This window comes from Rhineura floridana, chromosome 1, assembly GCF_030035675.1.
Source record: "Rhineura floridana isolate rRhiFlo1 chromosome 1, rRhiFlo1.hap2, whole genome shotgun sequence".
In the NCBI taxonomy this organism is placed as follows: domain Eukaryota; kingdom Metazoa; phylum Chordata; class Lepidosauria; order Squamata; family Rhineuridae; genus Rhineura; species Rhineura floridana.
In genome coordinates this window covers 5,157,522-5,229,610 of record NC_084480.1, presented here as the reverse complement: position 1 = coordinate 5,229,610, position 72,089 = coordinate 5,157,522, and the positions used below count along the sequence as shown (strand labels likewise).

Sequence of the window (72,089 nt, the reverse complement as noted above, 5' to 3'; positions counted from 1 at the left end):
ACATGTTTGCAGCAAAGGAAAGCCTTTATTGGTTACATGCGCATGGTCAGTCTCCCTTGAGTGGGCGGAGAGCTGCAACATGGCATTGTTTGCCTGGGTTTTTTATACCTTCCAGGACAAAGACATTTGCATTTCCCAATCAGGGAGTTACACATAAGCATTACATAGAGGTTGCCAGCACACTTCTACTATGAGCTCATGTGTTCTAGTGCTGACTGTTCTCAGGCCTTGGAGAGTACCGAGATGTCCAGTACAAGTGTTCTCCTCCCCTTATCTTATCTTCTGGGCTAGGCTGTACCATGCATTTCTTGTTACCATGGCTACATGTGCGAAACAGGCAGAGGGAAGACAGCAGACCAAGGAAAGGATTTTTAGCTGGCCTACTACACTACTAAATTATTAAAATATAAATCCTATAGATTTATAAAAGAATATATTTTGCCTAGTTTTTGTATATAAACATTCCCCATTATCAGGCATGACTGGGCCCTTGGGCACCAGCCTGCCCTGGACCCATGGTGCCATAGCCCAACACCACCTCCTGATGCAGGCAGCATGGGCTTCAATAAGCCTGTGCGCATACCCCACCTACCCCTTGCATCGTGTGAATGATGTGCGTGTGTAGTGTGCATGCCTGCCATCAACCAAGATGGCAGCAGGGGCATCAGCCCCTTAGGGAAGCTCCTGCTGCCATCTTGGATGATGGCAGGCATGTGTGCAAAGTGTGCATGGCATTCACATGGAATGGAGACATAGGTGGGGGGCACTCACTGGCTTATTGAAGCCCATGCTGCCTGTATGGTTGGGTGCCCAGAAGCTCCCTCTCCACAATCCATGGCAGCATCGGGTTGCAGGACCCAACACTGCCACAGATTGTGAGCACCACCCTGCCACACTAAGGAGGGGCCCTTTAAGGGCCCCTTTGGGCTGCAAGGACTCTCAGCTAGGGCCCAACCTGGCCACCCTTTGGTGCCAGGCCTGGTTAGTAGTTTCTGTTAAATGCCCTCTCCAGCTACTGGTAATTGCTGCAGGGTTGTTATTATTAGAATTTATATCCCACCTTTCATTTCCAGAAGAAATACTTTGGCTGCTATTGTCATTGCTCTTTTAATCATGGTTTGGTTATCAAGATTGCTTTTTTTTTTGGTTCTTGTTAATTCACTTTGGTTGCATATTCTAGTAAAGCAAGTGTGGCTGCTTGGAATTATTGCTGCTGAGCCTCTGTCTGAGGCCCAAGACAGATGTTGACAAAACTGGGCTTGACGATGGCACATAAACTGGCTGGGTATGGGATGGGAGTTGTAGTCCAAAACATCTGGAGGGCACCAGGTATGATTCAGATGGTTCCTAGTCCAGTCCATGGCATTTCTAGGTAGAATAATTTCAAGAATGGGGTGAGTTAGGTTGCAATACTATACACACTTATCTGGGAGTAAGCCCCATTAAACGTAATGGCTCTTCCTTCTGAGTAGACATGCATAGGATTGTGCTGTTAGTTAGTTAATTTCATATGATCACGTTGTTATCCTTCCTGAATCCTTGGATAGAACAAACAAGAAATCAAAGGGCTCCTCCAGAGACTGGTGGTTGTTTTGCAGGTGTATTCTGCAACATAACATTAAGGCAATAATTAGTGCATTAATGGTGGATTTATACTGGACTGCCCACATGTCATTCCACCATCATAGTTTCTCTGTGATGCTTCCCCAAGGTTACTGTGTTATTGTCATCTGGAGAGGCACTCTTGCACTGTAGCCCAACAAAAGCAAGACAAAATATAGATCAGAATATTGTTGTATAAAAAGATACATGATTTCAGCAGGAAGTTCTGGAACATGCAGTGGTTGTAAATTAAGCAGTATGTCCACCCTGAAGCTTTTGCAGGCACAAACAGTATTGAAATGGGAATCATGTAAAACTGCCCTGATACCATCATGAGCACAAAGTGTCATGAATGCACAATAAATAGGACATTTGGATAGTCCCATAGACAGAGGAAGTTGCCTTGTACTCGTTGTTCTTAACCTTTTTTGGGTCATAGAACCCTTTAAGAATCTGATGAAAGCTATGGACCCCCTCCCCAGAAAAAAATGCACATAAACACATACGAACACAATTGTGCATACAATTTATTTTACTGCAGAGAGCCAGTGTGGTATAGTGGTTAAGGTGTTGGACTACCACCTGGGAGACTAGGGTTTGAATCCCCACACAGCCATGAAGCTCACTGGGTGACCTTGGGCCAGGTACTGCCTCTCAGCCTCAGAGGAAGACAATGGTAAACCCCCTCTGAATACCGTTTTCCATGAAAACCCTATTCATAGGGTCGCCATAAGGCCAGTCAACTTGAAGGCAGTCAATTTCCATTTCCATTTTATTTTACTGCATTGGATTTTGTTTTGCACCCAGTTCACGGACCCCTGAACCTCATTCATGGACCCCTGGTTAAGAACCCCTGCCTTATACTGTGTCAGACCATTGGTCCATTTGGCTCAGCGTTGTCTACACTGACTGGCAGTAGCTGTCCAAGGTTTCAGAGAGGGAGTCTCTCCCAGCCCTACCTGGAGACCTTCTGGATGCCTGGCAGATCCTCTACCCCTGAGCTACAGCCCTTCCCCCAAACGAACCAACTAATTAGTGTACCATTCGCTTTCTTGCAGGCAGGGATGGAAAGACCTGCCCATTTTGGCTGTCCCCGTTTCTCATTTTTTCAGTCTTCAGTTCTCCATATTTCTGAAGCAATTTGTAATTCTTTTTAAAAGTCCTCATGAAAATTCTTCAGTATTTTAGTGCGACTTTCTCCTAATAACACATTTTTGTATGCAGTACTAAGGTACACACTTTTGCAACTATTTTCTCCTAATACAATGTATTTTCGTATATTTCCACTCATATATTCATTTTTATGCACACTTTCTCTAACACATGCATGTTTGTAAAAATTGTTTGGAGAACTGCATTGCAAAATTCAGATAAGTGCAAATTTCAGAGGATGGCTGTGTTTTGTGCACATTTTGAAGAATGGTTGCCATATTGTTTTGGAAAGTGAAATTTGATAGATTTGGCTTTAAAATGTGAACTGAATAGAATTTCTTCCCCATTGCTACTTGTAGGATGACGTCCTTCCTGAAGAAGTTTCAGATCCTAAAGAAGAAGGGAATGGAAAGCAATGAGGGTGCCCCTGAAAATAAACAGGGGCTGCGGGATAATTGGGAGGCGCACTCATCCAACACCCAACCACCCAGTTCCCAGGACCCAGCCAGCCAAAGAACATCTCAGCTCTTGCCGCTGCTTGTGAAACCTCCTCCAGCACTCGCTGACACCAAAAAGAAGGCTCAGACTCAATCCCAACCGCTCATCCTCCCTGAATTAGTGCAGCGCCAGCCCAACAAGGCTGCTCCAGTGGCTAGCAGGATGGATGAAAGGCACCAGCACCGACTCTCCACCGACTATTCCAAGGACCAGACCATGTTACCAAAGCTGTTAGCAAAGGAGAAATTGAAAAGAACCATCATCCCTCCAGCAAAAAAGAAGCCCCCCGACTTCTTCATGCCAATATACCCAGGTAAACTAGGCAGAACTAAATTGCTTTTCAAGCCTCCTCTTATGAAAGCCTGAGTCAAACAAGGCCAGTGTCTGCATTGGTTCCCTTTCATCTTGGGTGCCAAGTCTTCCATCCTTTTCAAAGAGGTGTGTTTTTGACATGTGTACGGACACATAGGTGAACCTATCATCATGTATCGTGCAGCTACACCTACTTGAAGGCAGTAGAGATTGGTGGCTCCGATGTCGGTGGGACAGTGAATCAGAATTCTATGGAATGCAAATTGTAATGCAATTTTGGAGATTTTCATCACCTTGGACAGCTCCTTGAAAGTTTGGAGTAAAACCTAGAGCAGATGCAGTGCCCCACTGACATCAGAGCCAACAGTCTCCACTGCTGGAAGGACTACCACTTATAAGAGGGCAATGTCTTGTTCGTTGCTGCTGGATCCCAGATGATAGGACTGGATCTCATGGGCTTCATAATGGTAAGAGCAATCCAACAATTGCCAGGGTGTGGCTTCTCCCTTCCAGGAGGCCTTTGAGACAGTGGAGGCTAGCCCATTAAGCAAATGTGGTTTATGTGCTTACAGTACAACTAGTCGGGAGATGATTCTGCCTATCATTGGCTCAGACTCCACCTACTGCTGTTCTCTCTGCCTTCTGCCCCACCAGTCCAAATGGTACCACCCACCCACCACCACTCAAGCAGAGGTTGGGCAGCCATCTGTTGGGGATGTTCTTGCTCTGCATTTCTTGGATGAGTCAAGGGCAGGGGTTCCCTGTCACGTGTCCGCATTAAATATTCATATTGATTTTTAATTGCATTTTTGTTGCTTGTTTTCTTGTATTGCAGTCTGAATTCTGCGGAATGCAAATTGTAATAACATACAATCTATATGAAATAAAATAAAAACACAATTAAAAATCACACAGCATCTAGCACAATGCCTTACAATTGCTACCACAGGCGGAGAGATAGTTAAGTGGTCCGGGAAGACCCCGAACAATTTTCAAGTGGTCCGTGGGGGAAAATGTTTGGGAGCCACTGTTCTAGGGATTGGTTACAGAGACTTACAAGGCCCTCTTGAACTCTGTGATTCTACATGTCATCGTAACTTCCCCTTTTACTTTCCACATCAATGCTGTTTTATCTGTGCGTTTATTTTTAAAGGCTCAACTGCTTTTTCATCTATCTGCCTATCTACACACATACATATATAGGTATTTAAAATTATGAAAACAGCAACAGTGCTCGAATGAAAATGTGTTCTACTACAAATTTTAGAAATGATTTTTATTTTATTTTATTTAAAAAAAACATGTTTCTGGTCAGGGTAGTTTTAGCACCGTGTTGGTGATCCCGTGATCTTTTAACTATCACTAAAACTGTTTTAAAATAATTGCACAATAGCACCTTCTTACAAAGCACTATAACACAAATTAAAACATCAGTTGGGGGAGAGTGATTAAGAGGGTAAACAGTGTGCTCAGGTGAATTATCTCTTTGGCACCCACCCACAGTTCTGTCAAGTTCACCAGTGTGTATGGAACATGACAGGATGCACATACAAAAAGTGCTACACACCACAGTGTGTAAAAAGTCCACTGCAATGCCACGTGTCCTTTACAGTGATGGGGAATGAATGGGTAACACGAGGAGCCATGGGGACCTATTCCAATAGAAGGACCACACAACTGATGAGGGCTGGAAATACCCCATCCTTCTCCCCCTGCACCCGCTCCTGAAAAATTAAAGTCTACCCCCATTTGTTAAATACCATTTTGTACAACTTGAAAGCAGATTCATATACAGTACCCCAATATGCAGAGATATTATGGTGAAATCATCAAGTGGGGTGACTTGGCCAGTTGAAGTAACAGACTTGGCCATCCTGTGGTCGCTTCCAGATGACCTTCTTGTTGAGCATTCATCCTGGCTTGTATGCAGAGAGATGAGACAATGTTCCATCAAGCAAATGCTATCCCACGTTTTCAATTAGGAACGTAGGAATCTGCCTTCTACTGCGTCAGACCATTGGTCCATATAGTTCAGTATAGCCTGCACTGACCAGCAGCTGCTCTCCAGAGTTTCAGGCAGGGAGTCTCCCTCGTCCTAACCTGGAGATGCCATTGGGGATCGAAACTGGGACCTTGTATGTGCAAGCTATAGCCGTTCCCCCATCATTTTTCTCATCACTTTTCATATTACAAAAAGTTGCGGGGAAATGGGTTTGATGAGCAACAGCTCCAGATCAACTCTCATTGTGTGACCTGAATTTGCCGGTAGGTGATTGAATCCCACCACAAAACAGCAACAGCCCTGATAAAGTTATATTTCCATATTGTCTGCCTCATATATCCACCAGTCTCTCTTTCTCTCTCTCTCTTTTTCAAGAACTCTCCGATGAGCAATTCAGGTATCTGTGGGACAGCAAGAAACTGCAGAGAGGAAGAACACTCAAAGAATCTTTGGAAATGCTGGATGAGAGAGAAGTTCTAGACACCATCCTGGCTCAACTCCAGCAGGTATGTTTGATATTATGCAGCGTAAAGCAGCCTTCCCGAACCTGGTGCCCTCCAGACCTTTTGGACTACAATTCCAATCAGCCCCATCATCAAACAGCCATGCTGGCTGGGGTTGGTGCGAGTTCTGGACCAAAACACCATAGGAACACCAGGTTGGGGGAAACTGGCATAAAGGATCTGGAGCCAAGCTTGGAATAAACAATATTTGGAGAAGATCCTAAGCAAAGAGTCAAGGGGGCTCTTGATGGAGATACTTTTCATCCCATGGAGAGACTTATGAGAAGTAGTGATGGCCACCAACTTGGATGGCTTTAAAAGAGGATTAGATCAATTCTCTGAGGATAAGGTTATCAAAGGCCACTAGCCATGATAGCGATGCTCAGCCTCCACTCTTGGAGGCAGTATGCCTCTGAATGGCAGTTGATCACTAGTGGGGAGAGTGCTATTACATCCAGGTCCGGCTTGCAGGATGCCTGTTGGGGACTTCTGGTTGGCCACTGTGAGAACAAGATGCTGGCCTAAATGGGCCTTTGGTCTGATCCGGCAAGCCTCTTCGGATGTTCATATGTTAGAAACCGGTTTTCATGATAGTCACATAGGAACCCAAGAAGGATTTTAATCTCCTTCACAAAAGCCTCTAGATTCAGCAAGGCCTCCTTTTCTAGTAAATGTTTGATGATGATGATGATGATTTACCTGCCCTTCACCCTGAGGTTGCAGGGCAGGCTACATCATTAAAAACAACTTAAAATCACATCACAAAAAATAGGGTAGTCCTAAGAGAGGGAGAGAAAGAGTCAAAGGCCAGGGTAAAGAGGCGCATCTTCATCATTTGCCATAAGTTGTACAATGAAGTTGCCAGACGCACCTCGGTGGGGAGGGAGTTCCACAGCTTAGGGGCTGCCACAGGGAAGGCCCTGTCCCAGGCCACCACCCCAGGAACTTCTGAGGGTGGCGGAACTACAAAAGGGCCCCCTCTGCTGATGTCAATACCCGAGAGGGTTTGTAGGGAAGGAGATGGTCTTTCAGGTATATGTGACCTGAGTTGTTTAGGGCTTTATACACTAGCAGGAGCACCTTGACTTGGGCCCAGAAACAAACTGGCAACCAATGCAGCTGTTTTAAAACAGGGGTTATATGAGATCTAAAGGGACCCCCAGCCATTTTGCTGCATTTTGGGCCAGCTGGAGTTTCCAAATCGTCTTCAAGGGCAGCCCCATTCTACTCTCAGCACTCTCTCTCTCACTCTCTCTCTTTGACATGCACACACACACCCGTGTGTTGTCTTCTGATGCAGGTAACCTTTTGCCTCACACACACACACCAGCCTTTTCCCAGCCCAACAGTGTTCCCTCTCTTTGTTTCTATCACTCCATGAACATACATGACACTTAAATTTCACCAATGCAACTTCAAAGTTGACAACAAGGACATTGAACTTGGCAAAGATTATCAATCCCTTGGCACAGTCATTAACCAAAATGGAGACAAGAGTCAAGAAACCAGGAGGTGGCTAGGACTGGGGAGGGCAGCTATGAGAGAGCTAGAAAAGGTCCTCAAATGCAAAGATGTATCACTGAACACTAAAGTCAGGATCATTCAGACCATGGTATTCCCGATCTCTATGTTTGGATGTGAAAGTTGGACAGTGAAAAAAGCAGATAAGAGAAAAATCAACTCATTTGAAATGTGGTGTTATAGGAGAGCTGGTGATCACACTTTGGACACATAATGAGAAGACGTGATTCACTGGAAAAGACAATAATGCTGGGAAAAAGAGAAGGGAGTAGAAAAAGAGGAAGGCCAAACAAGAGATGGATTGATTCCATAAAGGAAGCCCCAGACCTGAACTTACAAGATCTGAACAGGGTGGTTCACGACAGATGCTCTTGGAGGTCTCTAGGGTTGCCATAAGTCGTAATCGACTTGGAGGCACATAACAACAACAACAAATGCATCCCAAACAGAGGGTTGTATTCAACATAGCACTAAGGTGGATATTCCATTAGCACAAGGGTTTTCCCTTGCACAATGGAATGTTACCCTCCCCTCCTCCTGCATGTGTGTTCTTAATCTGTTCTGGGGGTTTCCAACTCCCTGGAGCAGATTTGGGGACAGTGGGGGTAAGGTAGAAGAGAGCATCCCGTTGTGCTAGTGCTAAACCTTGCACTAGTGCAGGAGTCCCCAATCAACAAGTTTCACTCAGGTGCTCCATGGTGTGTCTGTAAAAATATAATTAAAAATCATGCAGCATCTAGCATAGCAAATGGCTACAGCAGGCAGAAAAATCATTAAGTGGTGAACCAAATCCCTCAACAACTTTTGAGTGGTCCATTGGGGGGGAAAGGGTTTGGAAACACTACACTACTGCAATGAGATTTCACTTTGCGAGGTGGGGCATACATTTTTAGAGAACACAAATTGCAAATGAGTGGCCACTGCTCTTTCATGTGCTCCAGATAAGAAACATGACATTTTTCTTAACCTGATTCCCTTTTCTTTTGAAGCAGGATCCCAGACAAGCTCGGAAGAAATCAATAGTCATGCTGCCACCAGAGACAACTGTCGCAAGTCAGAAAACCCCTGTCCAGCAAAAGATCACCAAAACACCTGGCCAGGAAAAGGTAAATTCTAAGCCTGAATTCTGAGATGGAGGCATCCTTTAAATGGGACTGGCATCATTTTCCCAACCTGGATGCTGGACTGGATAGGCTATTGGCCTGATCCAGCAGGCTCTTCTTACATTTGTAGTGAGGAGTGAGGTAGCCAAGTTTGTTACCAAATTAACAAAAAGGGCTTATGAAGAGCCCTAAAAGAATCTCTCCAGACTAAGTGAATGGCCTGTATAATGGCCAATGCAATGCAATGTAAGCAAGCGTAAAGTGATGCACATTGAGACAAAAAAAACTCACATATACACTCCTGGAGTCTGAACTGGTGGTGACTGACCACGAATGAGAGAGGGAGAAACCAAGATACTAGAAAAATATGTTTTATTTGTAATCCAAACCCAACACTTTTCAGCCTTGTATATTTAGGCTTTCATCAGGCTGATGTACAATATCTTCCAATGAGCACAACTGAGACGTTTGTATTGATAAAAGCAGTTTACATATAAATCAGTATCATAAACCTTTGAACAGTCATGGCTTTCCCCCAAAGAATCCTGGGAAGTGTAGTTTGTGAAGAGTGCTGAGAGGAGACTCCTATTCCCCTGACAGAGCTCCAGTGGCCACAGTGGTTGAACAGTCAGCCGCTCTGACTGAAGCTCTGTGAGGGGAACAGGGCATCTCTTAGCCACTCTCAGCACCCTTCACTAACTACACTTCCCAGAATTCTTTGGGGGGAGCCATGACTGACTGAAATAAAGGTCTGGTGTGGATGTGGCCAGGGACAGCTTTGATTTAAATTTGGGTGGAAGACTACATGTGCCTGCTGTAGAATAAAAAGGTGGGGTAGACATTGAAAAACATTGATACTGTTCACGATGTTTTCCTTTTGGAAAGGAAAGGGATTTCCCCTCTGTGCTCACCCACCCAATCCCCTCCCCTGCCTGTCCTCCTCCTCCCCTCCCTGCCCCTCCCCCTGGTCAGTTTCACCTATCCTAAGCATGATTGCACAGGAGTAAATCCCACTGAACTCAATAAGCATGCAATGTGCTGAACCGTTGCCTGGCCGCGATAATGGACTGGATGGGAGCTAGCAAACTGAGGCTCAATCCAGACAAGACTGAGATGCTGCTTGTGGATGGTTTCTCTGACCAGGTGGTGGATACCTACCCTGTCCTGGATGGGGTTACACTCCCCCTAAAGGAGCGGGTTCGTAGTCTGGGAGTTTTTTTAGATCCTTCCCTGTCACTTGAGGCTCAAGTGGCCTCAGTGGCTCGGAACGTGTTCTACCAACTTCGGTTGGTAGCCCAGCTGCGTCCCTACCTGAGCAGAGAGGACCTTACATCAGTTGTACATGCTCTGGTAACCTCGCAATTAGACTACTGCAATGCGCTCTACGTTGGGCTGCCTTTGAAGACCGTTCGGAAGCTACAGCTTGTCCAAAATGTGGCGGCCAGAGTAATAACGAGGACCAAGAGGTCGGAACACATAACACCTGTTCTGGCTCGCTTACATTGGCTGCCAATATGCTTCCGGGCCAGATTCAAAGTGTTGGTTTTAACCTATAAAGCCCTATACGGCGCGGGACCACAATACCTGTCGGAACGCCTCTCCCGATATGAACCTGCCCGGACACTGCGCTCTGCATCGAAGGCCCTCCTCCGAGTCCCGACTCATAGAGAGGCTCAGAGGGTGGTGACGAGAACTAGGGCCTTCTCAGTGGTGGCCCCCGAACTCTGGAATAGTCTCCCTGTTGAGGTGCGTACGGCGCCGATGCTGCTGTATTTTCGGCGCCAGCTTAAGACCTGCCTCTCTTCTATGGCATTTTAATTTAATTTTAAAATATTATGTAATCTGATTTTTTGCACTTTATACATTTTTGTAATATTTATTATGCACTTTTTATGAGATGTATTTTGTATTTTCTGTTGTACACCACCCAGAGAGCTTTTGCTAGTAGGGCGGTATAAAAATTTAATAAATAAATAAAATAAAATAATAAATTATCAAACCTGCTCTCCTCCTCCCCTCCCGCTCTTGCCTGCTCCCATTTCCCTCCTCCCCTCTGACCTTCCTCCCCATATGCTCAGAGGCACATGTTACCAAATTCTTCCAAACTACACAGGAAGTGGATTGGACTGTGAAAGACCAACCCAAATTGTGTTTGCATTTTGATGAATTTGTAGGGTAGTACAATATCTCAGAGAGGCGGTCAGGTCTCCTGCTCCCCTGGTGCATTCACTATAGCTGCCTAATTTCCCTGCTTTTTAAAGTTTGAGAGAAATATCTGTTGGCTATAGGTATGTTCTTAAACTGCAAGGTTTTCTGCCTATTAGTGAATATACTTTTGCCCATTTGGGAACTGCATGCATTTGTAGTAGATTTTAGGGACATTTAAATCTGACCATTAATGGTCAAGTACATTTGCACAGGGGGGGAGCCTTAGGCCTGGCGGCCAAATGTGGCCCTCCAAGCCTCTCTGTCTGGCCCTCTGGACTCTGCCCACATCATACCCCCTCTCCCAGGCCACATCCCACACCAGTCCTGATTTGCACCTTCCTTGAGTGTTTTTGCCTCCGTGAAATGTATCATTGAACTCTGACTTCTTGCTTGCCTGGATGGAGGATAATCAGGGGTGTGTAGAAAGTACAGATGGGGTTCGGTACCTGGTTCCTATCCCTTTGAATCCCGGCAGTGCAGCTTTCAGTACCAATCCACAGATTTTTTGTGCAATTGCAGATCCGTGGGGGGGGGGGGTTTCCAGGGAAAAAATTGCTAACAAAAATACTATTGCAAATGCTTGTGCTGTAGGCACTTGTTCCACTGAGATAAGAATGCATCAGCTCACAGGAAAGCTGATTCCAAAGACAGTACTGTAAAATTCAGAGCTGATTTTTAAAAAAGAAAGAAACCTGTGCTGATGACAGCTGTGACCCACAGCAAGAAACCAATGCCAGTTGGAAAACAATGCAGATTATCAGATTATGTCAAAACCCAGTAATAAATCCAATTTAGTGAATATTCTCTCCCATTCCTAGGAGAAAGTAGATTGTTGTAAGAATATAAAATTTGCATTCCTTGCTCCACACATTATTGCTTCTATCCCACCCATCATGGGCTCGTGGCCCCTGAAAGGTTGCCCAGAAGGCAATGTAGCCCTCATGCTGAAAAAAGTCCCCCACCCCAACACAGAAGGTCGGTTTTTAAGATCAAATAAGGTAAAATGTAAAAAGCTTTGCCTCTCACCATCTTCCTGATGTGCCAGTGGTATTCCCTATGATTAACTGAAACCTTTTCCATCCCTTAGAATTCCCTTTATAAATATTACGGGGTGAAACTACGAGATTCAAGCAGTAAAGAGGTAGTCAGCGAATACTTGCATATGCTCCTGAGATTGTCAGTTGAAGATGAAATTGACAGAGAGGTGAGTGAATACTTGGGGCTCCCACAAAGTCCTAGGCATCCACTCTCTGAAAAGCTGAGCCTTCTAGTGCCGAAGCGGGTTTGTTTTTTTAATGCTAGCTTCACAGATTGGACAGGTGGGCGTTTTACAGCTATCAGCTTTCTGCAGACATGGGCTACACAAGTAAGTTCCTCCCAGGAACCTGCAGACTTTGGCTCTAATGCCCATCAGCTGATGGACGATAGAGCCACAGCGTGCTTTCCCTTGCCAATGCACAATCAGGAGGACACTTTAAGGCTATGTCTCTACCTTCCACACACATGGCATCACAGGTGATATCAGGCGTAGAGCAGATGAGTGTGGTTTGGGGAAAATGACTTCATGGGCCAAATGTGAACCCCTGGTGGGCCAAGTTTAGTTCCTCACCCCTGTTCTAGTGCAAATTCTCCTTTTTCCATCGTAGGGCACCTCCAAACTGTCACTATTTTGCGGGAGGGATTCAAGAACTATATGACTGTGCAATTGAAGTCAATTAAAGGGCTCTGTTGGCCCAAGTGTGCAACAAATCCACTTGAAAAAAAAAGACTTTTTGTGGTGTGGAAAGTGACGGGGAAATGCACTGAAAAGTGTGGGATTAAAAAATGATTACTGGGAAGATCCTGAAAATAGGGATGTAATAAGGCGTTGTTGGATGCCACCCTGTAATTGTCACATGCGGCAGTGTTTCTCTTCTGCTACAGCTCATCCACTGCCTCAAACTGTTATTCACCTCGGTGTCCACTGCAGTGAAATTTCATGATTTACATAATTAATATAATAATTAATTATGGAAATTTATGTTATCATTACATTATTCCACTTCAATTGTTTCATTGCAAAGAAAACACGATGAAAATGATGTGGGAGCAAAATACAACGTGTCATTTGCAGACTGAAACCAACAACAGTGAATATGATCAGCATGGAAATCAGATTGATTTCCATTTCAAACATGGGGTAAAGAAGTGAACATTAGCAATTCCTGCTCCTGTTTCCATTTTTTATCAGAATTCTCTCACATCCCTTCCTGCAAACAAACCAGAATGAATGCAGGGTGAATGCTCATTATCATATGATGGCCCTGTATACAGATCAGAACAAATGTTGAATAAAATCATGCAAAGGAGCCCATATAGCTACCTTATTCAAGGTAAACCTGAATAAGTTCAAGTTATAAGTTCAAGTTTAAGTCTTCCCAACCTTCCATTTCTTGAACTCTGGTTCATGCTCTTGCCTTGGCTAATGCAGGCAGCTTCTTTTGGCCTTCCTAGGTGACACACCTTGGTCCTTCCATCACTGTCCAGTGCCAGAATCAGTCACAACATTCAAATGATGTGATGCTCTACCAAAGACTTTGTCTCTAAAGCTCTCTGCATCATGACCCTGGATACCAAGTCAGAGGCTACGGTGCCATCGGTTCCTGGCTGTGACCCTGATGTTGATGCTCAGAGACCCACTGACCTGGAGCCCACTCCCACAGTATCAGGGCCCATAGATCTAGAGCGAGGAGCTATACAGGTGACTTCCTCTGGACCCAAGGAATGAGGGCCTCACATACTATCTAGCCATGCCCATGGTGCACCCATTCACCCTTCCATTGACTCAACCAATTCATCCTTGATTTGACCCTTGACTCCATCCATTCATCCTTGATGCCCGTTTTACCCAGAACCTCCTTCCAGAATTCCTGTGCTGTGCCATCTCTCCCTCTCTCTTCCTTCAAAACCGTCCTTCGATCTCAGCATTTCCCCCTGAAGCCTTTGGCTGAACCCTCTGACTCTAAATGTCTTGGGATCCAGAACCTTGCCTCCTCTCCGATATTCCCTCCCATGGCCTCAGATTAGCATCAGAGGTCCTGTTCTGGGTGGCTTTGTCATATGTGTTCCATCCTGTTCCCACATCAATCTATGAATTCATTTTTTAAAAATCTACATGAAATTTTGTATTTAAATATGTAGTTTATGTTGATGAGTTGACATACACGTTTCTAAGCATATTTTATCCAAAGGTATTTTATCTTAAATGGATTTTATCCCTCTGAGCTGCATCTCACCACAGCATTGATGTTGCCAGGTGAAGATGACCCTCTTTGCCCAGGCTTTTTAGGAGAGGTGAGAAGGATGTATTGGGCATTTGAAATTTTGTTGCTGCTGCTCGTTTTATTTATAATTGAAGGCTGTGATTTTGTTTGTTTGTTTGTTTGTTTCATGCTGTTTTAATTTTATTGGTTTATTTTTTATTTAGTTTGTGTATATTTCCTCCCTGTTGGTACAGAGTGACCAAAACAGGGCCTTCTGTGTGGTGGCTCCTCATTTATGAAATGCCCTCTCTAGTGAGGTGTGTCAGTCTTCCTCATTAACATTTAGGATAAATTTAAAACATTCCTGTTTACCCAGGCATTTGATGTCTGAAAGATCTGTCCTTCAACATCATGGAGGATGGGTGAAGTGCTGGATGACTGGAGGAGGGCTAATGTTGTCCCTATCTTCAGAAACGGCAAAAAGGAGGAACCTGGGAAATATAGACCAGTCAACCTAACATCAATCTCTGGGAAAATTCTGGAGCAGATTATACAGTGGTCAGTCTGTAAGCACCTTGAAAACAATGCAGTGTTTACTAGAAGCCAACATGGATTTCTCAAGAATAAATCCTGCCAGACTCATCTTCTTATTTTTGATCGGGTAACCTCCCTGGTAGACTGTGGGAATGCTATGGACGTAATATATCTTGACTTCAGCAAAGCTTTTGACAAAGTGCCCCATGATCTTCTAGCTAAATGTGGGCTGGATGGAACAACTATCAAATGGACCCATAGTTGGCTACTCAAAATCGTACTCAAAGAATATTTATCAGTGGTTCCTTCTCAAAGTGTGGAGAGGTAATGAACCAGGTACAAACAGGATACAAGGATACAAACAGGAACAGATTCAGAGAAGGGCAAATTAGGATGATCAGGGGACTGGAAGCAAAGCCCTCTGAGGAGAGACTGAAATAATTGGGCATGTTTAGTCTTGAGAAAAGAAGACTGAGGGGAGATATGATAGCACTCTTCAAGTACTTGAAAGGTTGCCACACAGAGGAGGGCCAGGATCTCTTCTCGATCATCCCAGAGTGCAGGATACAGAATAATGGGCTCAAGTTACAGGAAGTCAGATTTTGGCTGAAAAACTTGCACTGAGCAGGGGGAGGAGTTGACTCGATGGCCTTATACACCCCTTCCAACTCTACAATTCTATGATTCCATGACACCCTGAAATTATTAGCTTTGAAAGTAGTTGATTGCTTTTAAGAGTTTTTAACTGTTTTTAGAAGTTTTAATTGTATTGTTTTAGTTTTGATATGTTTGCTGCTGTGGACTCCTTTTGGAGGGAGAGCAGGATGATGGTGATTTGTCATTTTATTCAGGGTATCTCTGAAGCAGTCGGCCTGGCTGCCTTTTGCCACTTGACTGAGATCCTGATGGTGCTGAGAGATTATGGTCACATGACACCCACAAGGAAATCTGCGCAAACAGAGCATGAGGTAAGGCTGCCAAGAGCACTGCAGGCGTAGGTCAGGCTTGCCCAACCTGGTGCCACGTTCCAGGTGTTTTGGACTCAAACTTCCATCAGTCCCAGCCAGCATGGCCAATGATCAGAGATGATGGGAGTTGGAGTCCAACAGCATTTGGGGGGCCCCAGGTTGAAGAAGGCTGGTGTAGAGTTAGTGCAGGTGAAGATCCTGGGGGATTGTTTCCTTAACTGCTTTTTGCATCCACGCATAAGCAGATGAAACTGCCTTACCGTGGCTCAGACCTCTGGAAATTACTAGCCCAATATTATCTAGCAGAACAACTGCATTGGAAAAGAACGTATCCTGACCCATTTCAAAATATGCTCTTTTTCAAGGGATGTGATCTTTACCATCCAAAAAGGCAATTGGATCTGCTCATCCTCTCAGTATTGAAGGCCAGAACACTTCCGCTGTAGGTATGTCTCAGTCGTCCTTTTGGGTTTCACCAGTTCTGTTTCCGTGGCTTCAGAAACATACTATTCCATTGTCTGAGTGACTATCCCCTTTTTTTAGGTGGGTTGCTAGATGCTTGGTTGATGTTTCCTCATCAGGAGAACAGTTTGAGGAAGGTTTCTTGATTGCAGCTACTGTCTCTGGGTTTTTGAAAGAGAAATCTGTCGCAGTTTGGTAGAGGGGGAAACTCCTCTCCAGCTTGGGGGATACTAGGGCAAGATTCAAAAGAGAAAAAACAGCTAGCAGGCTGGAAGAGACAGAGGTAGAGTGTGAGAACTGAGAGGTTTCAGCTGCAATTGCCAAAAAAAACCTGGGATGCATCCTGGAGGGCTGCCAAACTTGCTCACAGGCAGGGATCTTCTACCTTATAGGAGTGCCTGTTTACCTCCAAACATTTGTAAAGGAAGCAAATTATGATAAAGAGTGGTATTCAATGTTAGTCCTACCCAGAGTAGAACCACTGAAGCTACTAGACATAACTAAGTTAGGTTCATTAATTTCAATGGGTCTACTTTGAGTAATTGAATATAACCCATAGTGACTGCAATCAGATGTAAGATTTCATTATGTGAGTGAGCCTTGGCTTCCTGTTCTCCTCTATCCCACCTGGGAGGAGAAGATCAAAAGCTTTTCCTTCCATTTTCAGTCAACACCCCAAACTGTGGTTAATCATAACTATGGTTTATTGAAAGGAGCCAGTCTTTTCAGTAAACCATGGTTAAGGCCAACCACAGTGTGCCCTGGTGACTGTGGCTAGTTAAAAACGAAAGACAAATCGTCCAATGTCCTCTTTGTGGCTGTGCCAGAGGAGAATTGAGGGGGGAGCTGATGAGCCCAAGGCTCATTCATGCAATGATAAACCATATTTTATCATAGGGGTAGTCAACATTATGTTCTCCAGATCGTTTGGACTGAAACTCCCATCACCCCTGACCAATGGCTGTGCTAGCTGAGGCTGATAGGAGTTGGAACTCCAAAACATCTGGAGGGTACTGTGTTGGCTACCCCTGGTTTATCATTACACCCTTACATCTCTAGTGCTCTCTCATCCAAAAGAAATGAAATGCAGTAGTGTGTTGCCCCCTGGGATTTCTGTGTCAACTGGGGAAATGAGTAACAATACCAGCAAAGGAAAGTTTCCAACCGTCACCAAGCAGAAGATGAGCAGATCCACCTGATTAATTTTTATGGTAAAAGCCACCTCCCTTGAAAAGATGAAAGGTGGAATACAGTGGAATGCCCTTGCACCCATGGGAGGGTTTTTGATCTCTTGTATTGTCCCTCTCCTGAAAAAAAACCCTACCTTTTGTGATGGCCCCATTAACTATTGTTTGAGAAGGCTACATAGGGGCATTATGTGGTTCCACTCCCTTCATCTAAGAACCCCTTCCAATGGCCTTCCTACTTGGATCTTTCCACTGTGCCGTGGAAAGTTATCCATTTGGACAAATGGGGCACTGCCCCACCAACCCCAATCTGCTGCCAGCTACCCTCCACCCTCCTGCCTTCTGCCTGATTAGGGCATGTCAGCTTCCTCCTCCTCCTCCTCAGTCTCAGTGCTGCCCCTCACAGAACTCAGCAGGGAGGAGGAGGGCCGGGGTCTCTTCTCAATCGTCCCAGAGTGCAGGATACAGAACAGTGGACTCAATCAGGAAAATCTTCCTAAGAGCGGTACAGCAATGGAACCAATGACCTAGGGAGGTGGTGGGCTCTCCAACCCTGGAGGCCTTCAAGAGGCAGATGGACAGCTACCTCTTGGGGATGCTTTAACTTGGATTCCTGCATTGAGCTGTGGGTTGGACTCGATGGCCTTAGAGGGCCCTTCCAACTCTACAATTCTATGATTCCATAGAGAGAAAACTAGCATATGTTGCCTCTGCCTCTCATTGGCTCTCTTGCTCCTCCAACTGTTGGGGCTCCCTGCCTTCCATACCACCAGTCTCAATGTCCCACCAGCCACCACCCCCACCATGTCTTTCAGTGGCTGATGAGGGCAACCTGGTCTGCAGCACATGGAAATGCTTTGTTTGCTTCGGCTGCCTACCCAGATCTACCCTGCCAGGTGGGATCTCTCTTCACCGAGTTGACTGCACACCTGCACGTCTCCTCACAGGCTCTTGAGTTGGCCAGACACATCCTCCTGCCACACCCCAAGGGTCCAGTTGCTTTACAATCTACGCATACCGGCTGAGGGCCCTTTTCCAGCCAAGTGGAACAGCCTCACTAATGACTTGAACATTTATCATTTCATGGCTGAGCAGGGATTTGAACCCTGTGCACCCATGTGCCGCTCCAGCACTCTAACCATTACACCACATGGTTTCTCTGATCGGATGGTGGATATATACCCTGTCCTGGATGGGGTTACACTCCCCCTAAAGGAACAGGTGCGTAGTCTGGGAGTCATCTTAGACTCTTCCCTCACACTTGAGGCTCATGTAGCCTCGGTGGCCCGGAATGCGTTCTACCAACTTCGGTTGGTAGCCCAGCTATGTCCCTATCTGAGTAAGGAGGACCTCTCATCAGTGGTACATGCTATGGTAACCTCGCGTCTGGACTACTGCAATGCGCTTTACGTAGGGCTACCTTTGAAGACGATTCGGAAGCTACAGCTAGTGCAAAATGCGGCAGCCAGACTGCTAACAAGAACTAAGCGGTCTGAGCATATAACACCTGTGCTAGCCCATTTGCACTGGCTTCCAATATGCTTCCGGGCCAGATTCAAAGTGTTGGTACTTACCTATAAAGCCTTATACGGCGCGGGACCACGATACCTGTCGGAACGCCTCTCCTGATATGAACCGGCCCGTGCACTACGGTCTACTATGAAGGCCCTCCTCCGGGTTCCGACTCATAGGGAAGCCCGGAGAGTGGTGACAAGATCTAGGGCCTTCTCAGTGGTGGCCCCCGAACTATGGAATGGTCTCCCCGAGGAGGTGCGCCTTCCTGTTAATTCTAAATTATTATATTTTGATTTTAGACTGTACAGTTTTGTGTACAGTTTTGTGTTATTTTTATTGTATTTTTAATGTTCACCGCCCAGAGAGCTGTTGCTAGTCGGGCGGTATATAAGCTTAAATAAATAAAAATAAAAATAAAACATGCATTCTCTCTCCCCCCCCCGGTCTTTACCTCCAGAATACAGGTGAAAGGCAAATGAGTACCACCCTAATACTGTGCTATGGGCAAGCAGCCATGGGGGCGAAGCCAGAGGAGATGCTGCTATTCATTGAGGCAATTGTGTCAGAGATCCTCTTCCAATTCCGTGGCACCAACAAGGTATGGCTTCTTTTTCCCTATTGGCTCCTATTGTTTGTTTACTTTGTTTTATATCCTGGCTTCCTTCTGTCATGCAAATGTAGACGGCGTACATCAGTTTCCCAAGGGATCTCCATCCAAGCATGAGCAGACCTTCTTAGCTTCAGCGAGGGCCGTTGTATCATTTGCCTTCTGACTTCATATGTCAAGGGGCGCAGACTATGGGATGTACTTGTAATCCAGACTTAGTTAGGACCAAGTTAGGCATTATGTTAAACTAGCAGCCTCGTACTCGGTAATTCTGAGAAACCCCAAAATCAATCTTGTATTAAAATCAGTGCAGCTTTGAAAGGTTCGATCCATCATCTTGATTAAAAATGGCATACAATTGTATTCAAACATAGACAAAAAAACTTGCACCATCATGCAGAATGGGGTTACAATATCTTAAGAGGTGTCCAAACGCACAACGAACAATCCCCCAAAATATATAGGAGATGCATGGCTAGACCTTGAGTCTTTTTCTTTTCTTCAAAGGATTTGCCAGCAGGGGGAAGCAGCTGGGATCAGGACCACAAGGGATGGAGGGGGTTAACTCTTTTCCTCCCACGCCACAGTCTTGATGGGAAAAAAATCCCTCCACTTGAAGCTGCTCCTTGCCATTAAGCTGTTATTAACCCCAGTAGAAGCTTCCCTCCATGGGCAAATTGCAAGTTTGGAAGGGGTGACCTAAAGCTGATTCTGGTTGGCCTAAAGCCTGCTGTTGGTGCCCCCCTCCTTCCTGCGTCCCTTTGTCATCTTCACATACGTTGGCTATTTTGGTATAGTGGGACCAGGCTTGACAGTGTGCCTTGTTCCCAAATGAAGCATCAGGCCAGATGTGATTGTATGCTGGGATGGCCAGTCCGAGGCCTCCAGATGTTGTTGAACTAAACTCCTATCATCCCTGATCGTTGGCTTGGGTGGATGGGACTGAGGGCTGTGGAAGTCTCTTACAGAGCTAGACTTCTCAGAGTGGTTGAACAATCAATCCCTCTTCCCAGGGAACTCTGGAAACTGTAGCTCTGTGAGGAGGACAGGGGTCCCTTAACATCTCTCAGCACTTGGGTTGCCAGGCTCAGGGCCTGAGACTGATCTTGTATCTTTAGGAGAAGTGCAGGTGTTCTTGCAACTCTATAATGGGGAAAACCACAAAGTGGAATCCTCCCTTCCCCCTGCACAACTTTTCAAGATACAGAAGACCTCTTGGAGGCTGGGCCTGGCAACCAGGAGGTCTTCTGTATCTTGAAAAGTTGTGCAGGGGGAAGGGAGAATGCCACCTTGTGGTTTTTTCCTTTGCAGTGTTGTAAGAACACCCGCACTTGGCTGACTTTCTCTTCTCCTAAAGATACAGGATCAGTCTGCAGCTAGCCTGGGCTTAAACAGGGCCCGCCTCCCCATCTCCTGCATAGCTGCACTAACATGTTGCATGCGCACATCTGCCACACCAGTCATCACCCGAGATGGTGGTTAGGGATTGACACCCTGCTGCCATCTTGGATTATGGCAGGCATGCACACACAGTGCACTAACAGGCTGATGCAGCGATGCAGGAGGTGGGATGGTCAGGGCTATTTAAACCCACACCAGCTACATTGGGGGTGGGGTTGGTGATCATTGCGACCTTGGTCTAAGGGCCCACTCATGGCTGCTGCCAGCCCTGGTGCAAATGTGGCTTCTGTTTCAAACTTTTGTGTGAACTAGGAACTACTAACCACTTTCAGCCTCCTATAAAAATGGATTCCAAACACTAAACGCCAGATATTGACTATGGGAAACTCACTGAATATTCACAATGGTGAAATTCAATATCACCCCTAGTTAGGGCGGAACGTCTGTCCCCCCCCCACTCTCTAATTTATAGTCTGATTTGTTCTACCTCCTGATGCCCTCATGTACTACCCTCTCCCAGAGCTTGGAAGTAATCCATTACAAGTAATGAATTACTTGTAATTCATTACTTCTTTGAGGAACGAGTGGGTAATTCCTTTACATTTTGATTGTAATAGAACTAGGAGTAATTTTATTACTTTTGTGGAGTAATTGTAATGTTTCCAGCATTACTTTAGGGCATTACTTGGGGGGGGGAAGCAGGGGAAGTCTTCCGCTCTCTAATTTGTAGATGAAAATCATGTGCCTCAAACTGGGCTTCTGTGCAGCATTGCTCTTCCCTCGTACTCTGTGGGTGGGTAGGAGGTGACAAGGAAGGAGGTGGAGAGTGAGATAGGGTGGAGTGGAGAAAACAATTGTTTAAAAACTGGATGGTGGTGGTGAAGAATGGAGGGGAGGGGAAAAGGAGCTGGAGGGCAAGAACATGGATAAGGGAGGAGAAGGAAGCAGCAGCAGAATGGAGATAAAGAACTGTGGAGGTGAAAGATACTGTGTGTGTGTGTGTGTGTGTGTGTGAATACTGTGTTTGCACTTGGCACACAAAGTGGCCTCCACCACCCTCTCTGGCTACTGTGCTGCATCTGCAGTATTTTAACTTTTTTGCATCTCAGGGGAAAATGTTTGCTTGGGTGAATGTCCCTTAGTTGGTGGCAGGGCAGGGTCTGGGAGGTGGTTAAGTGAGAGAGATTATGCTTGCTGGCTGAGTGGGGGAGATTATGCTTGCTGGCTTGGTTTGATGTGCAAAGATCTGAGCTGTGGCCTCTGCCTCCCACCCCACCTCCCTTACCAGCAGAGAGACCACCGTTGCTATCTTATGGATAAAAAGAATTATTCTACTACCTCTGTATGTGTGTGTTTATTTTCAAGGTTGTTTTAGGCTACTTAGATGTGCAGCAGCCAAGGCCAGCACCTTGTAGGCATTTTTTTAAAAAAGTAACTGAAATGTAATTGTAGTGATTACTTTTGAGAAAAAGTAATCAGTTACTTTCAGAGCAATAGTAATTGTAACGGTAATTACTACTTTTGGGGGCCATGTAATTGTAACTGTACTTTATTACTTTTTAAAAGTAATCTTCCACGCTCTGCCCCCTCCTGCCTCTCTGTGCCGCCACCTAAATTTCTTTTAATTCCTCTTCCTGCCTCCTTTTTAGGATGAGATGCTGAAGAAAACCTTCATGAGGTCTGTGATTATGATAAGCAAAGCCCTTCTAAACAGCAAGAGGGAGGATGTGCAGTTCCCCCGCAAATCTGAACTGGTCATATGCATTATAGTAAGTTTTTCAAAAGGGGGGCAGGGGAGCAGTCTCCTGGAAAATTAACACCGGAGAATGCCTAGTTGTCAGCTGAATTTCAAGACATAGGAGCCACATGCAGGAATGCAGGAGATATTGCTAGGTCACCCTGCTGCACCCCCAGCACAGCCAAGCCTTATACCAAGTCAGACCATTGGTCCATCTAGATCAGTATTGTCAACACTGACTGGCAACAGCTCTCCAGGATGTCAGGCAGGGGACATTCCCAGCCCTGCCTGGAGATGCCATTGGGGACTGAACATGGGACTGTCTACATGCAAAATACTTGCTCTGCCACAGAGCTACAGACCTTCCCTAGCAGCAGACGCAGATCAGGGAGTAGATCAAGTGCACACCATGACGACAACAGGCACTGTTCTTTGGGGGCACTTCTGGAACGCTCGCAGAAACATCAGAAAGCCAGCAGCCCACTGGTTTCTTTGGCATATGCTAGTTGATTTAAATTTATGCAAATCTAAACTTCTTTAATGTCTAGCATTGCCACAGTGCTGAAAAAGCAGTAAGTTGAGCTCGAAAAATAATCCGCTAAACAGCTCACTTAGTTAATCTAAAGCTTGTGTATATACACATTTGGGTGTGCGCACATATGTGTGTGACTGCAGTCTTGGCATGGTCCACTTTTCTTCCTTCCTTTTTTTTACTAGAATTTCCATGGTCCACAGATGTATTTTGAATTCAAAACAAAGGAAGAGTGCATAGTCAGGCTCTCAGAACAGTTAAGGCATAACTAACTGTCACTAGAAGCTAAAATGATGAAACTGAGGTTATCATACTTTGGACACATCATGAGAAGACACGATTCCCTAGAAAAGACAATAATGCTGGGGAAAACAGAAGGGAGTAGAAAAAGAGGAAGGCCAAACAAGAGATGCACTGATTCCTTAAAGGAAGCCACAGACCTGAACTTACAAGATCTGAACAGGGTGGTCCATGAGAGATGCTCTTGGAGGTCACTGATTGATAGGGTCGCCATACGTCGTAATCAACTTGAAGGCACATAACAACGAACAATCTGTGCAGAGTGATTCGGAGACTGCACTCTCTGTTCTGAAGAACATTAAAAGGAATGCCTTGCGAGAACAGACCAAGGTCCACCTAGTTCAACATTCTTTGCAAGAACCCTTGCAGGCATTAGAGCAGTCTTCCCCAACTCAGTGCCCTCCAATTGTTTTGGACTACAACTCCCATCATCCCTGATCATTGGCCATTCTGGCTGAGGCTGATGGGAGTTATAATCCAAAACATCTAGAGGGCACCAGCTGGGGAAAAACTGCATTAGAGGATCTACTGGAAATGGCCCAGTGGTCCACTAGTGATCTGAGAACAGCTGACAGCCCTGCTTAAAGGCTCATTTTATTTGCTTGACTGTTTTATTTCTTGCTGTCCCATGGGCTCAGAGCACCCTGCAGCAGTTTTTCTAAAAATTAGCAATTCTGCCCTTAAGGGGCTCTCAGTCCAAGGAAATCAAATGGTGTATGGGATGAATAGATGTTTTTAAACCTTTTTTAAAAAAGATGTTTTTAAAGCTTTTAAAAAAAAATGTTTTTAAAGATGTTTTGTTTCGATATATCTTAAAATCTGTTTTTATGATGTCTTAAAGTGTTTTTAGTGCTTTTGTTTGCCACCCTGGGCTCCTGCTAGAAGGAAGGGCTGGATATAAATTAAATAATGAAATAAAAATGACCTTGTAAACAAAATCAACCAGCCCCAAAAGCCATCCAAAAGATAATGATTTTTGCTCACATCCACCAGTTAACGTTGCCTGTTTGTTAAAGAGGTTCTGCAGAGTGGACTGGGTGTGGAGAACAGCTCAGTCCAAGGCATCGTGGGGATGGTATCCCTGAAGCAATTATTTTTATTTCATTTTAATTCATTTCTAAGCCGCCCTTTTGTGCAAAGCCATCACAAGGCAGCTTACATGAAAATAGCCATAAAAATATGGCATCCTATTTCAGTAAAAAGCAGTGATTTAAAACAGAAGTCTAAAACAAAGAAGCAGAACTCTAACACACACACCATTTTAAAATGTAATCAAATTAGTAGCAATCCCCTTGTCTTAAGAAACAGCAACCTGAAGTAAGTGGTTTTTCAGAGCCTGTTTAAAAGCCTGTCCAGGGGAGGCCACACACATATCACTTGGGAGGGAATTCCAAAGCTATGGGGCCACCACCGGGAAGGCCCCATCTCTTCTCCCTGTCAACCTGTTGAATCCTACAGGCGAGCCTAGGAGCAGGGCCTCCAAAGCTGATCTCATGGCAGGGGCAGTTTTGTTTCATTGCAACAATCTCACGAGTAACAGAAGCTAGGTCCTCCTAGGAGGCAGAGCTCTCCCCAGGTGGTAGATGAGTCTTCACTGGATCCAGGAATGCCACTGTTCTCCTGGAACAGCATTGAATGTTAATGGCAAACACTGGCAAAAGGTATTCTAAAGTGGGCCGGACTGGGTGGGGAGTAGAATTCATTGCTAGATGTCATGGTGGTAGTGTCTCCAGAGCTCTGCTATGCTGTGTGTTTCCCCATGACAGGAACTTATAGATGACGAGCCACTGGGATCATTCTCCATTACAATCCTCCATCAGGCCATGATCACAGTCACGTTCATGACGTATGTACTGGGGGGGTTGTTCTTTCTCTGTCTGCTTAGCATTGTCCTGTGTCTCAGGCTCCTCTTGCATCCTACAGCTGTAAGTGCCACCGCTCCCACCCTCTGCATTTCCCTCCAATGGTACCATCTGCCATACCTGCCACCTGTATCTATTGGCTAGGCACAGTGCCTATTTTCCCACCAGATTTGTGAGGTGTTGGGTGGCATTGAATTTGTACCCATTACTGGGACTTACCTATGAGGTCACTGTTGTGTCACACACTGACACACTGAACATTTTAGTATTTGGGGCAAGGGAAGCTGTATGAACATAGTCATCGTTGACTTCTAAAATGCACTCGCTGAGCAGGAAGAAAATGCCTGCTTTTGGAGGCATTTCCCCCAAGACAAATGCCTCTTTAGCATTAAGAGCAAGACTGTACCCCCACACAAACCTGTTTCACCCACAGGAGCTACCCATGCCGGCAGTTTAATCTTTCTTCAGCAGTGGTAATGGGACTGCGCCCTCCACCACACTGAAGAGCAGCAGGGTAGCTTAGGAGGTGCAGCAGAGGCTGTGTGGCAAACGTGGTTGTGTCCCGCAATACTTTGATGGCTGCCACTGCCACTTTCGCTGCTGCGGCATTTGCCACTGCAAAAAGGCAGCTGGGGCAGAGCAAAGCATTGTGGGTGAGGTGACCCCAAAGAGTGCCTGCGCTGCCGCCACTTTGCTGCACTTTGCTGACAGCGCCTCACTCTGAGGAAGGACCCCCTTGTTCAGAGCACAGCACTGAGGTCACCAGAGCTGCCACTGTTAATTCAAGGGCGAAAGAATCCAAAATGGTAATCCAGGGAGGAGGAGGTGAGGCCTGCTCTCCTCAGATGGCACAGTGTCTTGAACCAGCCTTCCCTACACAGCAGCTTCCATTGGATCCTCTCTCTCTCTATGTCCTCATCTCCGCCTGCAGTCCTCCAGGGATCATCTCTCAACACTCCTCCCTGCAAGGAGGCATCTCTGAATCACAAGAGCCACTAAGCTGTCTCAGCTTTCTACAAGGTTAAGGTGCCCTCTTAACCTTCTAACAAAGTCGCCAGAATTGTCTGAAGTCAAATACATGGGTGGCAACTTTGTTGGCAGGCCTTTTTAGCAGTCGCTTTCATAACCGTCCTTAGCATTTTGTTTTCTAGTGAGATTCTTGGCCCTGCCTTCCTACAGCCTGCCCTAAACATTATGCTCCACAGCAGCTGAATTAGTACTTCTCCTTAGTAAAGGTCTTTCCAAGACTTGGCTCATTTTCTCTCCCCCCCCCCCTTTCTTCTCCGTCCTTCTCAGTCCCTTGCAGCCGCCGCTGGACTCGGAGGTGAGGTCTGAGCTGGTGGGCAAAAGCGTCAAGAAGGTGTTCTCTCTGCCCTCCTTGAAGATGACAAAGGTGAAAGCTGGCAGCCCGTTGCAACCAATGCAAACGCAGGTGACTGAACCTTCCGCCTCCAGGGATCCAAACGGAGCAAAAGGGGATTGTCACAAAGGTCTCGTTAGCCTGGGACTATGGCCAGATTCAAGGGTTTGGGAGAGGAGGAGGCTGAACCATGCAAGCCACAAATAATACATTCAGACACACTTGATCCATCCTTCTCCTCTCAACCCCGCTTGCTTGCTTGACATGGCAGGCGGGGGAGAAATTTGATTCAGTTCACATTTATAAGCAAATCTTCCTAATTCGCATTTTCTGATCCGATACAGGAACCATAACAGCCATCCTTCGAAATTTGCACTTCCCCAGATTTTGCAAAGCAGTTCTGCAGCCAAGTAATGCGTAGAAAAATGCATATCCTGGGGGAAAGTGTGCATTAGAATGCCTGTGTTCCTGAAAAGTACATGCAAAAATGAATTATATGGGTGAAAAAGTGCTCTGCAGACATTGTATACGTTAGGCAAATTTGCATACAAGAATGTGTATATTATGAGAACTTTGCACTAAAATCCTGATGAATTTTCATGAGGACTTAAATAAAATACACTGGCAAACTGATGTGAAAATGTGGGGAACTGAACTTAAGACTGGAGAAGTGTGAAACACAGAGAAACCAAAATGGACAGTTTGACCCATCCCTAGTGCATGATTGACAGCCGCCTCTCTCTCTCTCTCTCTCTCTGTCTCTCTCTCTCTCTGAGAAAGAAGTGGGCCTTGGTGTTGAAGCCATATTCTCTGTACTGGTCAAAATGTCATTTTGGTTGCATCATCTTAGAAGGGGCATCTAATCCTTCCATCTTATAAGGATTGTCATGAGGAGCACAAGCGCTTCAGGACCACTGCTCCTCCCTCCTCTTTCGCTTGTGCCAGCATCATTTTCTAAAACATTAAGAGGAAGGGCATCCCCCCTCCCCCTCCACATGGGGCACCCCCCAGAAATGCTGTAGGAGAACCCACCCTCCCCTCCCATGCCTGGCCAGCTGCCGTGTGGATCTGCCACTTCCATTTTGTCAGACGCTCCCTTGCCCCACGCCAGCCAGCAGCCCATTCCCCTCCAGGCCTCTTCAGCTGGGTAGGTTCTTTGCAGTGCTTTTAACCATTTCCCCCTTCTCTCCTTTCAGGACTTTTATCAACAGACCATCAATGCCTGCCTCAGCATGTTGACCAGCTTGCTGTCCGAGGTCCCCTCTCTGGATGCGCTGCAGGATATATTGATGGTAAGGGAGCAATTGAGATGTCTGAAGAGGAGAAAGAGGTGCTCCTGTGCAGGACAGATCCTTCTAAAATTCTTACATGGGATTAGTGATGCTGGTGAATTCCGTCAGAATCTGAAACGGGAGCAGAAATTGCCTCAACTCTCATGCTTGTCCAAAGTCAGGAACAGAAATCTAATCGAATACAAGCCATATTTACCATTTGTGGCTTTTTAGTCTGCATACTTTATGTAACTAATATTTTCTGCATTGTTTTTTATGTTTCCCTTACATGGAAATGCACTGAAATTAATTATATAACTAATTATGTTAGTTTTAGATAACTAGCAGATAGGGAGACAAATAACACAGGTTTTAACAGAAGCTGAACTGCAGCGGAACTAAAACAGCACTGATTGCAACAAACACAAGACAGAAACCACTCCCTCCATACATTCCTACATGGGATGCATCTCCTAGCTCAGGCCAGGTTCCCAGATGGCCTTCAATTCAGACACTGGCCAGGCAAAGATCAGCTTGGTTTTCACAGTACTGTGATTCCACATGAACCATGATGCCATTTGTGACTGTGCTAGTGCTGCCCAGCCCCCTTTTTGCAGCCAAACTATGAGACAGAATTGAGGTCCCAATTATGAGATAGCAAGAACATAAAAAGACCCCCCCAAAAAAGAGGAGAAAAGAAAGATATTGCCTTCATAATTAACGAATTGCAACAAGATTGCTTTTATCCCATGCCTTTCCTTGCTGTTTCCTTCCCAAACAACTGGTATTCAGAGGTAGACTGCCTTTGAATATGAATGTTCTATTTAGCTGGCATTGCTTGTAGTCAAGCCCACCATCCCTGAATTTGTCTAATACCCTTTTAAGGCTAAATTCCTGTACCCACTTACCTAGGGGAAGCTCCTTTGAACTCAGTGGGAGTTACTTCTGAGCAAACATGCATAGGATTGGGCTGCAAGGATATCTAAGCCAGTGACACATCTAAGCCACATCTTGTGGCAGCAGATTCCATTTGTTGTCAATTGGAGGCCTTGTTGGACTCCAACTCCCATCAGTCCAAGCCTGCATAGTCAACGATCAAGGATGATGGGAGTTTATTTATTTATTTATTTATTGTACTTATACAATAGTTGGAGTCTGGCAACATCTGGAGGCCCACAGGTGCTGCATCCCTATCTTAAAGGAGTATGAAAGTGTGAAGAAGCACTCATCTTTCCTGAATCTACTGCCTATGAGCAGAGCTTGGAAATGTTACTTTTTGGAACTACAACTCCCATCAGCCCCATGATGGCTGGGGCCGATGGGAGTTGTAGTTCAAAAAAGTAACTTTTCCAAGCTCTGCCTATGAGTTTCAATGCCACTGCGAAACACACTAGGGTACACACGTCACACTACAGCACAAATGCACTCGCCTCTGCTCCCCACTCCATTTGATGTCATTTTGAACATAACGTAAGAAGAGCCTTGCTACTGGATCAAGCCAGTGGCCCACCTAGTCCAGCATCCTGGTCTCACAGTGGCCAGCCAGATGCCCCAATGGGAAGCCTGAAAGCAGGACCTGAGTGCAACAGTAACTCACCCCACTTGGAATTCAACTGGCATTCAGAGGAATGCTTCCTCTGACAATAGGACAGGTACAACATATCACAAGCTCACAAGCAAGGCCTGAGTGCACCTGTTGTAGAAAGAGAGTGGATCTTTGCCTTGGGTTTAATGAGACAAGGAGCTGGCACCAACATAGCATGGGGGCTGGACTCTTGCATCAGATTGCAGGCCTGCATCTTTAATGAGGAACTGGATCCAGTCAGTGAGCCAGATCTTTATTTCCACACACCTCCGTGGGTCATGTTTGACAGGTGGACAGGGCCACCCACCTTCCAATTACTTGGTGTCACAGTAACATCAGGTCAGAGCTTGGAAAGGTTACTTTTTTTGAACTACAACTCCCATCAGCCCAATCCAGTGGCCATGTTGGCTGGGGCTGATGGGAGTTGTAGTTTAAAAAAGTAACTTTTCCCAAACGCGCATCAGGTGATCCATTATTGCCCACACAGTTTTAAATCAAAGCACACAAGCAAAAAAGTATGCATAACACTTCCCACCTGAACAGGGTAGTTCATGACAGATGCTGTTGGAGGTCGCTGGTTCATAGGGTCGCCATAAGTCATAATCGACTTGAAGGCACATGACAACAACAAAGCACTTCCCAAGCACTGACAATCAGCTGATAGTCGGTGCACGGTAAGCATTGTGCAAGGGGCTTCGCAGGCACCGCCTCTTTTGTCCAAGCCCAAACTTTATTTGCCCCACACCTGATGTCACAAATGCCTTTCCTTTCAAAAATGTATCTTCTGCTGATAACCTTAGGAGAACGGCCATAGCTCAGTGGTAGCGGACCTGTTTTGCATGCAGAAAGTCCCAGGTTCAATCCCTGGTGTCTTCAGGTAGGGCTAGAAAAGACCCCTGCCTGAAACCCTGGAGAGCTGCTGCCAGTTAGTGCAGACAATACTGAGCTAGATGGACCAATGGTCTGATTTATATAAAGGCACTTCCTATGTTCCTGTTTTCCATTGCTATAATTGCAGTGAGATATAAACACAGAACAAATTGCAGCAGACGTTCTTTTCTAAAACAGCAACTTGTTTTTGCAATTTGAGGTTAAATATGTCCTCTCCAGTTCTGGCTTGATCCAATCTGTGGCTCAAGCACATGTGAATTTGCAACCCCTGGATAATGCTTTCTCCTTCCTGTAAGCTTATTTCTCTCTCGCAGCACACAAATGGATGGATTGAGTCCCAAAAGTCCTACGAGCGGGAAAGGGCTGTTAGGAGCACCAGCCAGCTGCTGAAGTTTGTCTCCGAACACTTCGAGTTTGATGTGAGTCAGCACGTGCAAAGTTGAGATGGGATGCTTCTGGATGGGGGCTTTGTATTGCAAATGGGTCATTCAAATACCACAGGAGGGTTGTTGGCAACATTTTTTTTTAAAAAAAAAACTTGCTGGATTCTCACCAGAAAGTATAAATCCAAGTTTAAGGGGTGGGGGGAAACAGGCTGGTATTTTCATGACAATCATGTCATATGGATGCAGTGAAAAACCTACATGCAGAAGCACCCCCAGACCAGAAATAAGTTGACCAGCTCATCCCTAGAGTGAATTTGAGGAGGGGTGGGAAATTCCCTTCCTGGCCCGTGTAGGTCATAAGACCATGAGATTACCAACAGCGCATTTAGCCCAACCTGCTGTTTCCAACAGCGGCCAGTTGGATGCCTCTGGGATGCTCTCAATCAGGGCTTTGCAGTGAGGACCTGGTATTCAGAGGTATACTGCTTCGGTCCTTGAAAGTTATTTGCATGTTACATTTTAACTATCACAACTAATAGCTGGACATTGCACTTTATTATTGTTGTTGTTGATGTTGATGATGATGATGATAATAGTATATTTATTAAATTTATATCACCATTTATGGTGCGCTATATAAGGGCACAGACACACTTGTGATGGTTCCAGTGCATCTCCACCTCTCTTTTCTGAAAAAGGGGGCACACAACGCTAGTCAGACTCGGCCCCTTTCTACTCTAAATCCTGGTTGGATCAGCTCTACTGCATTTTTTTAAAATTCAGCTTTAGACAGATTTCGCAACTGATTGGTAGATCTGCCTGTTGCCCATCAAGGTGTGGCCAATGGAAGCGCTTTGCTGTAGGCTCAGGCTGAGACAGTGATTGGCCTAATGGTTTGCTATGGGCACTCTTGAAAGACCTGAAGTCAGAAATGGGGAAGGGAGGTGTGTCCAGCAGAGGGCAGTGTCGCTTCAAAATGCAGCCAGGAAAACCATGATCACTGCTTTTGAAGCAACTAGTGTGCCCACAGTCCAAGTGCTTCGGTCTCCTTTTCCTATGCTTAGCACCAGTAGTGGCCATAGGGTCACTCACAATATTTGTTTGGAAGGCAGGTGAGTAATGCTGCCCCAGCAACTGCTGCTGTTCAGGACGTGAGCTTATTGTAATCAGTAAGAGGGCCTATTTCCAACTCCGGCTGGTTTGCTGACTGAAGCCTTTCCTGTACTGTATTCCCTCCTACAGTAATACATACTTTGATAACCTCTCAATTAGACTACTGTAATGCATTCTTCATGGGGCCACCCTTGAAGAGAGTCTGGAATAGAAGCTGATGCAAAATGCAAAAGGATGTATCAGCCAGCTTTGCTGACTAAAATCGAATCAGGCCATTTTCTCTCACTGGGCTTTGTGTGACAACAAGGGCTGACTTTGCACCTCTCTGTCTCTCTTTCTCTCTCTAGACAAGCCAGGAGTTTTCCCTGCTGGGACAGCTGGTGGCACTGTTGGCCCTTCACACTGCAGACAGCATAAAGGAGATTGGCCAGCAGTCAGCAGAGGCAATGTACCATCTCCACTACATCATGATGACCAAACTGGGTGAGGAGCATTCTGGGAAATCATGTGTTCCTTGTAAGTCAAAGGTGAGGAATCTGTGGCCCTCCAGAAGTTGCTGGGCTAACCATTGGCCAAGCTGGACAACATCTGGAGAGCCACAGATTCCCCAGCCCTTGTATAAAGCAAATAACCTTTTCAACCAGGATCTGAAAGCAGTCCTAGGAGAGGAATCACTGCTGAGTTGGAATCAAGAACTCTTACTGGCCACAACTATACATTTCCATCTTTTTAAATATATATATAAATATATATAAAATCCTGTACAGCCTTTCAGTTCCACAGTAGAGCTCCCAAGTTAGCTAACAACTTCCATGAAAGTAGCCCAGCCTTAAAACAACAGTAAGACAAGCCTGAAAACAAGCAGTGACAAGAACGGTGAGTAATTAGAACAGGCCATGGCTGGCTGAAACGACAGATCAACATGATGGAAAAGTGCACCTGAACAAAAAGATGTCCAATAGGCACCTATACGGCGTGTGGCAGAGGGAGGGGGCTAGCCTAATTCCCCATAGCAAGAAGTTCAACTTTTCCCAAGATATTGTGGGGAGGGATGTTGCAAGTGGCAGCAGCCTGGCTGCCATTTTGTCTCCTCTCCAATGTCCAAAGCTTTACATCGAGAGAGGGAAATGATACACACACACACACACACACACACACACAAAGGGTGGTGAATACCTGAGGAAAATTCCGCAAAGTGGCCTTTTTTTGACAGGGCAGGAGGGATATGAGAAAAAGGGAAATCTCAGAAATCTTCTCAGGAAAAACAGTCTTCTTACAAATTTTGACCCACCTCCAACTGAAAAGGCCCTCTCTGGCATGCCTTCAGATGGAGGCAGGACAAGCGTCACGGCCGCCTCTTAAGGCCAGCGGGGTGTGTGTGTGCACAGTCACACAGGCCCACAATCTCCAGGTTCCAAGGCATTTTCTCTTTTAGTTTTTTTTAAATTTCTATGCATTAGATTGATTGATTGATTGATTGATTGATTGATTTGGGTTTTATTTTATTACTTGCCCCACCCCCCAAAGCTGTAGGCCAGGGATGCTATTTAAAAATAATGTCTAATAAAAATAATCCATTTTTAAAAAATGAAATCTGCATGAAAAGAATCCCCCTCCCCTATTGCCCTCCACCCAGTACCTGCTCAAAAACTTAAGTCTTGGCAGGTTTTCAAGTCAGTGATCTTCTCCACAGTGTGAGCTAAACAAAGAGGTTTGCGTGGTTCAGCCACCTTTTATGCGCAACACTGCCACAAGCAACTCCTACAATAGCCATTAGTTAGCACTGTTTGAGAACAGAAAAAGACCCAGTGGCCCATCTAGTGCAGCATCCTATTCTCACAGCAGCCAACGCCCCAGAGGGAAGTTCGGAAGGAGAACCTGCGTGCAACCGCAATTCTCCCCACTTGTGATTCCCAGCTTACTGCCTCTGACAGGAGTGGAGGCAGAGCTAGTTGCCATGGATAGCCTTATCCTACATTAAATTGTCGAATCCTCTTTTAAAACCATCCAAGTTGGTGGCCATCTCTGCTTCCTGTGAGAGCAAAAACCAGAGTTTAACTATGTGCTGGGTGAAGAAGGACTTTCTTTTGTCTGTCCTGAATCTTCCAACATTCAGCTTCACTGGATGCCCACAAGTTCTAGTGTTACGCGAGAGGGAGAAAACAGTTCTCTATCCACTTTTCTCCATGCCATGCATAATGTCCCCCCTCCCCTTACTCGCCTTTTCTCTAAACTAAAAAGCCTCAAATGCTGCAACCTTTTCTCCCAGGGCAGCTGGTCCAACCGCTTGGTCATTTTGGTTGTCCTTTTCGGAAACTTTTCCAGCTCTACAGTAGCCTTTTCGAGGTGAAATTTAGATATATTTGGTTTTGATCCATTGTGCAAACTAGAGGTCTTAGGGGGGCAAAACTAATGCTGTGTTCTTTTGCACCACCATCACCACCCCAAAAAATCCTACCCTGCTTAGCTAAGGAGGTAGAGAAAAAGCGGAAGAATAAGAAAGGCAACGTTGTGAAATGGTTCCGAGAAGACTTTTTCATCTCTGGTCCGACCATATTTTACAACAACATCTCAAAAGTGGCAAAGGTAGGTATGGCTCTGGACTGCTGATTGTTAAGACTGTGACAAGGTCCCTTTCGGTGGAGGCTGGCCCATTAGGGCTCATGGAACACTGCCCCACCAACCCAGTCTGCCCTCAGCCAACCTACTTACAACCAATCAGGGGATGGCTCTGCCTGTCATTGGCTGTGGCTCCAACTACTGTTGGCCTCCTTGCATTCTGCCCTACCAGTCCTGGTGGGCACCAGCCACCACTGAAGCCACTGCTTGCTCGCCTGACTTCCTGCTTGCCCTCTTTGGATTCAGAGTGTCTCTCCTAACCACTTCATCCCTCTCCTGTAGACCTTAGAGTTGAAACAGGTCAGTCACATGATACAGCTTTTCCTGGCTGCACTACTTCAAATTGCAGATGGGCACCTGTATTTTTCAAGACCCTGCCCCTTTCGCATGCAGAACTGGAAGCCTCGGAGAAAGGTTCAAGCTGAGACTTCTCCCTGACATGCTAATCTACACAAAGGGATACTTTCAAAAATTATCTCCTACCTGCAGCCTTGCTAGTTCTTGCTAGGGATGCAGGAGTACTCCACCTTACTCAGATTCCAAAGCAGACTCACCTGATCTGATCTGGACAGATCATGACCCAGATCATGACCCAGATCGTATCAATGGTCCACTTCAGAATCTGCAGTTTGGTGCATTCCATTATGAGGCGGTTCAAGGGTTGCACGCTGCCTCCACTCCCCCACCCCCAAAGCTGTTTTCCTTTAACGCTTCAAAAAGACCAGATCCAGCCATTCAGAGCCTGTGGTTAGCTCAGGGAGCCCCTTCCCACCACATGCCTTGGATGCGTATAGAACAAATCCCTCAGGAGTAAAGATGGGGTGAATCTGTCAATTTTAGGTTCTCTTCATTACTCATTTTTCCAATCTTAAGTACATTTCTCTGCATTTCCATATTAGTTTGCAGTTTTTTAAAAAAATTCATGAAGTTTTTTCAGTATTTTAGTGCAAATTTCTCCTAATATACATATCTTTACCTAACCTACAAAATGGAGAGCTGGCTGGAGGAAAGCATGTACACCACCATGAGTTTCTTAGAGGAAAGGCAGGATATAAATGAAACAATAAATACATACATTCAGGGTTAGTGTGCATTTCAAGGCACCCTTGGATTGCTGAAAGAGTGTGACACAGGAGAAGTCCCCTGGCGCACTCACACACTCACTCTTTTTCTTCTTTGTGGCAGGCCTTTGGGGAGCACCTCACACCCAGCCAGATCACAGACCTCGCGCTCAAAGCGATTGACAGCTTGACACATGAAGACAAGGCCATTTCACAGGCTGCGGGAATCCTGCTGAGCTCATTCCTGGAGGAATGTGGGATGGACATGGAAGATGTAAGAAACAAAACGTAGCGGGGGGGGGAGATCAAGCAGGCTTTCTATAAATGGAACCCTCTCTTAAGACATGGAATTAACTGGTGGCTACAGATGAGGGATGGCAACCCTGGACTTAATCCTCAGTGGGGACCGGGACCTGGTGCGAGATGTAAGTGTTGTTGAACCGATTGGGAGCAGTGACCACAGTGCTATTAAATTAAACATACATGTAACTGGCCAATTGCCAAGAAAATCCAACACGGTCACATTTGACTTCAAAAGAGGAAACTTCACAAAAATGAGGGGATTGGTAAAAAGAAAGCTGAAAAACAAAGTCCAGAGGGTCACATCACTCGAAAATGCTTGGAAGTTGTTTAAAAACACTATATTAGAAGCTCAACTGGAGTGCAACCGCAGACCAGAAAAGGTACCGCCAGGGCCAAGAAGATGCCAGCATGGTTAATGAGCAAAGTCAAGGAAGCTCTTAGAGGCAAAAAGTCTTCCTTCAAAAAATGGAAGTCTTGTCCAAATGAAGAAAATAAAAAAGAACACAAACTCTGGCAAAAGAAATGCAAGAAGACAATAAGGGATGCTAAAAAAGAATTTGAGGAGCACATTGCTAAGAACATAAAAACCAACAACAAAAAATTCTATAAATACATTCAAAGCAGGAGACCATCTAGGGAGACAATTGGACCCTTGGATGATAAGGGAGTCAAAGGTGTACTAAAGAACGATAAGGAGATTGCAGAGAAGCTAAATGAATTCTTTGCATCTGTCTTCACAGTGGAAGATATAGGGCAGATCCCTGAACCTGAACTAACATTTGCAGGAAGGGATTCTGAGGAACTGAGACAAATAGTGGTAACGAGAGAGGAAGTTCTAAGCTTAATGGACAATATAAAAACTGACAAATCACCAGGCCCGGATGGCATCCACCCGAGAGTTCTCAAAGAACTCAAAGGTGAAATTGCTGATCTGCTAACTAAAATATGTAACTTGTCCCTTGGGTCCTCCTCCATGCCTGAGAACTGGAAAGTGGCAAATGTAACGCCAATCTTCAAAAAGGGATCCAGAGGGGATCCCGGAAATTACAGGCCAGTTAGCTTAACTTCTGTCCCTGGAAAACTGGTTGAAAGTATTATTAAAGCTAGATTAACTAAGCACATAGAAGAACAAGCCTTGCTGAAGCAGAGCCAGCATGGCTTCTGCAAGGGAAAGTCCTGTCTCAGTAACCTATTAGAATTCTTTGAGAGTGTCAACAAGCATATAGATAGAGGTGATCCAGTGGACATAGTGTACTTAGACTTTCAAAAAGCGTTTGACAAGGTACCTCACCAAAGGCTTCTGAGGAAGCTTAGCAGTCATGGAATAAGAGGAGAGGTCCTCTTGTGGATAAGAAATTGGTTAAGAAGCAGAAAGCAGAGAGTAGGACTAAACGGACAGTTCTCCCAATGGAGGGCTGTAGAAAGTGGAGTCCCTCAAGGATCGGTATTGGGACCTGTACTTTTCAACTTGTTCATTAATGACCTAGAATTAGGAGTGAGCAGTGAAGTTGCCAAGTTTGCTGACGACACTAAATTGTTCAGGGTTGTTAAAACAAAAAGGGATTGCGAAGAGCTCCAAAAAGACCTCTCCAAACTGAGTGAATGGGCGGAAAAATGGCAAATGCAATTCAATATAAACAAGTGTAAAATTATGCATATTGGAGCAAAAAATCTGAATTTCACATATACGCTCATGGGGTCTGAACTGGCGGTGACCGACCAGGAGAGAGACCTCGGGGTTGTAATGGACAGCACGATGAAAATGTCGACCCAGTGTGCGGCAGCTGTGAAAAAGGCAAATTCCATGCTAGCGATAATTAGGAAAGGTATTGAAAATAAAACAGCCGATATCATAATGCCATTGTATAAATCTATGGTGCGGCCGCATTTGGAATACTGTGTACAGTTCTGGTCGCCTCATCTCAAAAAGGATATTCTAGAGTTGGAAAAGGTTCAGAAGAGGGCAACCAGAATGATCAAGGGGATGGAGCGACTCCCTTACGAGGAAAGGTTGCAGCATTTGGGGCTTTTTAGTTTAGAGAAAAGGCGGGTCAGAGGAGACATGATAGAAGTGTATAAAATTATGCATGGCATTGAGAAAGTGGATAGAGAAAAGTTCTTCTCCCTCTCTCATAATACTAGAACTCGTGGACATTCAAAGAAGCTGAATGTTGGAAGATTCAGGACAGACAAAAGGAAGTACTTCTTTACTCAGCGCATAGTTAAACTATGGAATTTGCTCCCACAAGATGCAGTAATGGCCACCAGCTTGGATGGCTTTAAAAGAAGATTAGACAAATTCATGGAGGACAGGGCTATCAATGGCTACTAGCCAGGATGGCTGTGCTCTGCCACCCTAGTCAGAGGCAGCATGCTTCTGAAAACCAGTTGCCGGAAGCCTCAGGAGGGGAGAGTGTTCTTGCACTCGGGTCCTGCTTGCGGGCTTCCCCCAGGCACCTGGTTGGCCACTGTGAGAACAGGATGCTGGACTAGATGGGCCACTGGCCTGATCCAGCAGGCTCTTCTTATGTTCTTATGTTCTTATGTGAAAAGGCATTGGTTTCCATTCTGACCCGTTTGCTGCATGAAGCGCCGTTTTCCTTTTGGTATTCATCTCGCTGCCCACTGCAATGGATTTTTATGTAATAAATTACCTAATTATTGCATTATTCCACACCATTCATTTCCATGCAAAAGAAATACAATGCACATAGGGGAGGAATGTTATTGCTCATTTACAGTTTGGGGATTGAAAATAACAAAAGCGTATACTGATTGTATTTGCCGGATTGATTTCTGTTCTGGTCACGGGATGCATGAGCAAACATTGGTGATTTCCACCCCAATTCTAATCCTCTCAGAATTCCCTGACATCCCTGCTTGCGGGTTGGGGCAACATTCTGGCCCTTGGAGAGCCAGTCTGATGTCATGGATAGAGTCTTGGACTAGGGAGGCCTAAGTTCTAATCCTTAGATACCTCACAGAGTAACCGTGGGCCGGTCACTCTCTCTCATCTTAGCTTGTTTCATAGGGTTCATGTGAGGATAAATGAACTCCTTAGAGGAAGGCTGTGGGTTTAACCCAGCAATCGACAAACAGATGCAGCTTTAGGCCTAAGCTCCAATGTGAAGAGGAACACATTGCTGCCATCGACTGGCGTCTTTCCCAATCATGTTTAATAAAAGATGACGTGTGCCGACGGCAAGATCTCCTCCTCTCCTCCACCCCCATGTGCCATAAATCTGTTCTCGGGGTTCCCTTGACCTTCCTGAGCAGATTTGGGGATGGTTCGGGGTGCACACAGGAGGAGAAGGCACTAGCACAAAAAGTTAATTGAATACCACCCCTTATCACCTTCAGAGTCTCCCCACCTCTGTTCTGCTGTGTTGGCAGATGCTGACCAGAGAGTTGGAGAAAGACACTCTGGACACAGTGGTGACACCACAGCAGGCATCACCTTTCAATAAAAATTACCCAAAGACACAGGAGTAGATGTGGGTCGATGGCAGCCGCGATGCATTCTCCACAGCATTGCTTTGGGCCTCAACAACTGCTGCTTGATTAGCTCCTGGAATTAATGGCATAAGAATTGTTCAGAGGATATATTAAGATCTCTTCAAGTGTGGAATGGTGTATATAATGATTTCATTAAGGGTGTCTTTGGCATCACTCCAGGGGAGTTTAAAGATTTGTGTGTTCTTATGTAGTAAGTGACAGGCTATTACTTTGTGCTCTGTTTCCTGAAGCCACTCAGACCAGTGGTGGATGGTGGCTCCATGTCAGTGGGGCAGTGGAATCCACTCCAGGTTTTAGTTCAGACTTGAAAAGCTGATCACCTTGGCGAGTGCTTGGAAAGTCTGGACTAAAACCTGGAGGAGATTTCACTGCCCCACTGACATGGAGACATGAGTGGCCACTGTCTCAGACTTTTGTCTCTTTTGCTGGCCACATTCAAAAACAGCTGCACAGTTTCCCCACCACTGTCATGCATGCGGATGAGGTGTATCCAGTAGTTAGTAGATACCAGCTCCCTTCATTTTACCATAAGCAATGGACTTACATCAGAACTTAAGAGGGAGATGCAAGCAGAAAGTCCATACCTCAGTGGTAGAACATCTGCCTTGCATGCGGAAGGTCCCAGGTTCAATCCCAGGCAACTGCAGGCAATGTCTCCTCTCTGAAACCTCGGAGAGCCGCTGCTGTCAGTGGAGACAATACTGAGCTTCATGGACCATGATGGTGAGACTCAAATTCCTATGTAACAGGAGAGAAGAGGAGTCAAACTGGTTGCATTTCATGCTGATCTTCTTTGTCTACTTCCAGCTGCCCATGATTATCAAGGAAATTTACCACCACCTCGAAAGGATCATTGACCCAGTTACCAAAGAACAGACGCTGAAAGCTGTGTGCAACCTTGCCTCAAAGCGTCTGAATGGAGTGGTGGACATCCTTCTGGAATGCTCGCTGGAATGTGATGAGTAAGACATGAACCAATCATCCCTCTAATATGTTTCTCTTTTATATAATATAGAATATATGCAGTGAAAAGCTGCACCTACTGTAGATCAAACTCATGTGAAACACACAGGAGGTAGCAGTCCCATTTTTTCCCTGGGCATTCGGCAACTCTATTTTTCTATTCACAAAAACAGAATAAAAATTCTGGTGGGCCACCAACTACGGCTGATAGGCTACAAGTGTAAAAGCCTGTAAGAATCATAGAATCATAGAGTTGGAAGGGGCCTCCAAGGCCATCAAGTCCAGTCCCCTGCTCAATGCAGGAATCCAACTTAAAGCGTACTCAACAGGTGGCTGTCCAGCTGCCTCTTGAAGGCCTCTAGGGTTGGAGAGCCCACCACCTTCTCAGGTCATTGGTTCCATTGTCGTACCACTCCAACAGTTGGTAAGTTTTTCCTGATGTTCATTTGAAATCTGGCTTCCTGCAACTTGAGCCCATTATTCTGTGTCCTGCATGCTGGGACGATTGAGATCCTGGCCCTCCTCTGTATGGCAACCTTTCAAGTACTTGAAGAGTGCTATCATATCTCTCCTCTGTCTTCTCTTCTCAAGGCTAAACATGCCTAGTTCTTTCAGTTCTCATAAGGCTTTGTTTCCAGTCCCCTGATCATCCTCGTTGCCCTTCTCTGAACTCATTCCAGTTTGTCTGCATCCTCCTTAAGGTGTGGTGTCCAGAACTGGACGCAGTACTCAAGCTGAGGCCTAACCAGTGCTGAATAGAAGGAAACTAATACTTCATGCATTCTGTTAATGCATATACTTCATGGGAAATGTTGTAGAGCGCTTGCTTTGCATGCAGGTGATCCCAGGTTCAATCCTCAGCACCTCCACGTAGGGCTGGGAATGTCCTCTGACTGAAACCCTGGAAAGTTGCTGCCAGCCAGGGTAGTCAATACTGAGCTAGATGGGCCAAGGACATAAGGCAGCTTCTTCTGTCTGTATTCTCCATCAGTTCCTAGAACAATGGGCAGGTATCTCTTTGCAGCTGCCTACTTTCACATTGCCCTTCCTCTTTGCCCTGTCATGCCTCAGGATGGGACTTTGTTTTCTGGGTGATGGTGATACTTCTAGTATTCTTCTGCAAACGTTGACTGCAGCAAAGGCAGCAAATAGAGGGGAACCAATACTCTGCAAGTCCCCTCTCCCTATTCTGCAGAGAGGGAGACTGTGACACCCAAACAGCTGAAACTTCTGCAATATTTGTTTTACTCCCCAAAATATTCCCAAAAGAACAAAAGGGGCCATTGTGCCCTTTCTCTCTCCCCCCACAAGACACAAGACAATCGGGGTTCAGGACTGGACATGGTACTGAAACAGCCTTGGTCGCTCTGGTGGATGATATGAGGAGGGCATTAGACAGGGGGGAATTCACCTTTCTTGTCCTCCTGGATCTCTCAGTGGCTTTTGATACCGTCGACCACGGTATCTTGTTAGATCGCCTGGAAGGATTGGGAATAGGAGGCACTGTTTTACAGTGGTTCCGTTCCTTTCTCTCTGACAGGCATCAACAGGTAGCATTGGGGGATGAGGTTTCAGACCCTTGGCCCCTCACTTGTGGAGTGCCACAGGGTTCTATCCTCTCTCCCATGCTATTTAACATCTATATAAAACCGCTGGGAGCTATCATCAGGAGTTTTGGGCTGCGGTGTCACCAATATGCTGATGACACACAGCTCTATCTCTCTTTTAAATCTTCACCGGAGTTGGCTGTGCAGACCTTGTCCAAGTGCCTGGAATCCATGAGTGGATAGATGGGAAGAAACAGGCTGAAGCTTAATCCTGATAAGACTGAGGTGCTACTTGTGGGTGACAGGGGAAGGTTGGGTGTTGTTGACCTGAAGCTTAATGGGGTGAGTCTACCCCTGAAGGATCAGGTCCGCAGCCTCGGGGTTGTTCTTGATTCCAAGCTGTCCATGGAGGCTCAGATTTCGGCAGTGAGCCGGGCAGCTTGGTATCAACTACACCTCATACGGAGGCTGCAACCCTACCTCCCTATTCATCAGCTCCCACTGGTGGTACATGCCCTAGTCACCTCTCGATTAGACTACTGCAATGCGCTCTACGTGGGGTTACCCTTGAAAACAGTCTGGAAATTACAACTGGTGCAGAATGCAGTGGCTCGTTTGCTTACAAGCAGCCGCCGCCGTGATCACATCACGCCAGTGTTATTTTATCTACATTGGCTTCCAGTTGCTTTCCGGGCTCAATTCAAGGTGTTGGTGTTAACCTTTAAATCCCTATACGGTCTCGGCCCAGTTTACCTGAAGGAGCACCTCCAGTACCACCAATTAAGCCGCCCGACTAGATCAGCCACGCAGGGCCTTCTGTCAGTCCCACCAACAAAAACAGCTAGGTTGGTGGGGACTAGAGAGAGGGCATTCTCAGTGGCGGCCCCCACTCTCTGGAACTCCCTCCCGTTCGATCTTCGGCATGCCCCTTCCCTGGATACATTTCGCCGAGCCTTGAAAACTTGGCTCTTTGGACAGGCCTTCGGGATCTCCGGGGTGGGCTAATTTTTCTGTGATTGTTTTATAATTGTTATGAATTGCCCTACATGGTTTTATACTGCTGCATTAGTGTTGACTGCATTGTATTTTATTTTGTATTATATTGTATTTTATTGAATTTTAATGTGTACGTCGCCTAGAGTGGCTTTGGCCAGATAGGCGACACAAAAATGAAATTTATTATTATTATTTATTATCTAATGTGTGGGATGTCAATGTGGCACCTGTGGGTGAACATGTGTGTCTGCCAAGACTTTCCCTGGCACCTGCAGAGTTCCATCCCCCTCCTGACTCCATGACAAGACTTTTTTAAGAGCATGAGAACCTGCTGGATCAGGCCAGTGGCCCATCTAGTCCAGCACTCTGTTCTCACAGTGGCCTAATTCAATCTATTTATTTATTTTTAACAAAATGTATACACAGCTTGATTGTAACAAACCCTCTATGCAGTTTACTAGAAATATTAAAATTATCAATAAAAACAGTTAAAAACGTGTTTAAAATTATGGAAGCAGCAGTAGGTTGAAAAGAGACTAAAATGCATCCCATCTATGCGTCTGGATAGGGCTCCCTAAACGCAGATGTTTTAAGCAGGCACCGAAAAGAGTACAGCAAAGGTGCCTGCCTGATGTCAATAGGCAGGGAGTTCCAAAGTGTAGGTGCTGCCACACTAAAAGAACACTTTCTTACAAGTGTGGAACAAGTATTGTGTGGCACCTGTAACAGTGCCAGTTCCACAGATCGAAGCGGAATTCAACTATTAGATTTAAGCCTAATAGTTGTGGGGTGGGCAATCTTCCTGGAGATTGCAGCTGTGGAGAGAAGGTGGACTTTTTCCTTCCCACCTGCACTCTCCAGAAAGATCGCCTCTCCTCTCCAGTTAGGCTCGATAAAAAGCTAAAACAGGAGAAGTCATTTTATTGGGGACCAGAAACTCCTGCCAATCTACTGCAAATTCACCCAGAAAACTTCCAATAGGTCTCAATCTATGGGCTGCCCACTCTTGCTTTAAATGCCCCATCCTCCAAATCACCAGGGATGGGCACCCCAAAATGTGATTGGGATGGTTGAAGCAGTAGACCTACTGTGGTTTTTCTCTGATAATGCAAGTGGAACATAAGGGAAATACAAAAGTCCTCACTTGTGGGGTTTTTTTTAATTCTGTTTTGAAAACTTGCAGCAGTGTAGCCGAAATATGGAAGGCTTTAGTCGCTGACCCTTATTCCAACATCAAGCTGATGAGACCGCTACTCAAAAGGCTGCAGGATGAAGACCCCCTTTCGGAAGTCACTTTCAGGCGGCACAGCAAGTCTCAAATGCCAATGGCGGTACAAAACCATTCAGCTATCTGATGGGGATATGGGGACTGGGCTTCTGCAGTGGGGGCTGGTGTCCATTGAGACCGGTGGGGCTGAATTACCAAACTCTTCCAAGCTGCACAGCAAGTGGATTGGACTGTGAAAGACCAACCCAAATTGTGTTTGCATTTGTACAAATTTGTGGGGCAGTCCAATATCTCAGAGTGGAGGTCAGGTCTCCTGCTCCCCTGGTGCATTCACTAGAGCTGTCCAATTTCCCTGATTTTTAAAGTTTGATAGAAATATCTGTGGGCTATAGGTACTTTCTTAAACCGCAAGGTTTTTTGCGTATTAGTGAATTTCTCTGCCTTTTAATCTGAGAGGTAAGAAATGGGATCCTGTGCAAGTCTGCTGAGAATGGATTGATCATTTGCATGCTTATTGAGTTCAGCTGGATTTACTCCCGTGCAATCATGTTTAGGATAGGTAAAACTGACCATGGGGAGGGAGGCCTGGAGTGGGCAGGCGAGCAGGAACAAGGAAGAGGGGAGGGGAGGAAGAAGGGAGGAGGAAGGGAGAGGAGAGGGGAAGGAGGGGAAAAACAGGCCTGATCATTTGCATGCTTATTGAGTTCAATGGGATTTACTCCCATGCAATCATGCCTAGGATAGGTAAAACTGACCATGGGGGAGGAGAAGGGGGAGGGGAGAATAGAGGGAAAGAGAAAGAGGGGGCGAGGGGATCAGAAGGAGGGGGAGGGGAGGGGGAAGGAGGGGATTGGAAGGGGAGGTGGAGGGAAGCGCCAAAAGGGAGGTGATGGGAGGGAAGAGGAGGGCAGGGCAAGCTTGATAATTTGCATGCTTTTTGAGTTCAATGGGATTTACTCCCGTGCAATCATGCTTGAAAATGAAATGGACTGCCTTCAAGTAGATTCTGACTTATGTTGACCCTATGAATAGGGTTTTCATGGTAAGCAGTATTCAGAGGTGGTTTTACCATTTCTTTCCTCTGAGGCTGAGAGGCAGTGACTGGCCCGAGGTCACCCAGTGAGCTTCATGGCTGAGTGGGGATTTGAACCCTGGCCTCCCAGGTCGTACTCCTAGGATAGGTAAAACTGACCATGGGGAGGAGGAGGAGGAGGGCAGAGGGAAGGGGAAGGAGGGGATTGGAAGGGGAGGGGGAGGGGAAGGGAGGGGTGAAGAAAGGGGGAGGGAAGGGGCAAGGGGGGATAGGAGGGTTGGGGATGGGAGGTCAGATTTGATCATTTGCATGCTTATTGAGTTCAGTGGGATTTACACCTGTGCAATCATGCTTAGGATAGGTGAAGCTCTTTTCATAATATCAGTATTTCCTTTCAAAATTGCTATTACTTCAATATTTTGAGGGAGAAAAAAATTGGACCGGTAAAAGCAGTGGATAGCAGACAATGAATGAACTCAAACTGATACCACTTGTTAGATCGACATAATGCTTTTGAAGCGGCACCGGCTAACAGATCCCATCCCTGCTTGGGGGGACAGCTGACTCATTGGCCTCTGGGGTCTGCCTAGCAGTATCTTAATGGACCAGCACTGTGAAGTGGGAAATAGTCTTCTGTGTTGAAAAGCTGCTGATTTCTGTAGACCAGGCTAGTCAAAGCAAAGCACCTGCAGGTCTCAGGCTGAAAAAGTTTCCCTACCTCTGGTGTCAAGAGCCTCAACATAATGGTAGCTAAGGCGGTATTCTCTGGGAGATTGTCAATGGACTGTAACTGCTGCAGGAAGTCTGTATTCTCCCCTAAGTAGTTTGGAAGATTGGTGGCATATAGTCGGAGAACGAAGCCCAAATGATCAGACACACTACCTACCTCTTCTTTTTGCATCTTCTTTACCTCTGACCGCACTCCTTTATGTGACCCCCACCCCATGTATATAACTTATGCCTAGCAATTTAGGATTCCTCTTTGCACACCTGATGAATTGAACTGTGGGGGGCTCATCCACACAGCGATTTAGTGTGCGTCTGGTGTTACCTGCATCCCCTTGTAATTTGCATGGTTCACATGATGTTGCAGACAAGCAGAAGCTAGAACGCAGTTTCCCCTTTTAAATCCGTATCAACTCAATCCAATTATAATGCAAAAAGGAAAAGAAAAACCATCTCAGCTGCGCTGTGCTCCTCCTTGTAGGCTCTTTGCTTCAATGTCTTTTTAGTGGGCGGGCTCTCTTTTAATGCCCCATTGCCCGTTCCCTCTCTCTGCCACTTGCAAAAGCCGCTGCAGCCACTGCCTACTTTGCCTTTTCACTCACTCTCCCACCTGTCCGCCTTTCACTCAGGCTGGGACAATGGAGAAGGGGAGGGGGGGTCTAATCAGTTTCATTTTTCTTGTCAATTTCATACTGAGACGCTCTCCCAGCTTGAACCTTGAACCGGAGGGAGTAAACATGTAAAATTAGAGGGCGGGGCCTCAAGGAAACAGCAACTCTAATCCTTCACAGAGAAACACCTACTAGTGTGAATGGAAAACAGCAGATTTGAACAGCAGTTTTCATTTTAAGCAGAATTTATCAAATTCGCACTTTCCGAATCAGTATGAGGACCAAAACGCAGCCATCCTTCAAAATGCTCATTTATTTAGAATTTTGTGATGCACTTCGCCAACCAAACAATATTTACAAAAGTGCATACATGAGGGGAAAGTGTGCATAAAAATGGATGTGAGTGAAAGTAACATGCAAAAATGCATTAGATAACGACAAATGGCTTGCAAAAAAAATGTACATTTGTTAAAACTGCTTACAAAAATGTGTCTATTAGGAGAAATTTGCACTAAAATGTTGGAGAATTTTAATGAGGATTTTTTTTAAAAAAAATGCAAGTTGCTGCAGAAACAGGGAGAACTGAATTTACATTTGGGGAAATGAGAAATGGGGAGAACTGAAAATGACCGATCTTTCCATCCCTAACCTCGGCTGAATGTCAGTCTCCTGTCCTTCCACCTCTAGGCCACCAATGCTTTGTGCCTGATCCTATCCTTACCTGAGGCTGCAGATACACTACAGAACAAGTTCCCCCACCTCCTGCTTGCGCTGGTCACTCAGATCTACTTTGTCATTGGGTCAGGCAGGAAAGGATCCAAGAGGACAAGTCTTGGCACTGATGCCCCTGTGCGTCTCACTCCATTAAGGTAAGAGACCTGCTTGCAACGTTTCGGATGCCCCTCCCTCGGGATGCTTGCAAGCCTGACCCATGGCCCTGAGAGCAGCTGGTTCCACAGGAACCTCACAAGTAAGTCTACGGGGCTCTCCCTTGGCAGCCAGACACCCACATCCAGAGCTTGGAAAAGTTACTTTTTTGAACTACAACTCCCATCAGCCCAATCCAGTGGCCATGCTGGCTGGGGCTGATGGGAGTCGTAGTTTAAAAAAGTAACTTTTCCAAGCTCTGCCCACATCTTGCTCTGATCTTCTTCAGGGGGGAGAAGTGACTCCAGAGGATGCCTGGACCACCATGTTGCTGTGGCAACTACAGCTTAACCATAGTAACCATGGTTACTACGTTGAACTATAGTTCAACTTTAAACAGTATTTTCTACTACTTTGGCAAAGCGGAAGGCACTCTTTAGGACCACCTCACCCATAATGCCTTGCTCTGGAAGGATCCTACATTCCCTGTTGTCATAATTGGATTCAATAGCTTTGTAGTTGCATTTTACTGATTGGTATTTGATGTATTTTAGTGCTTGTGAGAACACTGTTCTACAAAACAGAAAATAGTCTTAGAAAGAAAAATCAGCACAGCCCTCCCCAAATAACATTTGGTTGTGCAGAGATATTCTTCATTTGAACATGGAGGTTCCATTTAGCTCAGATAGCTAATAGACCAGTCTTCCCCACTTCGATGTCCTCCAAGTGTTTTGGACTACAGCTCTGACTACAGTCCCATCTGGGGCCATCTGGGGCTGATGGGAGTTGTACTCCAAAATATCTGAAAGACACTAGGTTGGTAAAAGATATAAAAGACTTTCTCATCTCATCCACTCACCCCCTTTTTTTCTTTTTGCTGCTAGTGGATTGACTTTGGTGTGGTGGGACTCACAAGTTGTGCAGCCTGAAACTGAAGCGGCAGAAACGTGGCTCCTTCCAGATGAAACGGGGGGGAGGTGCATTGTGGTTGGGTCCATCACGCCAAAGGGCTTGTGATGATTCCCCCCCCCCTTCATTTTACACAGCACAGCTGTCCAGGCTCTGAAAAACCTGATTGCCTGTGCCGGCTACATCAGAGAATACAATATTTTGGGGATGCAAGGCTGCTGGGACATGTTGTCAACTCCGGAAACATACTTTGATGGCATTTTTCATTTGGCAAGGTAAGACACTGAACGTTTGGAGGGACTGGCTTTGATCCTAGGTTTAGAATGCCCCAGGTGTGATCCCTGGCATTTCCAGTTCAATGGGCGGCCTGCAAGAGTAGCTGAATCTGAACTAGAAAAAGCAAGAATTCATTGCTTCCACATCTTGCCTTTGGGGCCTTTTCTCACCCTGATCACTCTGTTCTGAATCCTTTTACATTTGCCAGTGTTTCCTAAAACAGGGCTCGGTAGGCATTTTGGGGGGGGGATCTGTAATAGCAAAGCTGGATTATGATCAGTTAAAAGGCAAATTAAGCACTCTTGGGGCTTATCCACTGTTTCCTATTCACTGTTTCCTATTCGGGTTGTCAGCTGATAGTCCTCACTTTACCTTCCCCCCCCCGCTGTTTCCGATTGGAAAAAACACTTCTTTTGTGGCACAGCGAGATTCCCGATTTCAAACAGCAAATCGCATTTTTGCTGGTATCGGAATGAGCGGATTTAACCCGCGAAAATGCGTAACACTGCGCGACGTCATTTGGATGACCGAAAAATAATAAACACACATAGCGCGCTTGTCACACATTTTGCGGTCATCTGGATGAGCTCTTGCTTTGCATAATTTATACTGCCAGTTTATATTGTCTTTCACAGTTAGCTTCCTTCCCACAAGTCATGGTGGTTCAGAGCTATGTGGGGCACTGAAGCTTCCCTTTCCCCTCCAATCACTGAAAATCTTATTCAGCAGCCCTGCTGGATATTATTATTGTTGTTGTTATTGTTATCATCATCATCATCAATAATAATAATAATAATAATAATAATAATAATAATAATAATAATAGAAACAGCCTCCTTAGCTATGGATTGATTTATTTAAATTTATACCCCACCCTTCCTCCCAAAGGAGCCTTGGTTGGCAGACAAGCAAGTGGCAAAACATCACCATCAAAAATAACCCCAGTTTAAAACAACTAAAGAACATCTCAAACCAGTTAAAAACAGTGACATATCCTCACAATGGAAGGATACAACAGTCAGATTTGGCTACACTTGGGAAGAATCAGTGGATGGGCCCTGTGGATTTCATGAAGGCCCCCCCCTTTCCCCATAATTTAAGTTTTGGGCTATACATGCTGTGGGTCTAGCATACCTTATTTACTTATTTATTTCTGGCATTTGTATACCACTCTATGAGTGGCTCACAGTAAATATCATCATTTCAGGAGCTCTGTTTATCCATTCTGTGAGGGGTAAGCTACAGTTCCCAGTTCTCTGGGGGGATCCCATGTGCCCTCAGGAGGTCCACACCAAAAGAGAAACAGTGTGGTGTCACCAACCCTTTGGAATTCCATCCTGTTACATATTAGACAGGCACCATCTCTGTTGTCTTTTTAGCGCCTACTGAAGACCTTCCTCTTTCAACAACAACCTTTTTAAGTAGATCTTTATATCAGTCTGCATCTGTGTTGGAATTACTTTTGACTGTTTTTAAATAAGGAATTGTTTTTAAATGTTTGTATTTTGTTTTTTTTAAAAAAAATAGGGAATTGTTTTTCATTGTTTAATATCTCCTTGCTGAAATATGGGAGGCCTTGAGCTCCCTTCCATCAGCTCTTGAAGATACACTGGTTAAGACCAGATTTTTCCTAATATCCTGACTTGAATCTCCTGCTTTGATGGTTGCTATAAACTGTTTTTAGCTGTTTAACTGTTAAGCTGTTTTCATGGGCTTATTTATTCCACATATTTTAATTATGGATGTTTTCATGTCCTGTTTAACTATGTATTTTAATTCTGGCTAGCTGTATTTTTATTATTATTATTATTATTGTTATTTAATATTATTTATTAGATTTATATCCTGCCCTTCCTCCCAGTAGGAGCCCAGGGCAGCATTAGTTTTATAATTGGTTTTATTCTTGTTATTTTGCTGTTAGCTTTTGTTTCTGAACTGCTGGTGTTTCTTCTTGAAGGCTGCATAATAATAATAATAATAATAATAATAATAATAATAATAATAATAATAATAATAATAATAATAATGATAATAATAATGATAATAATGATAATGATAATAATAATAATAATAATAATAATGATAATGATAATAATAATAATAATGATGATGATGATGATAATAATAATAATAATAATGATAATAATAATAATAATAATAATAATAATATTTCCTTGTTTTTACACTTTTTTGTTTTATGGTTATAACTGTATTATTTGTTTTATAACTATATATTTTATTGTTGTAAGCAGCTCTGGGACCTTATGGGAAATGCCAGGTAAGCAATCAAATATAAATAAATAAATAAATGTTTAAAATTACAATGTAAATATAAAATAAACAATAAAACCAAAGCTAAATAAATGCAACACTTAGTGGTTTGTCTCACTAACCTTCCGGTGTCTGCACCCTTTGTGTCTGCTTTTCATCTTCCAGGACTTTGTTTGCATTCTCCAAAGTTCACCTCAGGATGACTTTCAAGCAGGCCAACACCTACTTGCGTCGCCCTGATGCTAAGGAGAGGACAATTGGGATGGCCTTCTTCACTGAGGTGAGAGTTGGAAGCCAGTAATGCAGGCAGGCTCTCCTGCTATTGGAGCAACTGTGCCCAGGCAGTCAAGATAATCAAGGAGTTTAAGAAGGCCCAATGGGCCGCCATTTATGGCTAGTGAGCCATGCTAGGCATGGGAGATCACTTTGTACAGGACCTTACACAGGAGCTTGAGCAGTGGGCATTAACTAGGGATTATATTCCGAGCAGACCCACTGAAATTGATGGACCTATGTTAGTCCTGTCAATTATTTTCAGTAGGTCTACTTTGAATGGGACTAATAATGGATACAACTAGGGATGAGGAGGGAAACTTGATTTTATGTTCACCGCCCAGAGAGCTATCGCTAGTCGGGCGGTATATAAATTTAATAAATAAATAAATAAATAAATAATTTGCATTTAAAGCCAAAACTATCAAATTTGCGCTTTCCAAAACAATATGAGAACCGAAACACAGCCATACTTTGAAATTTGCTCTTAGCTGAATTTTGCAATATAGTCCTCCAACCAAGATATGTTTATAAAAATGCATATATTAGGAGAAAGTGTGCATTAAAATAAATAGTGAAAATAACACACAAAAATGCATTACATTAGGAGAAACTGCTTGCAAAAATGTGTTGATTAGGAGAAATTTGCATTAAAATGTTGGAGAATTCTCATGAGGATTTTTTTAAAAAGAAAATGGAAAATTGCTGAAGAATATGGAGAACCAAATTTAAGACTGGAAAAATGAGAAGCTGAGAGGACCAAAACAGGCAAATCTTTCCATCCCTCAATACAATCCTAGCTGGGGCCAGGTGCAGCTGGCTGTGCGTCCACACAGTTGGAGCGGGTAATCATTTGCAAAGAGGCATAACACAGAATGGGCCTGTGCAGATGAAAGCAGGCACGATTTCAAGGCCAGCTAAACCATGCAGGTTGAGTTGGGAGATTCCTTGGGTGGCAAAACTCAAGAGGTGCCCCCAGAGTGAGGGACTTAGCAGCACATGAGTCTGCACTCTGATGCTACTCCCAGAATGACTGACCTACCTTGTAACTGAATAGCGCACCCCAGAATCCTCTCTGATATTTTGACAAACTACCTCCCTCCCTTCCACCTCTTCATCTGGCTGTGCAAAGCGCTGATTGGATGGCCTTTGTGAAAATCATGAAGCTACTCCCTCCCGTTTCTATTTCTTTTAATAAAAAGAAACAAAAACAACGTTGGTAAATACATCTTTGTGACTAAACAATCCAGTACATTAAATATAAAATATTAAAGGATTATAAAATGTAAAATAGAAATCTAATTGAATACAAAAGGATACACTTCAGAAGGCGAACATCAACAAGAAACAAGGGTAAGTGTCTTTTTAAAGTTAAAACTACATTTAGAACCTACTGTCTTATGCTTTCTTAGCATTTCTTCTTACTCCAATGTTCTATAACTGAATACCAACATTTTAAAGCAGAGGTGGGGAACTTCAGGCATGGGGGCCAAATGTGACCCCCAAGGCCACTCTACCTGGCCTTTAGAACTCTCCCCCGGCCACACCTCTCACTGGCCTGCTTCATGCCCCAGATGGAATGTGTCTCTTGCTTGCCCAGATAGAGGATAGAGAGGGGTGTGTGAGTGTGTGCTGAGACTAGCCTACTATACAAAGGTAACATTTACATCCATGGCTCTGCCCACTTTTGCTCTGGATCTGCCCACCACTGGCTTGTGGCCCCTGGAAGGGAATGTGTCTCTTAGGCTGAAAATGATTGAAGTGTTAGGGTTAGCAGCATAGATAGGGAGAGGAACCTCCATGCTTCCTACATTGTCCTTTCTTGTTTTAACCTGTGTTGATCTTCCAGTGCTAGACTGATACTCTTAGGGTTGCTGACCTCACTTCCCACCCCATTTCTCTTTTTCCTCTGCTCCCTTGGACAGGAGACCCTTTGGATCTCTCTTATCTTGAGATGCAGGAGCAAGCATGCCTTATTGCATCTCCACCTTAGTTAGCCAGAACTAGGGATCTTTCCTATTGTTATTATTTCATCATCATCATCTATCTCTCGTTTAAATCTTCGCCAGAGTTGGCTGTGGAGACCATGTCCAAGTGCCTGGAATCCGTGAGTGGATGGATGGGAAGGAACAGGTTGAAGGTGAATCCCGATAAGACTGAGGTGCTGCTTGTGGGAGACAAGGGAAGGTTGGGAGATGTTGACCTGATGTTCAATGGGGTAAGATTGCCCCTAAAGGACCAGGTCTGCAGCCTTGGGGTTGTTCTTGATTCCAGGCTGTCCATGGAGGCTCAGATTTCGGCAGTGAGCCGGGCAGCCTGGTATCAATTACACCTCATTCGTAGGATGCAACCCTACCTCCCTGCTCATCAGCTCCCACTGGTAGTACATGCCCTGGTCACCTCTCGTTTAGACTACTGCAATGCGCTCTACGTGGGGTTACCCTTGAAAACGGTCCGGAAATTACAACTTATACAAAATGCTGCGGCTCAACTACTTACAAATTGTCGCCGCCGGGAACACATCACTCCAGTGTTATTCGATCTACACTGGCTTCCAGTTATTTTCCGGGCTCAATTCAAGGTGTTGGTACTAACCTTTAAATCCCTACACGGTTTCGGACGAGTTTACCTGATGGAGCGCCTCCAGTGTCACCAATTATGCTGCCCGACAAGATCAGCCACTCAGGACCTTCTCTCAGTCCCACCAACTAAAACAGCTAGGTTGGTGGGGACTAGAGAGAGGGCATTTTCAGTGGTGGCCCCCACTCTCTGGAACTCCCTCCCGTACGATCTTCGGCATGCCCCTTCCCTGAATGTATTCCGCAAAGCCTACTGTGTACAGTTCTGGTCGCCTCATCTCAAAAAGGATATTATAGAGTTGGAAAAGGTTCAGAAGAGGGCAACCAGAATGATCAAGGGGATGGAACGACTCCCTTACGAGGAAAGGTTGCAGCATTTGGGGCTTTTTAGTTTAGAGAAAAGGCGGGTCAGAGGAGACATGATAGAAGTGTATAAAATTATGCATGGCATTGAGAAAGTGGATAGAGAAAAGTTCTTCCTCTCTCACAATACTAGAACTCGTGGACATTCAAAGAAGCTGAATGTTGGAAGATTCAGGACAGACAAAAGGAAGTACTTCTTTACTCAGCGCATAGTTAAACTACGGAATTTGCTCCCACAAGATGCAGTAATGGCCACCAGCTTGGACGGCTTTAAAAGAAGATTAGACAAATTCATGGAGGACAGGGCTATCAATGGCTACTAGCCATGATGGCTGTGCTCTGCCACCCTAGTCAGAGGCAGCATGCTTCTGAAAACCAGTTGCTGGAAGCCTCAGGAGGGGCGAGTGTTCTTGCACTCGGGTCCTGCTTGCGGGCTTCCCCCGGGCACCTGGTTGGCCACTGTGAGAACAGGATGCTGGACTATATGGGCCACTGGCCTGATCCAGCAGGCTCTTCTTATGTTCTTATGTTCTTATGAAGACCTGGCTTTTCAGACAGGCCTTTGGGACTTCCGGGGAGGGTTAATTTTCAGGACTAATTGCCTATTACTCTGAACTGTTATCATTCCTATTTATAGTTTCCTTGTTATATTGTATTTTATGTGTATTTTATTGTGCTGCATTTACTGCAACTGATTTGTATGTCGCCTAGAGTGGCCATTGTCCAGATAGGCGACACATAAATTAAATTATTATTATTATTATTATTATTATTATTATTATTATTATTATTATTATTATTATTATTATTATTATCTAAGAGTAGCGGAACTACCAAAGGGGCTACTGATCTCAACACCCAAGAGATCTGCAGGGAAGGGGTTGGCCTCTCAGATGTTTTGGTCTTAAGTCGTTTAGGCATGAGCACCTTGAATTAGGCCTGGAAACAAACTGGCAACCAATTCATCTGTTTAAATACAGGAGTTATATGAGACATAAAACGAACCCCAGCCAGTAATCTGGCTGCGGCATTTTGGAACAGTGACGTTTCTGAGTCGTCTTCAAGGGCAGCCCCAAGTAGAGCACATTGCAATAATTCAATATGGAAGCTTCCGGAACATGGAGTACTGTGGCCAGGTCATCTCTGTCCAAAAGGAACTGAAGCTGGCGAACCAGCTGGAGCTGGAAAAAGACACTCCGAGCTACTGAGGCTACCTGAACCTCCAGTGACAAGGTTGGATCCAGGAGTACCTCCAAGCTGCGGACCTGGTCCTTCCAGGGGAGAGCAACCCCATCCAGAACGGACTGACATGAGAACCCTGGGCATAAGTGTTTCCTTTGATAAAGGCCCACTCTGTTGTTTTCTTAAAAGCCAGAGTCTCAGTGTGATTGTATCCAGTGTACAGTGTGCTCCTCCAACAGGGATTCTGATACAGTTCGGCTTCTGACGACATTCAACTCATGCTAACAGAAAAAGGTTCCCCATCACTGCTTTAAAGACTTGTTAACTTTAATTCCATCCCATAGCTTTGTGAATGTGTGTGTTCTTTTTAAAACAGTAGTTTTATGCGTTGGGATTGGGAGCCACTCTTGGGAGTTGTGGAAACTTCCAGTACTTTGCCACTAGCATCTGAGCACCTGCTACCATATCTCCTTAGCCTGGATCACATCTTAAAGTTGTTCCATTTCTTCCCTATCCCTCTTCTTCGCTCCCGGGAACTGAGCTTTGATTTTCGTGGAATTATTTGATCATCAAGAGTGTTCTTTCTCAGCTTCTTTTTCATCCAGAGGTCGGCCTCTTTTTTGTGAAGCAAGATATACTAGACGTCCTCCGAGAGTGGATGGTACAAACCTCTGTCCTCATGCAGATCTTCAGTATTCGAGGGTTGGGCTATATCCTGCAGCACCCGCTGGAGGTAAGAGCTTCGCTGCAGGAGCCAAATAGGGTTCAAGAGTGGCAGGGAATAGGCATACGGCGCATTATTAGGTGGTTGATAAATCAATTCATATAGTAGTAGTAATAATATTTATTGATTGTTGTGTGTGAACCGCTTTGTGACCACATATGGTTAAAAAATAGAGGCTGTTAATATTGGAAATAATAATAATAATAATTTGATAGAATTGCTTTTCTGTATTTTAATTAAGTCTGTTTATATTTTTTGTAATTGTTTTTATACTGCTTAGAATCCACTTTGACAATTAAGTGACCATATATAGTGAAACAAATTTAATATTGGAAATTAAAAATATGTTTTGATGGAATTGTTTATTTTATTTATGTGTCTGTGGCAGTTTTATATTTGTAAGCAACTTAGAATCCATTTTGGCAATTAAGCATTATTATTATTATTATTATTATTATTGAGAGTCAGTGTGGCATAGTGGTTAGAGTGTTGGACTATGACCTGGGAGACCAGGGTTCGAATCCCCACACAGCCATGAAGCTCACCGGGTACCTTGGGCCAGTCACTGCCTCTCAGCCTCAGAGGGAGCCAATGGGAAACACCCTCTGAATGCCACTTTCGTAGGGTTGCCATAAGTCGGAATCGACTTGAAGGCAGTCCATTTTCCCATTATTATTATTATTATTATTATTATTATTATTATTATTATTGTAGCCTTCCACAAACTGGTGCTCTCCAGATGGTTTGGACTACAGCTCAAACAGATGTTTATTATGGATCCCTTTCAGGATATAGGCAGGCGTCTTGGAGGTCCTAGACCTACCACGTATTTATTGTTCTTGATCCTTACCTGTCCTGGCTGATGAAAGCTGCCGGAGCAGAATTTGCTATCTGGGGCTCAGATGTGGTTAATGCCTCTTTGAGAGAAAATGTGGGCCGCTCTGATCTACAGGAAGCTGCAGTACGACTCCTGAAGAAACGCACTTTATATCTTAGTAATTTAAATAACTGTTGCCTAGTATCAAGGCAACCATTCGGAGTCCAAGGTGTTAGAGAGTACAGTGGCACCTCACCTCCCAAGCAGCTCTGGGTGATACCAGTTACTTAGATCAGGGCAGAGAATTAGTCCACCAACCTCTGTCGGTGACCCACCACATCCCTGCCCAGTTCTTCATCCATGGTAAGCTCCTTTTTTAAGCTTTCATGTTAGTGTTGCACCAAAAGTGGCAACAGGCCTTATGGCACACTACACTTTAGGCCTTAGCATGACCCCAGAGGAGGCTGGCCCATCCAGGTGCCCTGCCATCCTCAAGTTCAAGGATTTTTATTTCCATCTCTAGTAACCCTAAAGATGTAATGCAATGGATGAGGTTTAGGAAAACCTTTTAATGAATATATCTGGTTATGTGTGAGTTGTGCTGGAGAGGTGTATTAATGTTTTCTCTATGGATGCTTCTGCACTACAAACTTATATTGGCTTACAAGACATTTTCTCTCCCACATATGAGTACAAGGGATCTGTAGCAGAGAATGCTCAGTTCCCTCACCAAACTCACCCTCAGTTCTCTCACCAAAGTATGATTTCCAAGATTCCTTGGGTAAATACAAGCCAACTGAACGGGTATAAAATTGATACATCCTAGTGCCTTCATTTTTGGCTTCTCTGAAGAAAACCTCCCTGTTAGTCACGACTTCAAGGGGTCTGTTTGCCACGCCCCACTCTCCGCTGAAAGTACTGGATGCTGGATGCTGAGATCAAGAGGGGGGGGTCGTTTTTCGGTCTTGCAAATGGACTATCACCCACACCGGTCTTGTGCTGGGGTGGGAAGACTTACATCAGGAGTTTCCATCTGAAGGCGCACTTTTTGGAATATACAGACGAGAAGCCTTATTGTAACTGAGTTGTTTCTATGTTATTGTTTAGTTTTATTGCTGAGTTTTTGATGTTCTTGATGTTTTATATGTTTTTGCTTTGTACGCCGCTCAGAGTGGCCGGGTACCAGCCAGACTAATAAATCGAATAAATAAATAAATAATAAATAACTCTGCCCTTAGCCACTCCCCATCTGCCTGGCTTCTTACAACAACCAGCCCCAGGGGTGGTCCTGGCTGCCAGCTCCCTCCTCCTCAGCCTCAGTGTTGCTTGTGTAGAGCTCAGCAGGGAAGAAGAGAATGGGGACAAACCTAGAATGACTTGGCTGTCCCTCTCATTTGCTCTTGTTCCACTTACTTTTGCTCCACCAGTCCCAATGGGAACTACCCACCCCTGCCACAAGCCCACTGCTTTAATTAATTGGGGGTAGCTCCCCAACCTTTTGCAATGGCCCCCTTGTGTGTGTGTTATGTGCCTTCAAGTGGATCACAACTTATGGCGACCCTATGAATCAGCCACCTCCAAGAGCATCTGTTACAAACCACCCTGTTCAAATCTTGTAAGTTCAGGTCTGTGCCTTCTTTTATGGAATCAATCCATCTCTTGTTTGGTCTTCCTCTTTTTCTACTCCCTTCTGTTTTTCCCAGCATTATTGTCTTTTCTAATGAATCATGTCTTCTCATTATGTAGCAACTGTTAATAGAAGGCTACAGGGGGTCATTATTTGCCCCCTTCCTCTACTTAAGAACCCCTTCCAATGGTGTCACTACATGGATCTTTCCACCATGCAGTGGAAAGTGATCCATTAGGACAAATGGGGCACCACCCCACCATACTCAGTCTGCCCCTCAGCTAGCCCCCACCTGCCTGCCCCACTGCTTAAAACCAGCTCATGGCCATCAGCACCCTCCTCCTCCTTAATCTCAGTGTGTCCCCTTGTATAAACTCATCAGGTAGGAAGATGGGAAAAGAACTAGAACTCTGCCTGTGATTGGCTCTGGCTCCACCAATCATTGGCTCTGGCTCTTCCTACTTTGGACTCCCTGCCTTCCGCCCAGCCAATCCCAGTGGGCACCAGCTGCTGTCACAAGACTCTTTGCTCCTTCTTAAATTTCCCTGATATCCCATGCAATGTCCAAGGAGGAACACTGGATCTTCTGACTGGGAAGGTCTCCCCACTTATGAGTCGAACAGTTGAAACAAGGTTTTTCCCCTTCAGCTGATTGGCTGCAGCTTTACCTCAGGTGCCAATCAGCTGATTAGTTTTTAAAATCTTCTGTTGAGGTGCATAATCTGGCTGGGAAATGCTCCAGCCTTCCATTCTCAGCTGCATGATGGAACAGAGGAAGCTGCCTAATACCAAGTCTATCTAGCTCAGTACTGTCAACACTGACTGGCAGTAGCTGTCCAAGGTTTCAGACAGGAGGCTCTCCCAATCCTATATGGAGATGCCAAGGAATGAACCTGGGACCTTCTGCATGCAAGGGAGATGCTCTGCCACTGAGCTGTGTCCCTTCCCCTAATGAAGGCCACTTACCCTCCATTTCTACTCATGAGAGAGTATCCCACTGGGGGTGTTTACTTATGTGTAATTCTTATGCTGTGCTTTGTGGGTCCTAACTGGTGTGTGTGTGTGTGTGTACTTAGTTGTCTCTAGTGAGTGTTCAATTGCCTCTTCCTTCAGGACGAGGTCGTGGAGCCTTTCCTCTATCCCCTGATAAACTGTGCTACTGATCCAGACAAGAATATTGCCAAAGAGTCCATTAAGAGCCTCCAGTATCTGTTTAACCACTTGGACGTGGAGGAATATGGGTTCATGGGGATCAACCTTCTCTTTCATCTCTTGAAACACTTTAATGACGTAAGTCAACAAACCCTACTGGAAATGGGCTTCATACATGCCAGGCATATGGCCACAAACCATCTGCAATTTTATCACCATCTAAGGTGATTCTGTTGACCAGCAGATTGTGCTTGCAGAACTTTAGATGCACCAAGAGCACATCTGCACTATACATTTAAAGCTGTGTTATACCACTTTAAACAGTCATGGCTTCCCCAAAATAATCCTGGGAGCTGTAATTTGTTGAGGGTGCTGAGGGTTGTTAGGAGACCCTTTTTCCAATCCGAGAGCTACAATTCTCTGAGTGGTTTCATGATAAATCCCTCTTCCCAGGGAACTCTCTTTAAAGTTGTATAATAGGGCTTTCAGTGTAAGGTGTGGATGTGACCCAAGATGAATGCAGTCCATTGAGCCCCTGGTGGGCATGTGTGGTGGGTATTGGCTAGGCCCTACTCACACCCTCGTACAGTCAGAGCCATAGAAGTGTTTGTTCAACTGAACTCCCTGAAAACTATGCAACAGCCTTGCCCAGCACCACATTTGGGGCTGACCTGCATTCTCCTTGCTCTTCTCAGGAAGACAACGAACTGCAAAAGTCGTCCATCGTTCTTTATGGGCTGCTGTTGAGGGGAGTGAAAGAGGAGCAGAGAAACATTGCGGTGGAAGATGTTTTGAAAAGCCTCGTCCCTCTGATCATACAGCTGACAGACCCTTACAGCGGAGAAGTGAGTTGCAAGGTTGAAGGGCTTGTCTAGGCATCACCTGCTCTGTTCATCAAACTGTTTCTTCCAGGCAGCTGTTTGCACCTGGCTGGAACACCAAGCAACACTTCTCTGTCATGTGGAATCTCCATACGATGCAGAGAGTTTCTCTGGTATCGCTGGATGGTCCTGAATGCGTCTGTTGCTGGTGCAAAACTCTTGACGTTGTTGGAAATTTCCACATGAGAGGCATTGCTGCACATCAGGAACGGGGAACCTTTTTGGCCTGACAGGCCAGTTATTTATCTCCCACCCCCACCCTGTGGGCAGGTGATTGACAAGTGGGTTGTCCTGCCCACCTGTCAAAGTTGGCTCATGGGGATGGGGGGAGATAACAACCAAGCAGGATTGGACTACCTGCGCATCACAGTAATCCAGTGGGTTAGTTTGGTTTTTAATCCTGTTGAGGTTACTATCTGCATTTTATTTGTACTGTGATCTTTATTTATTTATTTATTTTTAAAACTTATATACCGCCCGACTAGCAATAGCTCTCTGGGCGGTGAACATAGATACAATATGATGCTAATTAATGCTAATATGCATATTTTGTTGTTCTAAACCTGAGCCTTGATGAGAAGGGTGATATAAAAATGTTTTAATAAATAAAATAAGATAAAACGGTGAACCTTACATGTACAGAAATGCCCTGATTGTCCCTGCTGAGCCAGCAAGGTTGTCATGGCAATGTCATCGCCTGGCTAACCTCCTCACTCTTTTCATTTTCTAGGTATCTAAGAGTGTGCTCACCACTTGTGCAAACTTCATGAGAATGAGTGAGGTGCCCAATGACCTCTTTGAGTTTACAGCGCAAGACAAACTCTACAACAAATACTTTAACATCTCCAAGTACATGGTGAGTGAGATTAAGGCTGACTGCTAGATTCTGAGTCACAAAACTTTAACCCAGCCTCCCCCAACCTGGTGCCCACCAGCTGTTTTAAACTATAACTCCCATCAGCCCCAGGCTAAAGGACAGCAAGTTGGGGGAAGCTACCTTAACCCTTCGATGAAGCCAGATCTGGGGATGCCCAAAAAGAAATCGGACTGCTTCCTCTTGTGAGATTGTCTGAGTTTTGCAAGAGATTTGGGGCCTGGTTCCCATTTGATTTCCCCCAGTCCTTTTCGTCAGATTTCTCCAGAGAATAAGAAATTCTCCAGCAGTTTCTTAAGGTTCGGGCTCATCATTAGCAGTGACAGGTGTACAGCATCTTTCTTTTTTTCCTAAGTTGGGGGGGGGGGGCTTGCATGCTTATGTTTTTTGCTGCAACTCCACACTTTGCATCCTCCACAATGGCCCACACTTAGCATTTCTCAAGGGTTTTGGAGAGGAGATGAAAATGTGTTGAATGGCAGCCAGCACAAAAAATGGTGGAGAATATTAAGAGAAAATCTGCAAAGGAGCCTTCTTTTTCAGGGAGAGGGGAGTGAGAAACAGAAGAATCTGAGGATTTTTCTCAGAAAGATGTTGTGCAACAGCTATAGTGCTCTCTTATCTTCTCTCCCTCTGTGACACTAACCACAGCCTGACTTTTCTGCCAGCATGGTGCATCAAATTGTGTCCCCCTAGACCCGCAGTTGCTGCAGCGTTCCCCTTCCAGCCCACCTGCCTCTGTTTCCAAGCCATCGGTTGGGGTAGTTGTGGCAGCCAGAGACAAGCACTACTGGCTTGCGCTCATCTTCTCAGAAGACATCTGTGAAGGAGACTCTTAGCATAGCATGGCCACAGACAGACTCAGAGTGAGACCTGCAAGCCTGCAGAGGACTCACACATCCATTGTCAATGTACATAGTCCTGATCCCCCTGCAGTCTCCTGCAATGCCTTCAGTACATGTCTCTTAAAAGTGGGAAGCATCACCAGTGGACACCAGTGTTTAAGGAGAGTGTGTCCTCACAGGTGTCTCTGGTTTCTAAACAGGAAGCATTTAGGGAGATGGGAGAAGACCCGGAAATGGACGGCACATTTTTTCCACATATCTTTCCTGTATCTAAGAAGGGGTTTTTCAGAGGAGAGTGAATCTGACACAAGGAGGTTGTATTGGAGGGGGGAAATACCCATCCTTAAGAGTATCATACCTCTTCAGAACCACACTAGCCTGAATTGACTCCCACCAATTAGTCAACTAAAACTTTAGTTGATTAATCTATCAACAAAATAAGCACTTGTTCCTATGTAAACAAGGAGGATACAACACAAGGAGCCAGTGGTATGCCTATGTTGATCAGATGATGTGGACAAATGCGATCTAATCAACACACTACAATACAATTGGTTCAATAATTTCATTGGGCTGATTTTTTTTAAAAAATGCAACTGTCAGATTTGCAAATATTAAATACTTTTTAAATTTTCTTCATCTTTTATTGTACTCTTGCATACTGATACTAAGTTGCATCATCAAATTAAGTCTTTGGAAGCACAAAACAGTCTACCAATTAAGCCAAATAAAACTTACAGTTCTCCTGCTAATGCTTTGACATGGTTACATATTAGTTGAAGTCAACAGTAGTGTTGTGGACGGACAATTATTATGTGAATTTAGGGATTATTTGTGTCTATGCGTTTTTCTTTTCTTATTTTATTTTCCAGGGATGTTAAAAGAAAACCTTGTATAAATCAATGGGAATTTTTTTTAAAAAAACAACAACCCTATTAGGCTTCAAAAAAAGGTTACATTCTCAGAATAAATTATGTAAATGAAGCACACCTTGATGTGTAGCCATTTGCATAAATTTTTCTTGCTCCCATCTCTGAGATTTCACTGTGTTCAGAATTTGGCAAGAGACATGAGAGAAGCTTTGTAAGGTGACAGACAGGACTGCCTAAACTTCTCTGTCTCAGTAAATACAACTTGCCCTTTTTCTAATACTGTGACCACTGGGAGAGCTAGAAATGTACTGAGGAGCTGGACTTTTATTGCCTTCTTTTTTTCCTGCCAGTTGTGGAGATACACACAGAAATTGCCAGAAATGCTCGCCCAGATGATTCAGTACATGAAAAGCAGGAACCCTTTGTACCGAGAGGCAGCAGCCATATTGATAGGTAATCAGAAGCAAGACTCTTACGATAAAAGGGGGTTTCAGCAGTGGTGGCTGGTGCCCAATGGAACTGGTGGGGCGGAAAGCAGGGAGCCCGACAGTAGGTGGAGCAAAAGCCAATGACAGGTTGGGCCAACTTTTTGTAATCTTGTCCTCATCCTCCTCTCTACTGAGTTCTACGCTGAGACTAAGGAGCAAGAAGCTGACAACCAGGGCCAGCCGTCGGCCTGGCTGTTGTAAGAAACCAAGCAGGTGAGGGCAGACCGAAGTTGTTGGGGCAGTTTCCACTAGTCCCAATAGACCAGCTTCCACTGGTTTCAGGATGTGAGTCAGCAGTGGGATTTCAGCTGGAAACTGGTAGGTGTGACTAGGCAGGGATTCAGCTCAATGTGTATGCACTACCCTATTCTGTCCAATTGGCTACAGCACATCAGGTGGTCCTCCTTCATTATAAATGCTTCCAGGTTAGGCTTGCTTGCTTGTCTGAGCAACTAGAGGAATCTGCTGTCATTGCTAGCTGCCAATTGCTACCGCTTTATCCCATCTCCTGTCTTGATTTAGGGGAGGGCCATGGCCTAGTGGTAGAGCTTTGCATGCACAAGCTCTCAGGTTCCATCCCCAGGATCTCCATGTAGGGTTGGAAGAGATCGCTGTATGAGTCCCTGGAGAGCCACAGCTAGTCGATGCAAACAGCCCTGAGCTACATGGGCGAGTGGTTTGACTTCGGTATAAGGCAACTTCCTGTCTTCCTAACCAGCAAATTTTTGAAGTTATCCAGAAGTTGCTAGGTTGTCCATAGTACATAAAAGGGGCTCTTTGGGTTAGATCTGATTAATGATTTTAGCTGGATGAAGTATTGTGCAGAGGAACTGAGAGTTTTCTATCGATTTGCCTAGCATGCAATGTACAGTGTATGAAACCAGACGTGGTCTCCGCTAAGCAAGTTGAGGATGTTTATCTAGGTGAGTAAGAATAAAACTGACTTCTTTCTTTGCAGGACTAACCCTTTTACAGTCTGATTTGTTGTTGTTGTTGTTATATGCCTTCAAGTTGATGATGACTTATGGCGACCCTATGAATCTTTTTTTTTAATATATTCATTGGCTTTTCATGGTAAGATGTATTCAGAGGTGGTTTACCATTGCATTCCTCTAAGCCTACAGCATCCAGTATTCCCAGGCAGTCTCCCATCCAAGTACTAACCAGGCCTGACCCTGCTTAGCTTCTGAGATCAGACGAGCAGGGGTGTTCAGAGTAGTATGGCTGTAGACCCCAATCTGATTAATCCCAAATTATTTTACCATAGTTACTATAATGGCCTGCACTCCCCTTTCCCTTCCTGGTGCTGATACCCATGTACTCCTTGCCAGTGACAAACATGATGAGTTTGTCACAGCCCAGTGCCAGGCAAGAAATTACACCGGCGAAGTATACTAGCTGGATTAGAACTGATGACAATGTTTTTGATTCTATTCGTTTGGGCTTGAATAGAGACAACGGCTTCCTGTCTGACAGCTGGGATTAATTTACTTAGCAATGCTAAGCTTAAATGAATTGTCACTGGCTGCATTTTTTCCATTTGTTTGCCATATATTCTTGAGAATAACATTCAGAAATGCATTATATTAGGGGAAATAGTTTTGCAAAATTGTGTATTATTTATTTATTATTTATTACATTTGTATACTGCCCCATAGCTGAAGCTCTCTGGGTGGTTTACAACAATCAAAAACATTAAAAACAAATATTAGGCAAAATTGCATATTTGAATATTAGGAGAAATTTGCGAGAGAATGCTGATGGATTTTCATCAGGATTTAAAAAAACTTCAAAGTGATGTGGAAATGTAGAGAACTCATTGGAAAAATGGGAATCTCAGAGAAAAAAGAAGGGACAGATCCACCCATCCCTAGTAAGTATATAGTAGCCATACCTACTTCTGGCACTTGACCCTCAGAGGAGTGACTGAATGTCAATGTGGCCCTTGGGAAGAAAAAGATTAGTCACTCCTTCTCCAGCTGAATTCTCTTCCATGTAAACACTATGAGCTGGGCAACTTCTGTCCTCATTAGGGATAGAAAGGTCTGTCCATTTTGGTTCCCTCTGCTTCTCATTTTTCCAGTCTTAAATTCAGTTATCCATATTCTCCAGAAATTTGTGGGGGCTTTTTAAATCCTCATGAAAATTCTCTAACATTTTAGTGTGAATTTTTCTTAATAATCACATTTTTGTAGGCAGGTTTTTACTAATATTTTTGCAAGCGGTTTTTCCTAAGGTAATGCATTTTTGTATGTTATTATCATTCCTATATTCATTTTTATGCACACTCTCCCCTAATATATGCATTTGTGTAAACATTGTTTGGTTAGAGAACTGCATTGCAAAATTCAGATAATGTGAATTAAAAGACATGTCTGCGTTTTGGTTCTCCTATTGTTTCGGAAAGTGCAGATGTGATAGATTCGGCTTTCAGTGTGAACTGAATCTTATTGCTCCGCCATCCCTAATCCTTATCATGAGAGCTGACTGCACTATATTCATGACAAGGCATACCCCTGCCACCCTTTGGATTTATCTCACTAAAAATCTCTATAGTCTCTCTGTGACCATGTTCTCGGGGCAGCTTATGAGAGGAGCTGGTTCTTTCTTCCTGTTCCAGCTCTCCGGGACCTGCAGGGCGACTGTGAAGCGTGCGTCTCCAACGCTGCCGTTGCGTCCATTGAGGAGTTGTTCAAGCACTGCGGGAGTCGCATCAACCCAAAGATTGTGCCCAGCCAGCTCGTCCTGTCCATGCTGAAAAACAACATCGCAAAGCACTGAGACCAGGAATTGGCATGCCCAGAATGAGGTCTTGGGAGGAGGCGGACAAGTGGGAGGAGCACTCCTTGCTTCCAAGTGCCACGGAGAGCAGCCATGTGGGAACAGCCATGTGGAAAAGGCCAGGGTGGCACTGCTTCCACTGCCATTTGCTTGAACCGAGCCCTGGGAAGGCGACAGAGGCAAGAGAAAGAGTGGAGAGGGGCTGTGGCGGCTACAGAGCCAATTGCCAGGTTATGAAAAACCCAAGGCACCTCTATTTTTAGTGGTCTCATCACCCCCATAGTAATACTAACCCACAGGTAGGATAGATGCAGGGAGCTGAACGCTCATTTGAGGTTGTCTCCCCTCCAGGGTACCAAAGCAAGAAGTTCTTATCAACAAATGGTCTATGAAACAGCATTAATAAGTGAATAAATAAAAAGCTCCACAAGCATTCCTGAACTGGCAATTCCCAATACTTCCCTCTAGTAGACAGCATGTTCCGTGACCTTCCACTGGAACATAAGGAGATTCACTAATAGGCAAAAACCCCTTGGGGGTTAAGAATGCACCTATAGCCAACAGATATTTCTATCAAACTTTTAAAAGTTGGGAAATTGGGCAGCTATAGTGAATGCACCGGGGAGCAGGAGACGTGACCTCCTCTCTGAGATATTGTACTGCCCTACAAAGTTGTCAAAATGCAAACACAATTTGGGTTGGTCTTTCACAGTCCAATCCACTTCCTGTGCAGCTTGGAAGAATTTGGTAGCATGTGCCTGTGTCCATCTGTAAAACCAACACAAACCATATGGAACAATCCTACCCAGAAAAGGCCTGGTTGAATTTTTTTGAATTTTTTTAAGTCTTAAGGATGCACTTAGGCTGCATTCAGACAGCAGATGATGCCCATTGTTTTCCCAACATTTCCTTACATGACAATTTCCACACTTTATTTGAACAGCATTCAGACAGCAGTTTATTCCATTTTCTCGACAATAATTTACCTGATTATTTCCGCATTTTATTTCAACTTTCCCATGACATAAAAGCCACTTCTGGAAATCTAGCAGAATATAGTGAAAGTTTAGTGCCCATTTCCATGTTAATTGCTTCCAGAAAAAATCCATTTGCAACCCCATTAATCCAGAAAATTGTGGGAGTAACGTGAAGAAATTTAGGGTGGTATATGGGCATAGAGGTCTTCCCTGCTGTAATCTTGGGGGAATCATGGGGGAAACGGAGGTGCTCATGTGCAGAAAGGGTGGGGGAATAGCGACATGTCCATCGGCGTTCCTTGTTGTGTCACACCATGCCCACCTGTGTAAATGAAATTTAGCGCAACATGGTCAATACTGTTCCATAATGCAAAGGTACTGCATTGTGAAAGGAACGTTAGAAATGTGGACAGAAACACTACCATTATAATCAGTAAAACTAGCGCAGTCAATCCCATGTCTGAATGCGGTCCCACAAGGAAAAATTGTTGGTGCCATCCTAATTTCCAGGGAGAGTGTATCCCAAAGTGTGGGGGCTACCACTCAAAAAGCTCTGCTTCAGGCGCTCATTAATCGAACGAACTCCCAGGGCATGTGGCACCCACAAAAGGACGATGACCTTAAGAGTCTGAGCAGGATGAGATGGGAAACTTGTGGCTTTTTTCAGGTGAGAAGGTCCTAGGCTGTTTAGGGCTTTATACAACAACAGTAAAACCTTCAGGGGAAGGGCCGTAGCTCCATGACAGAGCATCTGCTTTGCATGCAGAAGGTCAGGATCAGTCCCTGGCACCTGCAGGTAGGGCTGGGAATGTAGCCAGTCAGGAGTCCCGGAGAGTCACTGCCGGTCAGTGTAGACAATGCTGATCTAGATAGACCAAAGGTCTGACTCAGTGTAAGGCAGCTTTCTATGTTCCTACCTTAAACTTGGCTTGGTGGCTAACTGGAAGCCAGTGCACATCGCTCAACCGCAGTGTTACATGGTGGCAGTAGGCCACCCCTAACAGTAGCCTAGCCGCAGCATTATGCAGCAGCTGCAGCTTCCAAACCAACCTCAAGGGCAGCCCCACATACGGTGTGTTGCAGTAATCCTTGAGGTTACCAATGCATGGACCACCATAGCCGAGCTAGCCCTGCTCAGGAATGGTTGTAGCGGGTGCACAGGCTGCAGCTGGTAGAAGGCACTCCGAGCCACTGCAGCTACTTGGATCCAGGAATACCCCCAAGCTACTCACCTGATCCTTCAGGGGAAGTGCAACCCTGTCCAGAACAGGCAAATGGGAATTGCTCACCTACAAGGGCTCAGTCTCATTCTGCTTGGGGGGGGGCTTGCCCTAATTCAGCCCACCACTGCCTCCAGCCACCCATTTAAGGCTTGCATGGCTTCACCTGACTGTTACAGAGAAATAGAGAGCTGGGTATGATCAGCATACTGGTGACAACTTGTTCCAAATACCTGGGGGGGGGAGTGGGGCAGCAGTGCAAGGGACCCATGCGCCCTGAGGCCATCTTGTCCAAAAAAACAATAAACGTGTACATTTATGCAATTAATGTTATGTCTGCCTTGGTTCTTGGGTAGCAGGTGCTGGGAAAGGCCTCCCCCTTCCTGAATAATAATATCAACAAAAGCAACATTGAGCAGTATGCTACATTAATAAGCCGGAGTAGAGATCCCATCTAGTTTCTGAACTTTGATCAAATCAAAGCCAATGGGGCGTGAGCAAATGGCCAAGCTTGGGAACTGGATATTGAATCTTTGAAAAATGATACAATGCAGAGTCATATGTATGCTGCGCTTCAAAATGCATCAGTGATGTTGAAGAATAAGCAGGTTAATCTGGTTTCCCCCCCTCCACATGTGCAAGCAGGAGAGGCTGTTACAAGATCAGTTGCTATGCTGAATAGAAATCTCTTTCCAACCACATTTACAGGCCATAAAGAAATAGGAGGGACCACATATGAGATGAGTGGTCTTCTGTTATTCTCACCTATGCAGTGGTGGCGTCACAGCAGGACTTTGGGGCAGACGCCAGGGCCCCACTCAGAAGAACGAGCCGGAGGGGCTCCCAACTTTGCAGGGCTGCCTTGCCACATTTTGAAATACATTCAGTGGTGGCTAGTGGCTCCATGTCAGTGGGGCAGTGGAATCCGCTCTGGGTTTTAGTCTGGACTTTCAAGGAGCTGTCCAAGGTGTTTCAACCTTGGATAGTTCCTTGAAAGTTCAGAGTAAAACCTGAAGTGGATTCCACTGCCCCACTGACATGGAGCAACTGACATGGAACCACCAGCAGTGTGCACATTACCAACTAAAAAGGGCTCCCTCCACAAGATAACTGCATCTAATTTCATTGATTAAGCAAATGATCTATGTTTTTACTATGTTGAATGCATGTTTTCCCCACTGTTCCACAGCAAAAACCCTTCCCCTCCACACTTTCCACTTCCCATCCCCATATTAAAATGGATTATCCAAAAGAACATTGTATCTTCGGTTTAAAGAAAGCTCCTCCATTTTGGTGCATGCTTCAGAAGAAAAAAGAATAGATGTTGGCTGCCACCAATTGCTTTGTGTGGCGCATTAGCAAGGTCTGCAATGGGGGGCAAAGCGGGCCTGCTGAAGGAGCACTAAAACCCAACCCAGGGGGAATAATTTCCATTCTTGGCCAGGGTGACCATTCCCCTCCCTCACATAAAGCAGAGCGGCTAGTTCCAATTTTGCTAGTTCTTCCAGTAGATTGCAGCAGCCTGCAGCATTCTGAGCTCCTCCCATAGATGACAGGATCTCTTCAAGAAAGCACCAGCCTGCAACACCCTGAGCTTCACCTAGAGAGGCAGAATTCGTAGCCATTTCTGATATGCTTGCTAGCTCTTGTATTCCCACACATGGGTTGCAAAACAGTCGGACAGCCTCTGCACCCATAACGCATCTGCACACATATATGACCAACATTTCACAGGCCATTGTAAGTCCCTTGGAGTATTGCACTATAGTCACCATAGGTTAGGGACAGACATTTCAGTTCTCTCAGTTTCTTGTTTTACCAATCTTAAATTCAGTTCTTCACATTTCTGCAGCAATTTGCTTTTTTTTTTAATTCTCATGAAAATTCTCTGGTATTTTAGTGCAAATTTCTCCTAATTAACACATTTTTGTAGGCAATTTTGACTAATATACACATTTTTGCAAGCTATTTCTTGTGATATAATGCATTATTGCATGTTATTTTTACTCATATACTCATTTTTATGCACTCTTTCCCCTGATATATGTAAACATTGGTTGGTTGGCAAACTACATCGCAAAATTCAAATGAGTGTGAATTTCCAATGATGGCTGTATTTTGGTTTTCATATTGTTTTGGAAAGTGCAAATTTGACAAATTCAGCTTGAAATGCAAACAGAATTGAACTTCTTGCCCATCCCTGCAACAGGACACCCTAGAACAGCAAGTGCTATATTATGATGGCCAAAGAAAGCGGAGGCTTTTGGTAGGAATGCACAGTTTTTAGTAGGAATGCACAGATCAGTCTATGTCCTATGTCTATGTCAGCATCACTTTTGCCTGTGATTACTCACAACCCATTCCATCTCTGTATGTGTAACTTTAAAAAAGAAAACGATCATCTCAAAATATTTAAAAAGTATGCTAGCCATTTCCTCCTCCACGGCGATCTTCCTTCTCTAGGAATCAGCCCTTTCCCTTTAGTTCTTCCCTTTCCAAACAGCACTGGTTTTACATCTGCTTCTTTTATCTCTTCTGCCACCCCAATGCAATCAATATTTTTACTGATATTTCCTTCAACTTAATTTCTGTTCAAAATGTCAAGATTAATATCAATATTTTTTCTCAGAGGGGGGAAACAGATTGGTAAAAGCAGTAGATAGTGGACAAAGAATGAGCTCAAATCAAGACCATCCTATTAGGTCGACAGAATGCTTTTGAACCAGCACCAGCCAAAGAAACCCACCCCTAGCCCTCCTTCAGAGGGCTCCTGACCTGCAGTGGGCTCCCTGCCATCCACCCTGCCAGTCCCAATGGACACCAGCCACCACTGCTTGCGTCCAACACTGCATGAACAGAGTTCCACTCATGCAAGACGACGTCATTTTCCTCTCTTCTCCCTGTGCATGCTAAAAGTCTGCTTCAGAGGGTTCCCCAACCCTCTGGAGCAGATTTTGAGGGTGCGTGCAGGGGCTTCAGTGGAGAGGAAGGGGAAGTTCCCTTGTGCAAGCTGAGCTCTGCTGCACAAGTAGAACAGCAGGCTTGGATACAGCCCCATACCTACTAAGAAGTCCTATTGAATACAGTGAAGCTTACTCCTATGCACATTTACTTATCCTATGCAATCGTATACACATTTACTTGGAAGCAAATTCTATTGCACTCAGTGCAGTTTTCTGAGTAAATGTACTTAGGGTTGCTCTGTGTCTCAGCTACATACTTTGATTATTATCAGTAATACCTGTCCATTCAACCACACATTGTCAATCTGCTCCAAATTAATCCTCAGAATATTCAGTACCAGTAGCACAGTGGCAAATTCAGAAGTGCAGGGTCCCGTCACAATAGTCACAACCACACCTCCCTTTTTTTGCTGCTGGGTTGAAAATAAGATTCTTGTTAATGCCATCTCTCACAACAGATGTCCCTAGGAGACAATAAACATGGAAGGGGAGAGTGTTAGCTACTGAAAAGAGTCTTCTCAGTAGCTGACTCACCTCCTTCCACTCTGACTGGCTCCACTCAGCAGGAAAGGACAAGAATACATATTAGAAGACTCTTCCCAGGGGGCAACACACTCCCCTTTCATACTGATTTTCTCATAAGATGCTGGAGACATAGGGACCCTGCTCCCCAAAAAGTAAGCGGTCTAA

The 72,089-nt window shown here is 44.9% G+C and overlaps 1 protein-coding gene and 1 pseudogene across 1 annotated transcript; one reads left to right on the top strand and one right to left on the bottom strand.

The window, feature by feature from the left end:
- The first annotated feature begins 32,260 nt into the window (after positions 1 to 32,260).
- On the top strand, positions 32,261 to 66,239 carry LOC133377290 (maestro heat-like repeat family member 5). Its single transcript, XM_061611113.1, has 15 exons — positions 32,261 to 32,338; positions 34,323 to 34,441; positions 35,660 to 35,809; positions 40,162 to 40,316; positions 44,044 to 44,191; positions 47,146 to 47,327; positions 48,372 to 48,509; positions 50,947 to 51,061; positions 55,768 to 55,911; positions 59,460 to 59,636; positions 60,194 to 60,343; positions 61,110 to 61,235; positions 63,321 to 63,423; positions 64,316 to 64,381; positions 66,079 to 66,239. The coding sequence occupies exons 1-15, from the start codon at positions 32,302 to 32,304 to the stop codon at positions 66,237 to 66,239; spliced, it is 1,971 nt and encodes a 656-aa protein (XP_061467097.1). The 5' UTR covers positions 32,261 to 32,301.
- On the bottom strand, positions 64,574 to 64,690 carry LOC133375828 (5S ribosomal RNA; annotated as a pseudogene).
- Positions 66,240 to 72,089: the final 5,850 nt, after the last annotated feature.

Bases quoted from the DNA above. Each gene is read 5' to 3' on its own strand.
- LOC133377290 (XM_061611113.1), top strand. From the start codon at position 32,302: ATGTACCATCTCCACTACATCATGATGACCAAACTGG. The intron at 34,442-35,659 runs GTAGGTATGGCT...TCTTTGTGGCAG, and splicing joins ACATCTCAAAAGTGGCAAAG to GCCTTTGGGGAGCACCTCAC. The intron at 44,192-47,145 runs GTACAAAACCAT...TTCCACCTCTAG, and splicing joins AGTCTCAAATGCCAATGGCG to GCCACCAATGCTTTGTGCCT.